The following is a 72,089-nucleotide window of genomic DNA, read 5'->3' on the forward strand; positions in this document are numbered from 1 at the left end:
ATCTGTGTTCTACTATGGTGCTTTTAGTGTCTCCGCATAGCTCAGCACGCGACATAGCTTTGCAGACGATGAGTACAACCGTTTCAGGGAGAGGAGCGGCCATTGTGACGATCTGGCTTTAAGTCGATTCGATAACAAATGACGAAAACGAACGGATTTCTCAGGTTTTTACTACATATGAACACTTTTCACATTCTCCCGTGCAACTCGGCTGCTAGTCCTCCTTTCATGCAGAATCTTAAGGTCCTAGCTCATGTCCAAGGCACCAAAGCCAGCTAAAAAGTCAATAATCGATATCTAAAACTTGATTTGTACTACTTCTTACTGGCTATTACAACAACTTAGAAGCTTCATCTGTGTCCTACTATGGTGCTTTAAGTGTCTCCGAATACCGCAGCACGCGACATAGCTTTGCAGACGATAAGTACAACCGTTTCAGAGAGAAGGGCGGAAAATGTGACGATCTGGCTATAAGTCGATTCGGTAACAAATGACGAAAACGGACAGATTTCTCAGGTTTTTACTACATATGAACACTTTTCACATTCTCCCGTGCAAGTCGGCTGCTAGTCCTCCTTTCATGCACAATCTTAAGGTCCTAGCCCATGTCCAAAGCACCTAAGCCTGCTAAAAAGTCAATAATCGATACCTAGAACTTGAATTGTACTACTTCTTACTGGCTATTACATCAACTTAGAAGCTTCATCTGTGTTCTACTATGGTGCCTTTAGTGTCTCCGCATAACGCAGCACGCGACATAGCTTTGCAGACGATAAGTACAATAGTTTTAAAGAGAACAACGGCCATTGTGACGATCTTCCTTTAAGTCGATTCGATAACAAATGACGAAAACGGACGGATTTCTCAGGTTTTTACTACATATGAACACTTTTCACATTCTCCCATGCAACTCAGCTGCTATTCCTCTTTTCATGCAGAATCTTAAGGTCCTAGCTCATGTCCAAGGCACCAAAGCCAGCTAAAAAGTCAATAATCGATACCTAAAACTTGAATTGCACTACTTCTTACTGGCTATTACATCAGCTTAGAAGCTTCATCTGTGTTCTACTATGGTGCTTTTAATGTCTCTGCATACCGCAGCACGCGACATAGCTTTGCAGACGATAAGTACAACCGTTACAGAGAGAAGAGCGGCCAATGTGACGATCTGGCTTCAAGTCGATTCGATAGCTAATGACGAAATCGAACGGATTTCTCAGGTTTTTACTACATATGAACACTTTTCACATTCTTCCGTGCAACTCGGCTGCTAGTTCTCCTTTCATGCAGAATCGTAAGGTCCTAGCTCATGTCCAAGGCACCAAAGCCAGCTAAAAAGTCAATAATCGATACCTAAAACTTGAATTGTACTACTTCTTACTGGCTATTACATCAACTTAAAAGCTTCATCTGTGTTCTACTATGGTGCTTTTAGTGTCTCCGCATACCGCAACACGCGACATATCTTTGCAGACGATAAGGACAACCGTTTCAGAGAGAATAGCGGGCAATGTGACGATCTGGCTTTGAGTCGATTTGTTAACAAATGACGAAAACGGGCGGATTTCTCAGGTTTTTACTACATATGAACACTTTTCACATTCTCCCAAGCAACTCGGCTTCTAGTCCTCCTTTCATGCAGAATCTTAAGGTCCTAGCTCATGTCCAAGGCACCAAAGCCAGCTAAAAAGTCAATAATCTATACCTAAAACTTGAATTGTACTACTTCTTACTGGCTATTACATCAACTTAGGAGTTTCATGTGTGTTCTACTATGGTGCTTTTAGTGTCTCCGCATACCGCAGCACGCGACATAGCTTTGAAGACGATAAGGACAACCGTTTCAGAGAGAAGAAAGGCCAATGTGACGATCTGGCTTCAAGTCGATTCGAGACCTAATGACGAAATCGAACGGATTTCTAAGGTTTTTACTACATATGAACACTTTTCACATTCTCCCATGCAACTCGGCTGCTAGTCCTCCTTTCATGCAGAATCTTAAGGCCCTAGCTCATGTCCAAAGCACCAAAGCCAGCTAAAAAGTCAATAATCGATACCTAAAACTTGAATTGTACTACTTCTTACTGGCTGTTACATCAACTTAGAAGCTTCATCTGTGTTCTACTATGGTGCTTTTAGTGTCTCCGCATACCGCAGCACGCGACATAGTTTTGCAGACGATAAGTACAACCGTTTCAGAGAGACGAGCGGCCAATGTGACGATCTGGCTTTAAGTCGATTCGATAACAAATGACGAAAACGGACGGATTTCTCAGGTTTTTACTACATATGAACACTTTTCACATTCTCCCGTGCAACGCGGCTGCTAGTCCTCCTTTCATGCACAATCTTAAGGTCCTAGCCCATGTCCAAAGAACCAAAGCCTGCTAAAAAGTCAATAATCGATACCTAGAACTTGAATTGTACTACTTCTTACTGGCTATTACATCAACTTAGAAGCTTCATCTGTGTTCTACTACGGTGCTTTTAGTGTCTCCGGATACCGCAACACGCGACATAGCTTAGCAGACGATAAGTACAACCGTTTCAGACAGAAGAGCGGCCAATGTGACGATCTGTCTTTAAGTCGATTCGATAACAAATGACGAAAACGGGCGGATTTCTCAGGTTTTTACTACATATGAACACTTTTCACATTCTCCCGTGCAACTCGGCTGCTATTCCTCCTTTCATGCAGAATCTTAAGGTCCTAGCTCATGTCCAAGGCACCAAAGGCAGCTAAAAAGTCAATAATCTATACCTAAAACTTGAATTGTACTACTTCTTACTGGCTATTACATCAACTTAGAAGTTTCATGTGTGTTCTACTATGGTGCTTTTAGTGTCTCCGCATACCGCAGCACGCGACATAGCTTTGCAGACGATAAGGACAACCGTTTCAGAGAGAAGAGCGGCCAATGTGACGATCTGGCTTCAAGTCGATTCGAGAGCTAATGACGAAATCGAACGGATTTCTCAGGTTTTTACTACATATGAACACTTTTCACATTCTCCCGTGCAACGCGGCTGCTAGTCCTCCTTTCATGCAGAATCTTAAGGCCCTAGCTCATGTCCAAAGCACCAAAGCCAGCTAAAAAGTCAATAATCGATACCTAAAACTGGAATTGTACTACTTCTTACTGGCTGTTACATCAACTTAGAAGCTTCATCTGTGTTCTACAATGGTGCTTTTAGTGTCTCCGCATACCGCAGCACCCGACATAGGTTTGCAGACGATAAGTACAACCGTTTCAGAGAGACGAGCGGCCAATGTGACGACCTGGCTCTAAGTCGATTCGATAACAAATGACGAAAACGGACGGATTTCTCAGGTTTTTACTACATATGAACGCTTTTCACATTCTCCCATGCAACTCGGCTGCTAGTCCTCCTTTCATGCACAATCTTAAGGTCCTAGCCCATGTCCAAAGCACCAAAGCCTGCTAAAATGTCAATAATCGATACCTAGAACTTGAATTGTACTACTTCTTACTGGCTATTACATCAACTTAGAAGCTTCATCTGCCTTCTACTACGGTGCTTTTTGTGTCTCCGCATAGCGCAGCACGCGACATAGCTTTGCAGACGATGAGTACAACCGTTTCAGGGAGAAGAGCGGCCAATGTGACGATCTGGCTTTAAGTCGATTCGATAACTAATGATGAAAACGGACGGATTTCTCAGGTTTTTACTACATATGAACACTTTTCACATTCTCCCGTGCAACTCGGCTGCTAGTCCTCCTTTCATGCAGAATCTTAAGGTCCTAGCTCATGTCCAAGGCACCAAAGCCAGATAAAAAGTCAATAATCGATACCTAAAACTTGAATTGTACTACTTCTTACTGGCTATTACATCAACTTAGAAGTTTCATCTGTGTTCTACTATGGTGCTTTTAGTGTCTCCGCATACCGCAGCACGCGACATAGCTTTGCAGACGATGAGTACAACCGTTTCAGGGAGAAGAGCGGCCAATGTGACGATCTGGCCTTAAGTCGATTCGATAACAAATGACGAAAACGGACGGATTTCTCAGGTTTTTACTACATATGAACACTTTTCACATTCTCCCATGCAACTCGGCTGCTAATCCTCCTTTCATGCAGAATCTTAAGGTCCTAGCTCATGTCCAAGGCACCAAAGCCAGCTAAAAAGTCAATAATCGATTCCTAAAACTTGAATTGTACTACTTCTTACTGGCTATTACATCAACTTAGATGTTTCATCTGTGTTCTACTATGGTGCTTTTAGTGTCTCCGCATAGCGCAGCACGCGACATAGCTTTGCAGACGATGAGTACAACCGTTTCAGGGAGAGGAGCGGCCAATGTGACGATCTGGCTTTAAGTCGATTCGATAACAAATGACGAAAACGAACGGATTTCTCAGGTTTTTACTACATATGAACACTTTTCACATTCTCCCGTGCAACTCGGCTGCTAGTCCTCCTTTCATGCAGAATCTGAAGGTCCTAGCTCATGTCCAAGGCACCAAAGCCAGCTAAAAAATCAATAATCGATACCTAAAACTTGAATTGTACTACTTCTTACTGGCTATTACATCAACTTAGAAGTTCCATATGTGTTCTACTATGGTGCTTTTAGTGTCTCCTGATACCTCAGCACGCGACATAGCTTTGCAGACATTAAGTACAACCGTTTCAGAGAGAAGAGCGGCCAATGTGACGATCTGGCTTTGAGTCGATTCGATAACAAATGACGAAAACGGACGGATTTCTTAGGTTTGTGCTACATATGAACACTTTTCACATTCTCCCAAGCAACTCGGCTTCTAGTCCTCCTTTCATGCAGAATCTTAAGGTCCTAGCTCATGTCCAAGGCACCAAAGCCAGCTAAAAAGTCAATAATCTATACCTAAAACTTGAATTGTACTACTTCTTACTGGCTATTACATCAACTTAGGAGTTTCATGTGTGTTCTACTATGGTGCTTTTAGTGTCTCCGCATACCGCAGCACGCGACATAGCTTTGAAGACGATAAGGACAACCGTTTCATAGAGAAGAAAGGCCAATGTGACGATCTGGCTTCAAGTCGATTCGAGACCTAATGACGAAATCGAACGGATTTCTAAGGTTTTTACTACATATGAACACTTTTCACATTCTCCCATGCAACTCGGCTGCTAGTCCTCCTTTCATGCAGAATCTTAAGGCCCTAGCTCATGTCCAAAGCACCAAAGCCAGCTAAAAAGTCAATAATCGATACCTAAAACTTGAATTGTACTACTTCTTACTGGCTGTTACATCAACTTAGAAGCTTCATCTGTGTTCTACTATGGTGCTTTTAGTGTCTCCGCATACCGCAGCACGCGACATAGTTTTGCAGACGATAAGTACAACCGTTTCAGAGAGACGAGCGGCCAATGTGACGACCTGGCTTTAAGTCGATTCGATAACAAATGACGAAAACGGACGGATTTCTCAGGTTTTTACTACATATGAACACTTTTCACATTCTCCCGTGCAACGCGGCTGCTAGTCCTCCTTTCATGCACAATCTTAAGGTCCTAGCCCATGTCCAAAGAACCAAAGCCTGCTAAAAAGTCAATAATCGGTACCTAGAACTTGAATTGTACTACTTCTTACTGGCTATTACATCAACTTAGAAGCTTCATCTGTGTTCTACTACGGTGCTTTTAGTGTCTCCGGATACCGCAACACGCGACATAGCTTAGCAGACGATAAGTACAACCGTTTCAGACAGAAGAGCGGCCAATGTGACGATCTGTCTTTAAGTCGATTCGATAACAAATGACGAAAACGGGCGGATTTCTCAGGTTTTTACTACATATGAACACTTTTCACATTCTCCCGTGCAACTCGGCTGCTATTCCTCCTTTCATGCAGAATCTTAAGGTCCTAGCTCCTGTCCAAGGCACCAAAGGCAGCTAAAAAGTCAATAATCTATACCTAAAACTTGAATTGTACTACTTCTTACTGGCTATTACATCAACTTAGAAGTTTCATGTGTGTTCTACTATGGTGCTTTTAGTGTCTCCGCATACCGCAGCACGCGACATAGCTTTGCAGACGATAAGGACAACCGTTTCAGAGAGAAGAGCGGCCAATGTGACGATCTGGCTTCAAGTCGATTCGAGAGCTAATGACGAAATCGAACGGATTTCTCAGGTTTTTACTACATATGAACACTTTTCACATTCTCCCGTGCAACGCGGCTGCTAGTCCTCCTTTCATGCAGAATCTTAAGGCCCTAGCTCATGTCCAAAGCACCAAAGCCAGCTAAAAAGGCAACAATCGATACCTAAAACTGGAATTGTACTACTTCTTACTGGCTGTTACATCAACTTAGAAGCTTCATCTGTGTTCTACAATGGTGCTTTTAGTGTCTCCGCATACCGCAGCACCCGACATAGGTTTGCAGACGATAAGTACAACCGTTTCAGAGAGACGAGCGGCCAATGTGACGACCTGGCTCTAAGTCGATTCGATAACAAATGAAGAAAACGGACGGATTTCTCAGGTTTTTACTACATATGAACGCTTTTCACATTCTCCCATGCAACTCGGCTGCTAGTCCTCCTTTCATGCACAATCTTAAGGTCCTAGCCCATGTCCAAAGCACCAAAGCCTGCTAAAATGTCAATAATCGATACCTAGAACTTGAATTGTACTACTTCTTACTGGCTATTACATCAACTTAGAAGCTTCATCTGCCTTCTACTACGGTGCTTTTTGTGTCTCCGCATAGCGCAGCACGCGACATAGCTTTGCAGACGATGAGTACAACCGTTTCAGGGAGAAGAGCGGCCAATGTGACGATCTGGCTTTAAGTCGATTCGATAACTAATGATGAAAACGGACGGATTTCTCAGGTTTTTACTACATATGAACACTTTTCACATTCTCCCGTGCAACTCGGCTGCTAGTCCTCCTTTCATGCAGAATCTTAAGGTCCTAGCTCATGTCCAAGGCACCAAAGCCAGATAAAAAGTCAATAATCGATACCTAAAACTTGAATTGTACTACTTCTTACTGGCTATAACATCAACTTAGAAGTTTCATCTGTGTTCTACTATGGTGCTTTTAGTGTCTCCGCATACCGCAGCACGCGACATAGCTTTGCAGACGATGAGTACAACCGTTTCAGGGAGAAGAGCGGCCAATGTGACGATCTGGCCTTAAGTCGATTCGATAACAAATGACGAAAACGGACGGATTTCTCAGGTTTTTACTACATATGAACACTTTTCACATTCTCCCATGCAACTCGGCTGCTAGTCCTCCTTTCATGCAGAATCTTAAGGTCCTAGCTCATGTCCAAGGCACCAAAGCCAGCTAAAAAGTCAATAATCGATTCCTAAAACTTGAATTGTACTACTTCTTACTGGCTATTACATCAACTTAGAAGTTTCATCTGTGTTCTACTATGGTGCTTTTAGTGTCTCCGCATAGCGCAGCACGCGACATAGCTTTGCAGACGATGAGTACAACCGTTTCAGGGAGAGGAGCGGCCAATGTGACGATCTGGCTTTAAGTCGATTCGATAACAAATGACGAAAACGAACGGATTTCTCAGGTTTTTACTACATATGAACACTTTTCACATTCTCCCGTGCAACTCGGCTGCTAGTCCTCCTTTCATGCAGAATCTGAAGGTCCTAGCTCATGTCCAAGGCACCAAAGCCAGCTAAAAAATCAATAATCGATACCTAAAACTTGAATTGTACTACTTCTTACTGGCTATTACATCAACTTAGAAGTTCCATATGTGTTCTACTATGGTGCTTTTAGTGTCTCCTGATACCTCAGCACGCGACATAGCTTTGCAGACATTAAGTACAACCGTTTCAGAGAGAAGAGCGGCCAATGTGACGATCTGGCTTTGAGTCGATTCGATAACAAATGACGAAAACGGACGGATTTCTCAGGCTTTTACTACATATGAACACTTTTCACATTCTCCCATGCAACTCGGCTGCTATTCCTCCTTTCATGCAGAATCTTAAGGTCCTAGCTCATGTCCAAGGCACCAAAGCCAGCTAAAAAGTCAATAATCGATATCTAAAACTTGATTTGTACTACTTCTTACTGGCTATTACAGCAACTTAGAAGCTTCATCTGTGTCCTACTATGCTGCTTTAAGTGTCTCCGAATACCGCAGCACGCGACATAGCTTTGCAGACGATAAGTACAACCGTTTCAGAGAGAAGAGCGGAAAATGTGACGATCTGGCTATAAGTCGATTCGGTAACAAATGACGAAAACGGACATATTTCTCAGGTTTTTACTACATATGAACACTTTTCACATTCTCCCGTGCAAGTCGGCTGCTAGTCCTCCTTTCATGCACAATCTTAAGGTCCTAGCCCATGTCCAAAGCACCAAAGCCTGCTAAAATGTCAATAATCGATACCTAGAACTTGAATTGTACTACTTCTTACTGGCTATTACATCAACTTAGAAGCTTCATCTCTGTTCTATTACGGTGCTTTTAGTGTCTCCGGATACCGCAACACACGACATAGCTTAGCAGACGATAAGTACAACCTTTTCAGACAGAAGAGCGGCCAATGCGGCGATCTGGCTTTAAGTCGATTCGATAACAAATGACGAAAACGGACGGATTTCTCAGGCTTTTACTACATATGAACACTTTTTACATTCTCCCGTGCAAGTCGGCTGCTAGTCCTCCTTTCATGCACAATCTTAAGGTCCTAGCCCATGTCCAAAGCACCTAAGCCTGCTAAAAAGTCAATAATCGATACCTAGAACTTGAATTGTACTACTTCTTACTGGCTATTACATCAACTTAGAAGTTTCATCTGTGTTCTACTATGGTGCTTTTAGTGTCTCCGCATACCGCAGCACGCCACATAGCTTTGCAGACGATGAGTACAAATGTTTCAGGGAGAAGAGCGGCCAATGTGACGACCTGGCTTTACGTCGATTCGATAACAAATGACGAAAACGGACGGATTTCTCAGCTTTTTACTACAGATGAACACTTTTCACATTCTCCCGTTCAACTCGGCTGCTAGTCCTCCTTTCATGCAGAATCTCAAGGTCCTAGCTCATGTCCAAGGCACCAAAGCCAGCTAAAAAGTCAATAATCGATACCTAAAACTTGAATTGTATTACATTTTACAGGCTATTACATCAACTTAGAAGCTTCATCTGTCTTCTACTATGGTGCTTTTAGTGTATCCGCATACCGCAGCACGCGACATAGCTTTGCAGACGATGAGTACAACCGTTTCAGGGAGAGGAGCGGCCAATGAGACGATCTGGCTTTAAGTCGATTCGATAACAAATGACGAAAACGGACGGATTTCTAAGGTTTTTACTACATATGAACACTTTTCACATTCTCCCGTGCAACTTGGCTGCTAGTCCTCCTTTCATGCAGAATCTTAAGGCCCTAGCTCATGTCCAAAGCACCAAAGCCAGCTAAAAAGTCAATAATCGATACCTAAAACTGGAATTGTACTACTTCTTACTGGCTGTTACATCAACTTAGAAGCTTCATCTGTGTTCTACTATGGTGCTTTTAGTGTCTCCGCATACCGCAGCACGCGACATAGCTTTGCAGACGATGAGTACAACCGTTTCAGGGAGAAGAGCGGCCAATGTGACGATCAAGCCTTAAGTCGATTCGATAACAAATGACGAAAACGGACGGATTTCTCAGGTTTTTACTACATATGAACACTTTTCACATTCTCCCGTGCAACTCGGCTCCTAGTCCTCCTTTCATGCAGAATCTTAAGGTCCTAGCTCATGTCCAAGTCACCAAAGCCAGCTAAAAAGTCAATAATCGATACCTAAAACTTGAATTGTATTACATTTTACAGGCTATTACATCAACTTAGATGCTTCATCTATGTTCTACTATGGTGCTTTTAGTGTATCCGCATACCGCAGCACGCGACATAGCTTTGCAGACGATAAATGAAACCATTGCAGACAGAAGTGCGGCCAATGAGACGATCTGGCTTTAAGTCGATTCGATAACAAATGACGAAAACGGACGGATTTCTCAGGTTTTATTACATATGAACACTATTCACATTCTCCCATGCAACGCGGCTGCTAGTCCTCCTTTCATGCAGAATCTTAAGGTCCTAGCTCATGTCAAAGGCACCAAAGCCAGCTAAAAAGTCAATAATCGATACCTAAAACTTGAATTGTACTACTTCTTACTGGCTATTACATCAACTTAGAAGTTTCATCTGTGTTCTACTATGGTGCTTTTAGTGTCTCCGCATACCGCAGCACGCGACATAGCTTTGCAGACGATGAGTACAACCGTTTCAGGGAGAAGAGCGGCCAATGTGACGATCTGGCCTTAAGTCGATTCGATAACAAATGACGAAAACGGACGGATTTCTCAGGTTTTTACTACATATGAACACTTTTCACATTCTCCCGTGCAACTCGGCTGCTAGTCCTCATTTCATGCAGAATCTTAAGGTCCTAGCTCATGTCCAAGGCACCAAAGCCAGCTAAAAAGTCAATAATCGATACCTAAAACTTGAATTGTACTACTTCTTACTGGCTATTACATCAACTTAGATGTTTCATCTGTGTTCTACTATGGTGCTTTTAGTGTCTCCGCATACCGCAGCACGCGACATAGCTTTGCAGACGATGAGTACAACCGTTTCAGGGAGAGGAGCGGCCAATGTGACGATCTGGCTTTAAGTCGATTCGATAACAAATGACGAAAACGAACGGATTTCTCAGGTTTTTACTACATATGAACACTTTTCACATTCTCCCGTGCAACTCGGCTGCTAGTCCTCCTTTCATGCAGAATCTTAAGGTCCTAGCTCATGTCCAAGGCACCAAAGCCAGCTAAAAAATCAATAATCGATACCGAAAACTTGAATTGTACTACTTCTTACTGGCTATTACATCAACTTAGAAGTTTCATATGTGTTCTACTATGGTGCTTTTAGTGTCTCCTGATACCTCAGCACGCGACATAGCTTTGCAGACATTAAGTACAACCGTTTCAGAGAGAAGAGCGGCCAATGTGACGATCTGGCTTTGAGTCGATTCGATAACAAATGACGAAAACGGACGGATTTCTCAGGCTTTTACTACATATGAACACTTTTCACATTCTCCCATGCAATTCGGCTGCTAGTCCTCCTTTCATGCAGAATCTTAAGGTCCTAGCTCATGTCCAAGGCACCAAAGCCAGCTAAAAAGTCAATAATCGATATCTAAAACTTGATTTGTACTACTTCTTACTGGCTATTACAACAACTTAGAAGCTTCATCTGTGTCCTACTATGGTGCTTTAAGTGTCTCCGAATACCGCAGCACGCGACATAGCTTTGCAGACGATAAGTACAACCGTTTCAGAGAGAAGAGCGGAAAATGTGACGATCTGGCTATAAGTCGATTCGGTAACAAATGACGAAAACGGACATATTTCTCAGGTTTTTACTACATATGAACACTTTTCACATTCTCCCGTGCAAGTCGGCTGCTAGTCGTCCTATCATGCACAATCTTAAGGTCCTAGCCCATGACCAAAGCACCTAAGCCTGCTAAAAAGTCAATAATCGATACCTAGAACTTGAATTGTACTACTTCTTACTGGCTATTACATCAACTTAGAAGCTTCATCTGTGTTCTACTACGGTGCTTTTAGTGTCTCCGCATACCGCAACACGCGACATAGCTTAGCAGACGATAAGTACAACCTTTTGAGACAGAAGAGCGGCCAATGCGGCGATCTGGCTTTAAGTCGATTCGATAACAAATGACGAAAACGGACGGATTTCTCAGCTTTTTACTACAGATGAACACTTTTCACATTCTCCCGTTCAACTAGGCTGCTAGTCCTCCTTTCATGCAGAATCTCAAGGTCCTAGCCCATGTCCAAGGCACCAAAGCCAGCTAAAAAGTCAATAATCGATACCTAAAACTTGAATTGTATTACATTTTACAGGCTATTACATCAACTTAGAAGCTTCATCTGTGTTCTACTATGGTGCTTTTAGTGTATCCGCATACCGCAGCACGCGACATACCTTTGCAGACGATAAATGAAACCATTGCAGACAGAAGTGCGGCCAATGAGACGATCTGGCTTTAAGTCGATTCGATAACAAATGACGAAAACGGACGGATTTCTCAGGTTTTATTACATATGAACACTATTCACATTCTCCCATGCAACTCGGCTGCTAGTCCTCCTTTCATGCAGAATCTTAAGGTCCTAGCTCATGTCAAAGGCACCAAAGCCAGCTAAAAAGTCAATAATCGATACCTAAAACTTGAATTGTACTACTTCTTACTGGCTATTACATCAACTTAGAAGTTTCATCTGTGTTCTACTATGGTGCTTTTAGTGTCTCCGCATAACGCAGCACGCGACATAGCTTTGCAGACGATGAGTACAACCGTTTCAGGGAGAAGAGCGGCCAATGTGACGATCTGGCCTTAAGTCGATTCGATAACAAATGACGTAAACGGACGGATTTCTCAGGTTTTTACTACATATGAACACTTTTCACATTCTCCCGTGCAACTCGGCTGGTAGTCCTCCTTTCATGCAGAATCTTAAGGTCCTAGCTCATGTCCAAGGCACCAAAGCCAGCTAAAAAGTCAATAATCGATACCTAAAACTTGAATTGTACTACTTCTTACTGGCTATTACATCAACTTAGAAGTTTCATATGTGTTCTACTATGGTGCTTTTAGTGTCTCCTGATACCTCAGCACGCGACATAGCTTTGCAGACATTAAGTACAACCGTTTCAGAGAGAAGAGCGGCCAATGTGACGATCTGGCTTTGAGTCGATTCGATAACAAATGACGAAAACGGACGGATTTCTTAGGCTTTTACTACATATGAACACTTTTCACATTCTCCCATGCAACTCGGCTGCTATTCCTCCTTTCATGCAGAATCTTAAGGTCCTAGCTCATGTCCAAGGCACCAAAGCCAGCTAAAAAGTCAATAATCGATATCTAAAACTTGATTTGTACTACTTCTTACTGGCTATTACAACAACATAGAAGCTTCATCTGTGTCCTACTATGGTGCTTTAAGTGTCTCCGAATACCGCAGCACGCGACATAGCTTTGCAGACGATAAGTACAACCGTTTCAGAGAGAAGAGCGGAAAATGTGACGATCTGGCTATAAGTCGATTCGGTAACAAATGACGAAAACGGACGGATTTCTCAGGTTTTTACTACATATGAACACTTTTCACATTCTCCCGTGCAACTCGGCTGCTATTCCTCCTTTCATGCTGAATCTTAAGGTCCTAGCTCATGTCCAAGGCACCAAAGCCAGCTTAAAAGTCAATAATCGATACCTAAAACTTGAATTGTACTACTTCTTACTGGCTATTACATCAACTTAGAAGTTTCATCTATGTTCTACTATGGTGCTTTTAGTGTCTCCGCATACCGCAGCACGCCACATAGCTTTGCAGACGATGAGTACAACCGTTTCAGGGAGAAGAGTGGCCAATGTGACGATCTGGCCTTAAGTCGATTCGATAACAAATGACGTAAACGGACGGATTTCTCAGGTTTTTACCACATATGAACGCTTTTCACATTCTCCCATGCAACTCGGCTGCTAGTCCTCCTTTCATGCACAATCTTAAGGTCCTAGCCCATGTCCAAAGCACCAAAGCCTGCTAAAATGTCAATAATCGATATATAGAACTTGAATTGTACTACTTCTTACTGGCTATTACATCAACCTAGAGGCTTCATCTGTCTTCTACTACGGTGCTTTTTGTGTCTCCGCATAGCGCAGCACGTGACATAGCTTTGCAGACGATGAGTACAACCGTTTCAGGGAGAAGAGCGGCCAATGTGACGATCTGGCTTTAAGTCGATTCGATAACAAATGACGAAAACGGACGGATTTCTCAGGTTTTTACTACATATGAACACTTTTCACATTCTCCCGTGCAACTCGGCTGCTAGTCCTCCTTTCATGCAGAATCTTAAGGTCCTAGCTCATGTCCAAGGCACCAAAGCCAGGTAAAAAGTCAATAATCGGTACCTAAAACTTGAATTGTACTACTTCTTACTGGCTATTACATCAACTTAAAAGTTTCATCTGTGTTCTACTATGGTGCTTTTAGTGTCTCCGCATACCGCAGCACGCGACATAGCTTTGCAGACGATGAGTACAACCGTTTCAGGGAGAAGAGCGGCCAATGTGACGATCTAGCCTTAAGTCGATTCGATAACAAATGACGAAAACGGACGGATTTCTCAGGTTTTTACTACATATGAACACTTTTCACATTCTCCCGTGCAACTCGGCTGCTAGTCCTCCTTTCATGCAGAATCTTAAGGTCCTAGCTCATGTCCAAGGCACCAAAGCCAGCTAAAAAGTCAATAATCGATACCTAAAACTTGAATTGTATTACATTTTACAGGCTATTACATCAACTTAGATGCTTCATCTATGTTCTACTATGGTGCTTTTAGTGTATCCGCATACCGCAGCACGCGACATAGCTTTGCAGACGATAAATGAAACCATTGCAGACAGAAGTGCGGCCAATGAGACGATCTGGCTTTAAGTCGATTCGATAACAAATGACGAAAACGGACGGATTTCTCAGGTTTTATTACATATGAACACTATTCACATTCTCCCATGCAACGCGGCTGCTAGTCCTCCTTTCATGCAGAATCTTAAGGTCCTAGCTCATGTCAAAGGCACCAAAGCCAGCTAAAAAGTCAATAATCGATACCTAAAACTTGAATTGTACTACTTCTTACTGGCTATTACATCAACTTAGAAGTTTCATCTGTGTTCTACTATGGTGCTTTTAGTGTCTCCGCATACCGCAGCACGCGACATAGCTTTGCAGACGATGAGTACAACCGTTTCAGGGAGAAGAGCGGCCAATGTGACGATCTGGCCTTAAGTCGATTCGATAACAAATGACGAAAACGGACGGATTTCTCAGGTTTTTACTACATATGAACACTTTTCACATTCTCCCGTGCAACTCGGCTGCTAGTCCTCATTTCATGCAGAATCTTAAGGTCCTAGCTCATGTCCAAGGCACCAAAGCCAGCTAAAAAGTCAATAATCGATACCTAAAACTTGATTTGTACTACTTCTTAGTGGCTATTACAACAACTTAGAAGCTTCATCTGTGTCCTACTATGGTGCTTTAAGTGTCTCCGAATACCGCAGCACGCGACATAGCTTTGCAGACGATAAGTACAACCGTTTCAGAGAGAAGAGCGGAAAATGTGACGATCTGGCTATAAGTCGATTCGGTAACAAATGACGAAAACGGACATATTTCTCAGGTTTTTACTACATATGAACACTTTTCACATTCTCCCGTGCAAGTCGGCAGCTAGTCGTCCTTTCATGCACAATCTTAAGGTCCTAGCCCATGACCAAAGCACCTAAGCCTGCTAAAAAGTCAATAATCGATACCTAGAACTTGAATTGTACTACTTCTTACTGGCTATTACATCAACTTAGAAGCTTCATCTGTGTTCTACTACGGTGCTTTTAGTGTCTCCGCATACCGCAACACGCGACATAGCTTAGCAGACGATAAGTACAACCTTTTGAGACAGAAGAGCGGCCAATGCGGCGATCTGGCTTTAAGTCGATTCGATAACAAATGACGAAAACGGACGGATTTCTCAGCTTTTTACTACAGATGAACACTTTTCACATTCTACCGTTCAACTAGGCTGCTAGTCCTCCTTTCATGCAGAATCTCAAGGTCCTAGCCCATGTCCAAGGCACCAAAGCCAGCTAAAAAGTCAATAATCGATACCTAAAACTTGAATTGTATTACATTTTGCAGGCTATTACATCAACTTAGAAGCTTCATCTGTGTTCTACTATGGTGCTTTTTGTGTATCCGCATACCGCAGCACGCGACGTACCTTTGCAGACGATAAATGAAACCATTGCAGACAGAAGTGCGGCCAATGAGACGATCTGGCTTTAAGTCGATTCGATAACAAATGACGAAAACGGACGGATTTCTCAGGTTTTATTACATATGAACACTATTCACATTCTCCCATGCAACTCGGCTGCTAGTCCTCCTTTCATGCAGAATCTTAAGGTCCTAGCTCATGTCAAAGGCACCAAAGCCAGCTAAAAAGTCAATAATCGATACCTAAAACTTGAATTGTACTACTTCTTACTGGCTATTACATCAACTTAGAAGTTTCATCTGTGTTCTACTATGGTGCTTTTAGTGTCTCCGCATAACGCAGCACGCGACATAGCTTTGCAGACGATGAGTACCACCGTTTCAGGGAGAAGAGCGGCCAATGTGACGATCTGGCCTTAAGTCGATTCGATAACAAATGACGTAAACGGACGGATTTCTCAGGTTTTTACTACATATGAACACTTTTCACATTCTCCCGTGCAACTCGGCTGGTAGTCCTCCTTTCATGCAGAATCTTAAGGTCCTAGCTCATGTCCAAGGCACCAAAGCCAGCTAAAAAGTCAATAATCGATACCTAAAACTTGAATTGTACTACTTCTTACTGGCTATTACATCAACTTAGAAGTTTCATATGTGTTCTACTATGGTGCTTTTAGTGTCTCCTGATACCTCAGCACGCGACATAGCTTTGCAGACATTAAGTACAACCGTTTCAGAGAGAAGAGCGGCCAATGTGACGATCTGGCTTTGAGTCGATTCGATAACAAATGACGAAAACGGACGGATTTCTCAGGCTTTTACTACATAAGAACACTTTTCACATTCTCCCATGCAACTCGGCTGCTATTCCTCCTTTCATGCAGAATCTTAAGGTCCTAGCTCATGTCCAAGGCACCAAAGCCAGCTAAAAAGTCAATAATCGATATCTAAAACTTGATTTGTACTACTTCTTACTGGCTATTACAACAACTTAGAAGCTTCATCTGTGTCCTACTATGGTGCTTTAAGTGTCTCCGAATACCGCAGCACGCGACATAGCTTTGCAGACGATAAGTACAACCGTTTCAGAGAGAAGAGCGGAAAATGTGACGATCTGGCTATAAGTCGATTCGGTAACAAATGACGAAAACGGACGGATTTCTCAGGTTTTTACTACATATGAACACTTTTCACATTCTCCCGTGCAACTCGGCTGCTATTCCTCCTTTCATGCTGAATCTTAAGGTCCTAGCTCATGTCCAAGGCACCAAAGCCAGCTTAAAAGTCAATAATCGATACCTAAAACTTGAATTGTACTACTTCTTACTGGCTATTACATCAACTTAGAAGTTTCATCTATGTTCTACTATGGTGCTTTTAGTGTCTCCGCATACCGCAGCACGCCACATAGCTTTGCAGACGATGAGTACAACCGTTTCAGGGAGAAGAGTGGCCAATGTGACGATCTGGCCTTAAGTCGATTCGATAACAAATGACGTAAACGGACGGATTTCTCAGGTTTTTACTACATATGAACGCTTTTCACATTCTCCCATGCAACTCGGCTGCTAGTCCTCCTTTCATGCACAATCTTAAGGTCCTAGCCCATGTCCAAAGCACCAAAGCCTGCTAAAATGTCAATAATCGATATATAGAACTTGAATTGTACTACTTCTTACTGGCTATTACATCAACCTAGAAGCTTCATCTGTCTTCTACTACGGTGCTTTTTGTGTCTCCGCATAGCGCAGCACGTGACATAGCTTTGCAGACGATGAGTACAACCGTTTCAGGGAGAAGAGCGGCCAATGTGACGATCTGGCTTTAAGTCGATTCGATAACAAATGATGAAAACGGACGGATTTCTCAGGTTTTTACTACATATGAACACTTTTCACATTCTCCCGTGCAACTCGGCTGCTAGTCCTCCTTTCATGCAGAATCTTAAGGTCCTAGCTCATGTCCAAGGCACCAAAGCCAGGTAAAAAGTCAATAATCGGTACCTAAAACTTGAATTGTACTACTTCTTACTGGCTATTACATCAACTTAAAAGTTTCATCTGTGTTCTACTATGGTGCTTTTAGTGTCTCCGCATACCGCAGCACGCGACATAGCTTTGCAGACGATGAGTACAACCGTTTCAGGGAGAAGAGCGGCCAATGTGACGATCTAGCCTTAAGTCGATTCGATAACAAATGACGAAAACGGACGGATTTCTCAGGTTTTTACTACATATGAACACTTTTCACATTCTCCCGTGCAACTCGGCTGCTAGTCCTCCTTTCATGCAGAATCTTAAGGTCCTAGCTCATGTCCAAGGCACCAAAGCCAGCTAAAAAGTCAATAATCGATACCTAAAACTTGAATTGTATTACATTTTACAGGCTATTACATCAACTTAGATGCTTCATCTATGTTCTACTATGGTGCTTTTAGTGTATCCGCATACCGCAGCACGCGACATAGCTTTGCAGACGATAAATGAAACCATTGCAGACAGAAGTGCGGCCAATGAGACGATCTGGCTTTAAGTCGATTCGATAACAAATGACGAAAACGGACGGATTTCTCAGGTTTTATTACATATGAACACTATTCACATTCTCCCATGCAACTCGGCTGCTAGTCCTCCTTTCATGCAGAATCTTAAGGTCCTAGCTCATGTCAAAGGCACCAAAGCCAGCTAAAAAGTCAATAATCGATACCTAAAACTTGAATTGTACTACTTCTTACTGGCTATTACATCAACTTAGAAGTTTCATCTGTGTTCTACTATGGTGCTTTTAGTGTCTCCGCATACCGCAGCACGCGACATAGCTTTGCAGACGATGAGTACAACCGTTTCAGGGAGAAGAGCGGCCAATGTGACGATCTGGCCTTAAGTCGATTCGATAACAAATGACGAAAACGGACGGATTTCTCAGGTTTTTACTACATATGAACACTTTTCACATTCTCCCGTGCAACTCGGCTGCTAGTCCTCATTTCATGCAGAATCTTAAGGTCCTAGCTCATGTCCAAGGCACCAAAGCCAGCTAAAAAGTCAATAATCGATACCTAAAACTTGAATTGTACTACTTCTTACTGGCTATTACATCAACTTAGATGTTTCATCTGTGTTCTACTATGGTGCTTTTAGTGTCTCCGCATACCGCAGCACGCGACATAGCTTTGCAGACGATGAGTACAACCGTTTCAGGGAGAGGAGCGGCCAATGTGACGATCTGGCTTTAAGTCGATTCGATAACAAATGACGAAAACGAACGGATTTCTCAGGCTTTTACTACATATGAACACTTTTCACATTCTCCCATGCAACTCGGCTGCTAGTCCTCCTTTCATGCACAATCTTAAGGTCCTAGCTCATGTCCAAGGCACCAAAGCCAGCTAAAAAGTCAATAATCGATATCTAAAACTTGATTTGTACTACTTCTTACTGGCTATTACAACAACTTAGAAGCTTCATCTGTGTCCTACTATGGTGCTTTAAGTGTCTCCGAATACCGCAGCACGCGACATAGCTTTGCAGACGATAAGTACAACCGTTTCAGAGAGAAGAGCGGAAAATGTGACGATCTGGCTATAAGTCGATTCGGTAACAAATGACGAAAACGGACATATTTCTCAGGTTTTTACTACATATGAACACTTTTCACATTCTCCCGTGCAAGTCGGCTGCTAGTCGTCCTTTCATGCACAATCTTAAGGTCCTAGCCCATGACCAAAGCACCTAAGCCTGCTAAAAAGTCAATAATCGATACCTAGAACTTGAATTGTACTACTTCTTACTGGCTATTACATCAACTTAGAAGCTTCATCTGTGTTCTACTACGGTGCTTTTAGTGTCTCCGCATACCGCAACACGCGACATAGCTTAGCAGACGATAAGTACAACCTTTACAGACAGAAGAGCGGCCAATGCGGCGATCTGGCTTTAAGTCGATTCGATAACAAATGACGAAAACGGACGGATTTCTCAGCTTTTTACTACAGATGAACACTTTTCACATTCTCCCGTTCAACTAGGCTGCTAGTCCTCCTTTCATGCAGAATCTCAAGGTCCTAGCTCATGTCCAAGGCACCAAAGCCAGCTAAAAAGTCAATAATCGATACCTAAAACTTGAATTGTATTACATTTTACAGGCTATTACATCAACTTAGAAGCTTCATCTGTGTTCTACTATGGTGCTTTTAGTGTATCCGCATACCGCAGCACGCGACATACCTTTGCAGACGATAAATGAAACCATTGCAGACAGAAGTGCGGCCAATGAGACGATCTGGCTTTAAGTCGATTCGATAACAAATGACGAAAACGGACGGATTTCTCAGGTTTTATTACATATGAACACTATTCACATTCTCCCTTTCAACTCGGCTGCTAGTCCTCCTTTCATGCAGAATCTTAAGGTCCTAGCTCATGTCAAAGGCACCAAAGCCAGCTAAAAAGTCAATAATCGATACCTAAAACTTGAATTGTACTACTTCTTACTGGCTATTACATCAACTTAGAAGTTTCATCTGTGTTCTACTATGGTGCTTTTAGTGTCTCCGCATACCGCAGCACGCGACATAGCTTTGCAGACGATGAGTACAACCGTTTCAGGGAGAAGAGCGGCCAATGTGACGATCTGGCCTTAAGTCGATTCGATAACAAATGACGTAAACAGACGGATTTCTCAGGTTTTTACTACATATGAACACTTTTCACATTCTCCCGTGCAACTCGGCTGGTAGTCCTCCTTTCATGCAGAATCTTAAGGTCCTAGCTCATGTCCAAGGCACCAAAGCCAGCTAAAAAGTCAATAATCGATACCTAAAACTTGAATTGTACTACTTCTTACTGGCTATTACATCAACTTAGAAGTTTCATATGTGTTCCACTATGGTGCTTTTAGTGTCTCCTGATACCTCAGCACGCGACATAGCTTTGCAGACATTAAGTACAACCGTTTCAGAGAGAAGAGCGGCCAATGTGACGATCTGGCTTTGAGTCGATTCGATAACAAATGACGAAAACGGACGGATTTCTCAGGCTTTTACTACATATGAACACTTTTCACATTCTCCCATGCAACTCGGCTGCTATTCCTCCTTTCATGCAGAATCTTAAGGTCCTAGCTCATGTCCAAGGCACCAAAGCCAGCTAAAAAGTCAATAATCGATATCTAAAACTTGATTTGTACTACATCTTACTGGCTATTACAACAACTTAGAAGCTTCATCTGTGTCCTACTATGGTGCTTTAAGTGTCTCCGAATACCGCAGCACGCGACATAGCTTTGCAGACGATAAGTACAACCGTTTCAGAGAGAAGAGCGGAAAATGTGACGATCTGGCTATAAGTCGATTCGGTCACAAATGACGAAAACGGACGGATTTCTCAGGTTTTTACTACATATGAACACTTTTCACATTCTCCCATGCAACTCGGCTGCTATTCCTCCTTTCATGCTGAATCTTAAGGTCCTAGCTCATGTCCAAGGCACCAAAGCCAGCTTAAAAGTCAATAATCGATACCTAAAACTTGAATTGTACTACTTCTTACTGGCTATTACATCCACTTAGAAGTTTCATCTATGTTCTACTATGGTGCTTTTAGTGTCTCCGCATACCGCAGCACGCCACATAGCTTTGCAGACGAAGAGTACAACCGTTTCAGGGAGAAGAGTGGCCAATGTGACGATCTGGCCTTAAGTCGATTCGATAACAAATGCCGTAAACGGACGGATTTCTCAGGTTTTTACTACATATGAACGCTTTTCACATTCTCCCATGCAACTCGGCTGCTAGTCCTCCTTTCATGCACAATCTTAAGGTCCTAGCCCATGTCCAAAGCACCAAAGCCTGCTAAAATGTCAATAATCGATATATAGAACTTGAATTGTACTACTTCTTACTGGCTATTACATCAACCTAGAAGCTTCATCTATCTTCTACTACGGTGCTTTTTGTGTCTCCGCATAGCGCAGCACGTGACATAGCTTTGCAGACGATGAGTACAACCGTTTCAGGGAGAAGAGCGGCCAATGTGACGATCTGGCTTTAAGTCGATTCGATAACAAATGACGAAAACGGACGGATTTCTCAGGTTTTTACTACATATGAACACTTTTCACATTCTCCCGTGCAACTCGGCTGCTAGTCCTCCTTTCATGCAGATTCTTAAGGTCCTAGCTCATGTCCAAGGCACCAAAGCCACAAAAAAAGTCAATAATCGATACCTAAAACTTGAATTGTACTACTTCTTACTGGCTATTACATCAACTTAAAAGTTTCATCTGTGTTCTACTATGGTGCTTTTAGTGTCTCCGCATACCGCAGCACGCGACATAGCTTTGCAGACGATGAGTACAACCGTTTCAGGGAGAAGAGCGGCCAATGTGACGATCTAGCCTTAAGTCGATTCGATAACAAATGACGAAAACGGACGGATTTCTCAGGTTTTTACTACATATGAACACTTTTCACATTCTCCCGTGCAACTCGGCTGCTAGTCCTCCTTTCATGCAGAATCTTAAGGTCCTACCTCATGTCCAAGGCACCAAAGCCAGCTAAAAAGTCAATAATCGATACCTAAAACTTGAATTGTATTACATTTTACAGGCTATTACATCAACTTAGATGCTTCATCTATGTTCTACTATGGTGCTCTTAGTGTATCCGCATACCGCAGCACGCGACATAGCTTTGCAGACGATAAATGAAACCATTGCAGACAGAAGTGCGGCCAATGAGACGATCTGGCTTTAAGTCGATTCGATAACAAATGACGAAAACGGACGGATTTCTCAGGTTTTATTACATATGAACACTATTCACATCCTCCCATGCAACGCGGCTGCTAGTCCTCCTTTCATGCAGAATCTTAAGGTCCTAGCTCATGTCAAAGGCACCAAAGCCAGCTAAAAAGTCAATAATCGATACCTAAAACTTGAATTGTACTACTTCTTACTGGCTATTACATCAACTTAGAAGTTTCATCTGTGTTCTACTATGGTGCTTTTAGTGTCTCCGCATGCCGCAGCACGCGACATAGCTTTGCAGACGATGAGTACAACCGTTTCAGGGAGAAGAGCGGCCAATGTGACGATCTGGCCTTAAGTCGATTCGATAACAAATGACGAAAACGGACGGATTTCTCAGGTTTTTACTACATATGAACACTTTTCACATTCTCCCGTGCAACTCGGCTGCTAGTCCTCATTTCATGCAGAATCTTAAGGTCCTAGCTCATGTCCAAGGCACCAAAGCCAGCTAAAAAGTCAATAATCGATACCTAAAACTTGAATTGTACTACTTCTTACTGGCTATTACATCAACTTAGAAGTTTCATCTGTGTTCTACTATGGTGCTTTTAGTGTCTCCGCATACCGCAGCACGCGACATAGCTTTGCAGACGATGAGTACAACCGTTTCAGGGAGAGGAGCGGCCAATGTGACTATCTGGCTTTAAGTCGATTCGATAACAAATGACGAAAACGAACGGATTTCTCAGGTTTTTACTACATATGAACACTTTTCACATTCTCCCGTGCAACTCGGCTGCTAGTCCTCCTTTAATGCAGAATCTTAAGGTCCTAGCTCATGTCCAAGGCACCAAAACCAGCTAAAAAATCAATAATCGATACCGAAAACTTGAATTGTACTACTTCGTACTGGCTATTACATCAACTTAGAAGTTTCATATGTGTTCTACTATGGTGCTTTTAGTGTCTCCTGATACCTCAGCACGCGACATAGCTTTGCAGACATTAAGTACAACCGTTTCAGAGAGAAGAGCGGCCAATGTGACGATCTGGCTTTGAGTCGATTCGATAACAAATGACGAAAACGGACGGATTTTCAGGCTTTTACTACATATGAACACTATTCACATTCTCCCATGCAACTCGGCTGCTATTCCTCCTTTCATGCAGAATCTTAAGGTCCTAGCTCATGTCCAAGGCACCAAAGCCAGCTAAAAAGTCAATAATCGATATCTAAAACTTGATTTGTACTACTTCTTACTGGCTATTACAACAACTTAGAAGCTTCATCTGTGTCCTACTATGGTGCTTTAAGTGTCTCCGAACACCGCAGCACGCGACATAGCTTTGCAGACGATAAGTACAACCGTTTCAGAGAGAAGAGCGGAAAATGTGACGATCTGGCTATAAGTCGATTCGGTAACAAATGACGAAAACGGACATATTTCTCATGTTTTTACTACATATGAACACTTTTCACATTCTCCCGTGCAAGTCGGCTGCTAGTCGTCCTTTCATGCACAATCTTAAGGTCCTAGCCCATGACCAAAGCACCTAAGCCTGCTAAAAAGTCAATAATCGATACCTAGAACTTGAATTGTACTACTTCTTACTGGCTATTACATCAACTTAGAAGCTTCATCTGTGTTCTACTACGGTGCTTTTAGTGTCTCCGCATACCGCAACACGCGACATAGCTTAGCAGACGATACGTACAACCTTTTCAGACAGAAGAGCGGCCAATGCGGCGATCTGGCTTTAAGTCGATTCGATAACAAATGACGAAAACGGACGGATTTCTCAGCTTTTTACTACAGATGAACACTTTTCACATTCTCCCGTTCAACTAGGCTGCTAGTCCTCCTTTCATGCAGAATCTCAAGGTCCTAGCTCATGTCCAAGGCACCAAAGCCAGCTAAAAAGTCAATAATCGATACCTAAAACTTGAATTGTATTACATTTTACAGGCTATTACATCAACTTAGAAGCTTCATCTGTGTTCTACTATGGTGCTTTTAGTGTATCCGCATACCGCAGCACGCGACATACCTTTGCAGACGATAAATGAAACCATTGCAGACAGAAGTGCGGCCAATGAGACGATCTGGCTTTAAGTCGATTCGATAACAAATGACGAAAACGGACGGATTTCTCAGGTTTTATTACATACGAACACTATTCACATTCTCCCATGCAACTCGGCTGCTAGTCCTCCTTTCATGCAGAATCTTAAGGTCCTAGCTCATGTCAAAGGCACCAAAGCCAGCTAAAAAGTCAATAATCGATACCTAAAACTTGAATTGTACTACTTCTTACTGGCTATTACATCAACTTAGAAGTTTCATCTGTGTTCTACTATGGTGCTTTTAGTGTCTCCGCATACCGCAGCACGCGACATAGCTTTGCAGACGATGAGTACAACCGTTTCAGGGAGAAGAGCGGCCAATGTGACGATCTGGCTATAAGTCGATTCGATAACAAATGACGTAAACGGACGGATTTCTCAGGTTTTTACTACATATGAACACTTTTCACATTCTCCCATGCAACTCGGCTGGTAGTCCTCCTTTCATGCAGAATCTTAAGGTCCTAGCTCATGTCCAAGGCACCAAAGCCAGCTAAAAAGTCAATAATCGATACCTAAAACTTGATTTGTACTACTTCTTACTGGCTATTACATCAACTTAGAAGTTTCATATGTGTTCTACTATGGTGCTTTTAGTGTCTCCTGATACCTCAGCACGCGACATAGCTTTGCAGACATTAAGTACAACCGTTTCAGAGAGAAGAGCGGCCAATGTGACGATCTGGCTTTGAGTCGATTCGATAACAAATGACGAAAACGGACGGATTTCTCAGGCTTTTACTACATATGAACACTTTTCACATTCTCCCATGCAACTCGGCTGCTATTCCTCCTTTCATGCAGAATCTTAAGGTCCTAGCTCATGTCCAAGGCACCAAAGCCAGCTAAAAAGTCAATAATCGATATCTAAAACTTGATTTGTACTACTTCTTACTGGCTATTACAACAACTTAGAAGCTTCATCTGTGTCCTACTATGGTGCTTTAAGTGTCTCCGAATACCGCAGCACGCGACATAGCTTTGCAGACGATAAGTACAACCGTTTCAGAGAGAAGAGCGGAAAATGTGACGATCTGGCTATAAGTCGATTCGGTAACAAATGACGAAAACGGACATATTTCTCAGGTTTTTACTACATATGAACACTTTTCACGTTCTCCCGTGCAACTCGGCTGCTATTCCTCCTTTCATGCTGAATCTTAAGGTCCTAGCTCATGTCCAAGGCACCAAAGCCAGCTTAAAAGTCAATAATCGATACCTAAAACTTGAATTGTACTACTTCTTACTGGCTATTACATCAACTTAGAAGTTTCATCTATGTTCTACTATGGTGCTTTTAGTGTCTCCGCATACCGCAGCACGCCACATACCTTTGCAGACGATGAGTACAACCGTTTCAGGGAGAAGAGTGGCCAATGTGACGATCTGGCCTTAAGTCGATTCGATAACAAATGACGAAAACGGACGGATTTCTCAGGTTTTTACTACATATGAACACTTTTCACATTCTCCCGTGCAACTCGGCTGCTAGTCCTCCTTTCATGCAGAATCTTAAGGTCCTAGCTCATGTCCAAGGCACCAAAGCCAGCTAAAAAGTCAATAATCGATACCTAAAACTTGAATTGTACTACTTCTTACTGGCTATTACATCAACTTAGAAGTTTCATCTGTGTTCTACTATGGTGCTTTTAGTGTCTCCGCATAGGGCAGCACGCGACATAGCTTAGCAGACGATAAGTACAAACGTTTCAGGGAGAAGAGCGGCCAATGTGACAATCTGGCTTTAAGTCGATTCGATAACAAATGACGAAAACAGACGGATTTCTCAGGTTTTCACTACATATGAACACTTTTCACATTCTCCCGTGCAACTCGGCTGCTAGTCCTCCTTTCATGCAGAATCTTAAGGTCCTAGCTCATGTCCAAGGCACCAAAGCCAGCTAAAAAGTCAATAATCGATACCTAAAACTTGAATTGTACTACTTCTTACTGGCTATTACATCAACTTAGAAGTTTCATCTGTGTTCTACTATGGTGCTTTTAGTGTCTCCGCATACCGCAGCACGCGACATAGCTTTGCAGACGATGAGTACAACCGTTTCAGGGAGAAGAGCGGCCAGTGTGACGATCTGGCCTTAAGTCGATTCTATAACAAATGACGAAAACGGGCGGATTTCTCAGGTTTTTACTACATATGAACACTTTTCACATTCTCCCGTGCAACTTGGCTGCTATTCCTCCTTTCATGCAGAATCTTAAGGTCCTAGCTCATGTCCAAGGCACCAAAGCCAGCTAAAAAGTCAATAATCTATACCTAAAACTTAAATTGTACTACTTCTTACTGGCTATTACATCAACTTAGGAGTTTCATGTGTGTTCTACTATGTTGCTTTTAGTGTCTCCGCATACAGCAGCACGCGACATAGCTTTGCAGACGATAAGGACAACCGTTTCAGAGAGAAGAGCGGCCAATGTGGCGATCTGGCTTCAAGTCGATTCGAGAGCTAATGAAGAAATCGAACGGATTTCTCAGGTTTTTACTACATATGAACACTTTTCACATTCTCCCATGCAACTCGGCTGCTAGTCCTCCTTTCATGCAGAATCTTAAGGTCCTAGCTCATGTCCAAGGCACCAAAGCCAGCTAAAAAGTCAATAATCTATACCTAAAACTTGAATTGTACTACTTCTCACTGGCTATTACATCAACTTAGAAGTTTCATATGTGTTCTACTATGGTGCTTTTAGTGTCCCCTGATACCTCAGCACGCGACATAGCTTTGCAGACATTAAGTACAACCGTTTCAGAGAGAAGAGCGGCCAATGTGACGATCTGGCTTTGAGTCGATTCGATAACAAATGACGAAAACGGACGGATTTATCATGTTTTTACTACATATGAACACTTTTCACATTCTCCCATGCAACTCGGCTGCTATTCCGCCTTTCATGCAGAATCTTAAGGTCCTAGCTCATGTCCAAGGCACCAAAGCCAGCTAAAAAGTCAATAATCTATACCTAAAACTTGAATTGTACTACTTCTTACTGGCTATTACATCAACTTAGAAGCTTCATCTGTGTTCTACTACGGTGCTATTCGTGTCTCCGGATACCGCAACACGCGACATAGATTAGCAGACGATAAGTACAACCTTTTCAGACAGAAGAGCGGCCAATGCGGCGATCTGGCTTTAAGTCGATTCGATAACAAATGACGAAAACGGACGGATTTCTCAGGTTTTTACTACATATGAACACTTCTCACATTCTCCCGTGCAACTCGGCTGCTAGTCCTCCTTTCATGCAGAATCTTAAGGTCCTAGCTCATGTCCAAGGCACCAAAGCCAGCTAAAAAGTCAATAATCGATTCCTAAAACTTGAATTGTACTACTTCTTACTGGCTATTACATCAACTTAGAAGTTTCATCTGTGTTCTACTATGGTGCTTTTGGTGTCTCCGCATACCGCAGCACGCAAAATAGCTTTGCAGACGATGAGTACAACCGTTTCAGGGAGAAGAGCGGCCAATGTGACAATCTGGCTTTAAGTCGATTCGATAACAAATGACGAAAACGGACGGATTTCTCAGGTTTTTACTACATATGAACACTTTTTACATTCTCCCGTGCAACTCGGCTGCTAGTCCTCCTTTCATGCAGAATCTTAAGGTCCTAGCTCATGTCCAAGGCACCAAAGCCAGCTAAAAAGTCAATAATCGATACCTAAAACTTAAATTGTACTACTTCTTACTGGCTATTACATCAACTTAGAAGTTTCATCTGTGTTCTACTATGGTGCTTTTAGTGTCTCCGCATACCGCAGCACGCGACATAGCTTTGCAGACGATAAGTACAACCGTTTCGGAGAGAAGAGCGGCCAATGTGACGATCTGGCTTCAAGTCGATTCGAGAGCTAATGACGAAATAGAACGGATTTCTCAGGTTTTTACTACATATGAACACTTTTCACATTCTCCCATGCAACTCGGCTGCTAGTCCTCCTTTCATGCAGAATCTTAAGGCCCTAGCTCATGTCCAAAGCACCAAAGCCAGCTAAAAAGTCAATAATCGATACCTAAAACTTGAATTGTGCTACTTCTTACTGGCTATTACATCAACTTAGAAGTTTCATCTGTGTTCTACTATGGTGCTTTTAGTGTCTCCGCATAGGGCAGCACGCGACATAGCTTAGCAGACGATAAGTACAAACGTTTCAGGGAGAAGAGCGGCCAATGTGACAATCTGGCTTTAAGTCGATTCGATAACAAATGACGAAAACAGACGGATTTCTCAGGTTTTCACTACATATGAACACTTTTCACATTCTCCCGTGCAACTCGGCTGCTATTCCTCCTTTCATGCAGAATCTTAAGGTCCTAGCTCATGTCCAAGGCACCAAAGCCAGCTAAAAAGTCAATAATCTATACCTAAAACTTAAATTGTACTACTTCTTACTGGCTATTACATCAACTTAGGAGTTTCATGTGTGTTCTACTATGTTGCTTTTAGTGTCTCCGCATACAGCAGCACGCGACATAGCTTTGCAGACGATAAGGACAACCGTTTCAGAGAGAAGAGCGGCCAATGTGGCGATCTGGCTTCAAGTCGATTCGAGAGCTAATGAAGAAATCGAACGGATTTCTCAGGTTTTTACTACATATGAACACTTTTCACATTCTCCCATGCAACTCGGCTGCTAGTCCTCCTTTCATGCAGAATCTTAAGGTCCTAGCTCATGTCCAAGGCACCAAAGCCAGCTAAAAAGTCAATAATCTATACCTAAAACTTGAATTGTACTACTTCTCACTGGCTATTACATCAACTTAGAAGTTTCATATGTGTTCTACTATGGTGCTTTTAGTGTCCCCTGATACCTCAGCACGCGACATAGCTTTGCAGACATTAAGTACAACCGTTTCAGAGAGAAGAGCGGCCAATGTGACGATCTGGCTTTGAGTCGATTCGATAACAAATGACGAAAACGGACGGATTTCTCATGTTTTTACTACATATGAACACTTTTCACATTCTCCCATGCAACTCGGCTGCTATTCCGCCTTTCATGCAGAATCTTAAGGTCCTAGCTCATGTCCAAGGCACCAAAGCCAGCTAAAAAGTCAATAATCTATACCTAAAACTTGAATTGTACTACTTCTTACTGGCTATTACATCAACTTAGAAGCTTCATCTGTGTTCTACTACGGTGCTATTCGTGTCTCCGGATACCGCAACACGCGACATAGATTAGCAGACGATAAGTACAACCTTTTCAGACAGAAGAGCGGCCAATGCGGCGATCTGGCTTTAAGTCGATTCGATAACAAATGACGAAATCGGACGGATTTCTCAGGTTTTTACTACATATGAACACTTCTCACATTCTCCCGTGCAACTCGGCTGCTAGTCCTCCTTTCATGCAGAATCTTAAGGTCCTAGCTCATGTCCAAGGCACCAAAGCCAGCTAAAAAGTCAATAATCGATTCCTAAAACTTGAATTGTACTACTTCTTACTGGCTATTACATCAACTTAGAAGTTTCATCTGTGTTCTACTATGGTGCTTTTGGTGTCTCCGCATACCGCAGCACGCAAAATAGCTTTGCAGACGATGAGTACAACCGTTTCAGGGAGAAGAGCGGCCAATGTGACAATCTGGCTTTAAGTCGATTCGATAACAAATGACGAAAACGGACGGATTTCTCAGGTTTTTACTACATATGAACACTTTTTACATTCTCCCGTGCAACTCGGCTGCTAGTCCTCCTTTCATGCAGAATCTTAAGGTCCTAGCTCATGTCCAAGGCACCAAAGCCAGCTAAAAAGTCAATAATCGATACCTAAAACTTAAATTGTACTACTTCTTACTGGCTATTACATCAACTTAGAAGTTTCATCTGTGTTCTACTATGGTGCTTTTAGTGTCTCCGCATACCGCAGCACGCGACATAGCTTTGCAGACGATAAGTACAACCGTTTCGGAGAGAAGAGCGGCCAATGTGACGATCTGGCTTCAAGTCGATTCGAGAGCTAATGACGAAATAGAACGGATTTCTCAGGTTTTTACTACATATGAACACTTTTCACATTCTCCCATGCAACTCGGCTGCTAGTCCTCCTTTCATGCAGAATCTTAAGGCCCTAGCTCATGTCCAAAGCACCAAAGCCAGCTAAAAAGTCAATAATCGATACCTAAAACTTGAATTGTGCTACTTCTTACTGGCTATTACATCAACTTAGAAGTTTCATCTGTGTTCTACTATGGTGCTTTTAGTGTCTCCGCATAGGGCAGCACGCGACATAGCTTAGCAGACGATAAGTACAAACGTTTCAGGGAGAAGAGCGGCCAATGTGACAATCTGGCTTTAAGTCGATTCGATAACAAATGACGAAAACAGACGGATTTCTCAGGTTTTCACTACATATGAACACTTTTCACATTCTCCCGTGCAACTCGGCTGCTAGTCCTCCTTTCATGCAGAATCTTAAGGTCCTAGCTCATGTCCAAGGCACCAAAGCCAGCTAAAAAGTCAATAATCGATACCTAAAACTTGAATTGTACTACTTCTTACTGGCTATTACATCAACTTAGAAGTTTCATCTGTGTTCTACTATGGTGCTTTTAGTGTCTCCGCATACCGCAGCACGCGACATAGCTTTGCAGACGATGAGTACAACCGTTTCAGGGAGAAGAGCGGCCAGTGTGACGATCTGGCCTTAAGTCGATTCTATAACAAATGACGAAAACGGGCGGATATCTCAGGTTTTTACTACATATGAACACTTTTCACATTCTCCCGTGCAACTTGGCTGCTATTCCTCCTTTCATGCAGAATCTTAAGGTCCTAGCTCATGTCCAAAGCACCAAAGCCAGCTAAAAAGTCAATAATCTATACCTAAAACTTGAATTGTACTACTTCTTACTGGCTATTACATCAACTTAGGAGTTTCATGTGTGTTCTACTATGTTGCTTTTAGTGTCTCCGCATACAGCAGCACGCGACATAGCTTTGCAGACGATAAGGACAACCGTTTCAGAGAGAAGAGCGGCCAATGTGACGATCTGGCTTCAAGTCAATTCGAGAGCTAATGAAGAAATCGAACGGATTTCTCAGGTTTTTACTACATATGAACACTTTTCACATTCTCCCATGCAACTCGGCTGCTAGTCCTCCTTTCATGCAGAATCTTAAGGTCCTAGCTCATGTCCAAGGCACCAAAGCCAGCTAAAAAGTCAATAATCTATACCTAAAACTTGAATTGTATTACTTCTTACTGGCTATTACATCAACTTAGAAGTTTCATGTGTGTTCTACTTTGGTGCTTTTAATGTCTCCGCATACCGGAGCACGCGATATAGCTTTGCAGACGATAAGGACAACCGTTTCAGGGAGAAGAGCGGCCAATGTGACGATCTGGCTTTAAGTCGATTCGATAACAAATGACGAAAACGGTCGGATTTCTCAGGTTTTTACTACATATGAACACTTTTCACATTCTCCCGTGCAACTCGGTTGCTAGTCCTCCTTTCATGCAGAATCTTAAGGTCCTAGCTCATGTCCAAGGCACCAAATTAGCTAAAAAATCAATAATCGATACCTAAATCTTGAATTGTACTACTTCTTACTGGCTATTACATCAACTTAGGAGTTTCATGTGTGTTCTACTATGTTGCTTTTAGTGTCTCCGCATACAGCAGCACGCGACATAGCTTTGCAGACGATAAGGACAACCGTTTCAGAGAGAAGAGCGGCCAATGTGACGATCTGGCTTCAAGTCGATTCGAGAGCTAATGAAGAAATCGAACGGATTTCGCAGGTTTTTACTACATATGAACACTTTTCACATTCTCCCATGCAACTCGGCTGCTAGTCCTCCTTTCATGCAGAATCTTAAGGTCCTAGCTCATGTCCAAGGCACCAAAGCCAGCTAAAAAGTCAATAATCGATTCCTAAAACTTGAATTGTACTACTTCTTACTGGCTATTACATCAACTTAGAAGTTTCATCTGTGTTCTACTATGGTGCTTTTGGTGTCTCCGTATACCGCAGCACGCAAAATAGCTTTGCAGACGATGAGTACAACCGTTTCTGGGAGAAGAGCGGCCAATGTGACAATCTGGCTTTAAGTCGATTCGATAACAAATGACGAAAACGGACGGATTTCTCAGGTTTTTACTACATATGAACACTTTTTACATTCTCCCGTGCAACTCGGCTGCTAGTCCTCCTTTCATGCAGAATCTTAAGGTCCTAGCTCATGTCCAAGGCACCAAAGCCAGCTAAAAAGTCAATAATCGATACCTAAAACTTAAATTGTACTACTTCTTACTGGCTATTACATCAACTTAGAAGTTTCATCTGCGTTCTACTATGGTGCTTTTAGTGTCTCCGCATACCGCAGCACGCGACATAGCTTTGCAGACGATAAGGACAACCGTTTCGGAGAGAAGAGCGGCCAATGTGACGATCTGGCTTCAAGTCGATTCGAGAGCTAATGACGAAATAGAACGGATTTCTCAGGTTTTTACTACATATGAACACTTTTCACATTCTCCCATGCAACTCGGCTGCTAGTCCTCCTTTCATGCAGAATCTTAAGGCCCTAGCTCATGTCCAAAGCACCAAAGCCAGCTAAAAAGTCAATAATCGATACCTAAAACTTGAATTGTACTACTTCTTACTGGCTGTTACATCAACTTAGAAGCTTCATCTGTGTTCTACTATGGTGCTTTTAGTGTCTCCGCATACCGCAGCACGCGACATAGGTTTGCAGACGATAAGTACAACCGTTTCAGGGAGAAGAGTGGCCAATGTGACGATCTGGCCTTAAGTCGATTCGATAATAAATGACGAAAACGGACGGATTTCTCAGGTTTTTACTACATATGAACACTTTTCACATTCTCCCGTGCAACTCGGCTGCTAGTCCTCCTTTCATGCAGAATCTTAAGGTCCTAGCTCATGTCCAAGGCACCAAAGCCAGCTAAAAAGTCAATAATCGATACCTAAAACTTGAATTGTACTACTTCTTACTGGCTATTACAGCAACTTAGAAGTTTCATCTGTGTTCTACTATGGTGCTTTTAGTGTCTCCGCATAGCGCAGCACGCGACATAGCTCAGCAGACGATAAGTACAAACGATTCAGGGAGAAGAGCGGCCAATGTGACGATCTGGCTTTAAGTCGATTCGATAACAAATGACGAAAACGGACGGATTTCTCAGGTTTTTACTACATATGAACACTTTTCACCTTCTCCCGTGCAACTCGGCTGCTAGTCCTCCTTTCATGCAGAATCTTAAGGTCCTAGCTCATGTCCAAGGCACCAAAGCCAGCTAAAAAGTCAATAATCGATACCTAAAACTTGAATTGTACTACTTCTTACTGGCTATTACATCAACTTAGAAGTTTCATCTGTGTTCTACTATGGTGCTTTTAGTGTCTCCGCATACCGCAGCACGCGACATAGCTTTGCAGACGATAAGTACAACCTTTTCAGAGAGAAGAGCGGCCAATATGACGATCTGGCTTTAAGTCGATTCGAAAACAAATGACGAAAACGGACGGATTTCTCAGGTTTTTACTACATATGAACACTTTTCACATTCTCCCATGCAACTCGGCTGCTAGACCTCCTTTCATGCAGAGTCTTACGGTCCTAGCTCATGTCCAAGGCACCAAAGCCAGCTAAAAAGTCAATAATCGATAACTAAAACTTGTATTGTACTACTTCTTACTGGCTATTACATCATTTTAGAAGGTTCATCTGTGTATTACTATGGTGCTTTTAGTGTCTCCGGATAACGCAACACGCGACATAGCTTAGCAGACGATAAATGAAACCATTGCAGACAGAAGTGCGGCCAATGAGACGATCTGGCTTTAAGTCGTTTCGATAACAAATGACGAAAACGGACGGATTTCTCAGGTTTTATTACATATGAACACTATTCACATTCTCCCATGCAACGCGGCTGCTAGTCCTCCTTTCATGCAGAATCTTAAGGTCCTAGCTCATGTCAAAGGCACCAAAGCCAGCTAAAAAGTCAATAATCGATACCTAAAACTTGAATTGTACTACTTCTTACTGGCTATTACATCAACTTGGAAGTTTCATCTGTGGTCTACTATGGTGCTTTTAGTGTCTCCGCATACCGCAGCACGCGACATAGCTTTGCAGACGATGAGTACAACCGTTTCAGGGAGAAGAGCGGCCAGTGTGACGATCTGGCCTTAAGTCGATTCTATAACAAATGACGAAAACGGACGGATTTCTCAGGTTTTTACTACATATGAACACTTTTCACATTCTCCCGTGCAACTCGGTTGCTAGTCCTCCTTTCATGCAGAATCTTAAGGTCCTAGCTCATGTCCAAGGCACCAAAGCCAGCTAAAAAGTCAATAATCTATACCTAAAACTTGAATTGTACTACTTCTTACTGGCTATTACATCACTTAGAAGTTTCATGTGTGTTCTACTATGGTGCTTTTAGTGTCTCCGCATACCGCAGCACGCGACATAGCTTTGCAGACGATAAGGAAAACCGTTAAAGAGAGAAGAGCGGCCAATGTGACGATCTGGCTTCAAGTCGATTCGAGAGCTAATGACGAAATCGAACGGATTTCTCAGGTTTTTACTACATATGAACACTTTTCACATTCTCCCATGCAACTCGGCTGCTAGTCCTCCTTTCATGCAGAATCTTAAGGCCCTAGCTCACGTCCAAAGCACCAAAGCCAGCTAAAAAGTCAATAATCGATACCTAAAACTTGAATTGTACTACTTCTTACTGGCTGTTACATCAACTTAGAAGCTTCATCTGTGTTCTACTATGGTGCTTTTAGTGTCTCCGCATACCGCAGCACGCGACATAGCTTTGCAGACGATAAGTACAACCGTTCCAGAGAGACGAGCGGCCAATGTGACGACCTGGCTCTAAGTCGATTCGATAACAAATGACGAAAACGGACGGATTTCTCAGGTTTGTACTACATATGAACACTTTTCACATTCTCCCGTGCAACGCGGCTGCTAGTCCTCCTTTCATGCAGAATCGTAAGGTCCTAGCTCAAGTCCAAGGCACCAAAGCCAGCTAAACAGTCAATAATCGATACCCAAAACTAGATTTGTACTACTTCTTACTGGCTATTACATCAACTTAGAAGCTTCATCTGTGTCCTACTATGGTGCTTTAAGTGTCTCCGAATACCGCAGCACGCGACATAGCTTTGCAGACGATAAGTACAACCGTTTCAGAGAGAAGAGCGGCCAATGTGACGATCTGGCTTTAAGTCGATTCGATAGCAAATGACGAAAACGGACATATTTCGCAGGTTTTTACTACATATGAACACTTTTCACATTCTCCCGTGCAAGTCGGCTGCTAGTCCTCCTTTCATGCACAATCTTAAGGTCCTAGCCCATGTCCAAAGCACCAAAGCCTGCTAAAAAGTCAATAATCGATACCTAGAACTTGAATTGTACTACTTCTTACTGGCTATTACATCAACTTAGAAGCTTCATCTGTGTTCTACTACGGTGCTATTCGTGTCTCCGGATACCACAACACGCGACATAGATTAGCAGACGATAAGTACAACCTTTTCAGACAGAAGAGCGGCCAATAGGGCGATCTGGCTTTAAGTCGATTCGATAACAAATGACGAAAACGGACGGATTTCTCAGGTTTTTACTACATATGAACACTTCTCACATTCTCCCGTGCAACTCGGCTGCTAGTCCTCCTTTCATGCAGAATCTTAAGGTCCTAGCTCATGTCCAAGGCACCAAAGCCAGCTAAAAAATCAATAATCGATACCTAAAACTTGAATTGTACTACTTCTTACTGGCTATTACATCAACATAGAAGTTTCATCTGTGTTCTACTATGGTGCTTTTAGTGTCTCCGCATACCGAAGCACGCGACATAGCTTTGCAGACGATAAGGACAACCGTTTCAGAGAGAAGAGCGGCCAATGTGACGATCTGGCTTCAAGTCGATTCGAGAGCTAATGACGAAATAGAACGGATTTCTCAGGTTTTTACTACATATGAACACTTTTCACATTCTCCCATGCAACTCGGCTGCTAGTCCTCCTTTCATGCAGAATCTTAAGGCCCTAGCTCATGTCCAAAGCACCAATGCCAGCTAAAAAGTCAATAATCGATACCTAAAACTTGAATTGTACCACATCTTACTGGCTGTTACATCAACTTAGAAGCTTCATCTGTGTTCTACTATGGTGCTTTTAGTGTCTCCGCATACCGCAGCACGCGACATAGGTTTGCAGACGATAAGTACAACCGTTTCAGAGAGACGAGCGGCCAATGTGACGACCTGGCTCTAAGTCGATTCGATAACAAATGACGAAAACAGACGGATTTCTCAGGTTTTTACTACATATGAACACTTTTCACATTCTCCCGCGCAACGCGGCTGCTAGTCCTCCTTTCATGCAGAATCGTAAGGTCCTATCTCATGTCCAAGGCACCAAAGCCAGCTAAAAAGTCAATAATCGATACCTAAAACTTGATTTGTACTACTTCTTACTGGCTATTACATCAACTTAGAAGCTTCATCTGTGTCCTACTATGGTGCTTTAAGTGTCTCCGAATACCGCAGCACGCGACATAGCTTTGCAGACGATAAGTGCAACCGTTTCAGAGAGAAGAGCGGCCAATGTGACGATCTGGCTTTAAGTCGATTCGATAACAAATGACGAAAACGGACATATTTCTCAGGTTTTTACTACATATGAACACTTTTCACATTCTCCCGTGCACGCCGGCTGCTAGTCCTCCTTTCATGCACAATCTTAAGGTCCTAGCCCATGTCCAAAGCACCAAAGCCTGCTAAAAAGTCAATAATCGATAGCTAGAACTTGAATTGTACTACTTCTTACTGGCTATTACATCAACTTAGAAGCTTCATCTGTGTTCTAATACGGTGCTTTTAGTGTCTCCGGATACCGCAACACGCGACATAGCTTAGCAGACGATAAGTACAACCTTTTCAGAGAGAAGAGCAGCCAATGTGACGATCTGGCTTCAAGTCGATTCGAGAGCTAATGACGAAATCGAACGCATTTCTGAGGTTTTTAATACATTTGAACACTTTTCACATTTTCCCATGCAACTCGGCTGCTAGTCCTCCTTTCATGCAGAATCTTAAGGCCCTAGCTCATGTCCAAAGCACCAAAGCCAGCTAAAAAGTCAATAATCGATACCTAAAACTTAAATTGTACTACTTCTTACTGGCTGTTACATAAACTTAGAAGCTTCATCTGTGTTCTACTATGGTGCTTTTAGTGTCTCCGCATACCGCAGCACGCGACATAGGTTTGCAGACAATAAGTACAACCGTTTCAGAGAGACGAGCGGCCAAGTTGACGACCTGGCTTTAAGTCGATTCGATAACAAATGACGAAAACGGACGGATTTCTCAGGTTTTTACTACATATGAACACTTTTCACATTCTCCCGTGCAACGCGGCTGCTAGTCCTCTTTTCATGATGAATCTTAAGGTCCTAGCTCATGTCCAAGGCACCAAAGCCAGTTAAAAAGTCAATAATCGATACCTAAAACTTGATTTGTACTACTTCTTGCTGGCTATTACATCAACTTAGAAGCTTCATCTGTGTCCTACTATGGTGCTTTAAGTGTCTCCGAATACCGCAGCACGCGACATAGCTTTGCAGACGATAAGTACAACCGTTTCAGAGAGAAGAGCGGCCAATGTGACGATCTGGCTTTAAGTCGATTCGATAACAAATGACGAAAACGGACATATATCTCAGGTTTTTACTACATATGAACACTTTTCACATTCTCCCGTGCAAGTCGGCTGCTAGTCCTCCTTTCATGCACAATCATAAGGTCCTAGCCCATGTCCAAAGCAAAAAAAGCCTGCTAAAAGTCAATAATCGATACCTAAAACTTGAATTGTACTACCTCTTACTGGCTATTACATCAACTTAGAATCTGTGTTCTACTATGGTGCCTTTAGTGTCTCCGCATAACGCAGCACGCGACATATCTTTGCAGACGATAAGTACAACAGTTTTAAAGAGAACAGCGGCCATTGTGACGATCTGGCTTTAAGTCGATTCGATAACAAATGACGAAAACGGACGGATTTCTCAGGTTTCTTCTACATATGAACACTTTTCACATTCTCCAATGCAACTCGGCTGCTAGTCCTCCTTTCATACAGAATCTTAAGGTCCGAGCTCATGTCCAAGGCACCAAAGCCAGCTAAAAAGGCAATAATCGATACCTAAAACTTGAACTGTACTACTTCTTACTGGCTATTACATCAACTTAGAGGCTTCATCTGTGTTATACTACGGTGCTTTTAGTGTCTCCGCATACCGCAGCAAGCGACATAGCTTTGCAGACGATAAGTACAACTGTTTCAGAGAGAAGAGCGGCCAATGTGACGATCTGGCTTTAAGTCGATTAGATAACAAATGACGAAAACGGACGGATTTCTCAGGTTTGTACTACATATGAACACTTTTCACATTCTCCCGTGCAACGCGGCTGCTAGTCCTCCTTTCATGCAGAATCGTAAGGTCCTAGCTCAAGTCCAAGGCACCAAAGCCAGCTAAAAAGTCAATAATCTATACCTAAAACTTGAATTGTACTACTTCTTACTGGCTATTACATCACTTAGAAGTTTCATGTGTGTTCTACTATGGTGCTTTTAGTGTCTCCGCATACCGCAGCACGCGACATAGCTTTGCAGACGATAAGGAAAACCGTTAAAGAGAGAAGAGCGGCCAATGTGACGATCTGGCTTCAAGTCGATTCGAGAGCTAATGACGAAATCGAACGGATTTCTCAGGTTTTTACTACATATGAACACTTTTCACATTCTCCCATGCAACTCGGCTGCTAGTCCTCCTTTCATGCAGAATCTTAAGGCCCTAGCTCACGTCCAAAGCACCAAAGCCAGCTAAAAAGTCAATAATCGATACCTAAAACTTGAATTGTACTACTTCTTACTGGCTGTTACATCAACTTAGAAGCTTCATCTGTGTTCTACTATGGTGCTTTTAGTGTCTCCGCATACCGCAGCACGCGACATAGCTTTGCAGACGATAAGTACAACCGTTCCAGAGAGACGAGCGGCCAATGTGACGACCTGGCTCTAAGTCGATTCGATAACAAATGACGAAAACGGACGGATTTCTCAGGTTTGTACTACATATGAACACTTTTCACATTCTCCCGTGCAACGCGGCTGCTAGTCCTCCTTTCATGCAGAATCGTAAGGTCCTAGCTCAAGTCCAAGGCACCAAAGCCAGCTAAACAGTCAATAATCGATACCCAAAACTAGATTTGTACTACTTCTTACTGGCTATTACATCAACTTAGAAGCTTCATCTGTGTCCTACTATGGTGCTTTAAGTGTCTCCGAATACCGCAGCACGCGACATAGCTTTGCAGACGATAAGTACAACCGTTTCAGAGAGAAGAGCGGCCAATGTGACGATCTGGCTTTAAGTCGATTCGATAGCAAATGACGAAAACGGACATATTTCGCAGGTTTTTACTACATATGAACACTTTTCACATTCTCCCGTGCAAGTCGGCTGCTAGTCCTCCTTTCATGCACAATCTTAAGGTCCTAGCCCATGTCCAAAGCACCAAAGCCTGCTAAAAAGTCAATAATCGATACCTAGAACTTGAATTGTACTACTTCTTACTGGCTATTACATCAACTTAGAAGCTTCATCTGTGTTCTACTACGGTGCTATTCGTGTCTCCGGATACCACAACACGCGACATAGATTAGCAGACGATAAGTACAACCTTTTCAGACAGAAGAGCGGCCAATAGGGCGATCTGGCTTTAAGTCGATTCGATAACAAATGACGAAAACGGACGGATTTCTCAGGTTTTTACTACATATGAACACTTCTCACATTCTCCCGTGCAACTCGGCTGCTAGTCCTCCTTTCATGCAGAATCTTAAGGTCCTAGCTCATGTCCAAGGCACCAAAGCCAGCTAAAAAATCAATAATCGATACCTAAAACTTGAATTGTACTACTTCTTACTGGCTATTACATCAACATAGAAGTTTCATCTGTGTTCTACTATGGTGCTTTTAGTGTCTCCGCATACCGAAGCACGCGACATAGCTTTGCAGACGATAAGGACAACCGTTTCAGAGAGAAGAGCGGCCAATGTGACGATCTGGCTTCAAGTCGATTCGAGAGCTAATGACGAAATAGAACGGATTTCTCAGGTTTTTACTACATATGAACACTTTTCACATTCTCCCATGCAACTCGGCTGCTAGTCCTCCTTTCATGCAGAATCTTAAGGCCCTAGCTCATGTCCAAAGCACCAATGCCAGCTAAAAAGTCAATAATCGATACCTAAAACTTGAATTGTACCACATCTTACTGGCTGTTACATCAACTTAGAAGCTTCATCTGTGTTCTACTATGGTGCTTTTAGTGTCTCCGCATACCGCAGCACGCGACATAGGTTTGCAGACGATAAGTACAACCGTTTCAGAGAGACGAGCGGCCAATGTGACGACCTGGCTCTAAGTCGATTCGATAACAAATGACGAAAACAGACGGATTTCTCAGGTTTTTACTACATATGAACACTTTTCACATTCTCCCGCGCAACGCGGCTGCTAGTCCTCCTTTCATGCAGAATCGTAAGGTCCTATCTCATGTCCAAGGCACCAAAGCCAGCTAAAAAGTCAATAATCGATACCTAAAACTTGATTTGTACTACTTCTTACTGGCTATTACATCAACTTAGAAGCTTCATCTGTGTCCTACTATGGTGCTTTAAGTGTCTCCGAATACCGCAGCACGCGACATAGCTTTGCAGACGATAAGTGCAACCGTTTCAGAGAGAAGAGCGGCCAATGTGACGATCTGGCTTTAAGTCGATTCGATAACAAATGACGAAAACGGACATATTTCTCAGGTTTTTACTACATATGAACACTTTTCACATTCTCCCGTGCACGCCGGCTGCTAGTCCTCCTTTCATGCACAATCTTAAGGTCCTAGCCCATGTCCAAAGCACCAAAGCCTGCTAAAAAGTCAATAATCGATAGCTAGAACTTGAATTGTACTACTTCTTACTGGCTATTACATCAACTTAGAAGCTTCATCTGTGTTCTAATACGGTGCTTTTAGTGTCTCCGGATACCGCAACACGCGACATAGCTTAGCAGACGATAAGTACAACCTTTTCAGAGAGAAGAGCAGCCAATGTGACGATCTGGCTTCAAGTCGATTCGAGAGCTAATGACGAAATCGAACGCATTTCTGAGGTTTTTAATACATTTGAACACTTTTCACATTTTCCCATGCAACTCGGCTGCTAGTCCTCCTTTCATGCAGAATCTTAAGGCCCTAGCTCATGTCCAAAGCACCAAAGCCAGCTAAAAAGTCAATAATCGATACCTAAAACTTAAATTGTACTACTTCTTACTGGCTGTTACATAAACTTAGAAGCTTCATCTGTGTTCTACTATGGTGCTTTTAGTGTCTCCGCATACCGCAGCACGCGACATAGGTTTGCAGACAATAAGTACAACCGTTTCAGAGAGACGAGCGGCCAAGTTGACGACCTGGCTTTAAGTCGATTCGATAACAAATGACGAAAACGGACGGATTTCTCAGGTTTTTACTACATATGAACACTTTTCACATTCTCCCGTGCAACGCGGCTGCTAGTCCTCTTTTCATGATGAATCTTAAGGTCCTAGCTCATGTCCAAGGCACCAAAGCCAGTTAAAAAGTCAATAATCGATACCTAAAACTTGATTTGTACTACTTCTTGCTGGCTATTACATCAACTTAGAAGCTTCATCTGTGTCCTACTATGGTGCTTTAAGTGTCTCCGAATACCGCAGCACGCGACATAGCTTTGCAGACGATAAGTACAACCGTTTCAGAGAGAAGAGCGGCCAATGTGACGATCTGGCTTTAAGTCGATTCGATAACAAATGACGAAAACGGACATATATCTCAGGTTTTTACTACATATGAACACTTTTCACATTCTCCCGTGCAAGTCGGCTGCTAGTCCTCCTTTCATGCACAATCATAAGGTCCTAGCCCATGTCCAAAGCAAAAAAAGCCTGCTAAAAGTCAATAATCGATACCTAAAACTTGAATTGTACTACCTCTTACTGGCTATTACATCAACTTAGAATCTGTGTTCTACTATGGTGCCTTTAGTGTCTCCGCATAACGCAGCACGCGACATATCTTTGCAGACGATAAGTACAACAGTTTTAAAGAGAACAGCGGCCATTGTGACGATCTGGCTTTAAGTCGATTCGATAACAAATGACGAAAACGGACGGATTTCTCAGGTTTCTTCTACATATGAACACTTTTCACATTCTCCAATGCAACTCGGCTGCTAGTCCTCCTTTCATACAGAATCTTAAGGTCCGAGCTCATGTCCAAGGCACCAAAGCCAGCTAAAAAGGCAATAATCGATACCTAAAACTTGAACTGTACTACTTCTTACTGGCTATTACATCAACTTAGAGGCTTCATCTGTGTTATACTACGGTGCTTTTAGTGTCTCCGCATACCGCAGCAAGCGACATAGCTTTGCAGACGATAAGTACAACTGTTTCAGAGAGAAGAGCGGCCAATGTGACGATCTGGCTTTAAGTCGATTAGATAACAAATGACGAAAACGGACTGATTTCTCAGGTTTTTACTACATATGAACACTTTTCACATTCTCCCGTGCAACTCGGCTGCTAGTCCTCCTTTCATGCAGAATCACAAAGTCCTAGCTCATGTCCAAGGCACCAAAGCCAGCTAAAAAGTCAATAATCGATACCTAAAACTCGAATTGTACTACATCTTACTGGGTATTACATCAACTTAGAAGCTTCATCTGTGTTCTACTATGGTGCTTTTAATGTCTCTGCATACCGCAGCACGCAACATAGCTTTGCAGACGATAAGTACAACTGTTACAGAGAGAAGAGCGGCTAATGTGACGATCTGGCTTCAAGTCGATTCGATTGCTAATGACGAAATCGAACGGATTTCTCAGGTTTTTACTACATATGAACACTTTTCACATTCTCCCATGCAACTCTGCTGCTAGTAGTCCTTTCATGCAGAATCTTAAGGCCCTAGCTCATGTACAAAACACCAAAGCCAGCTAAAAAGTCAATAATCGATACCTAAAACTTGAATTGTACTGCTTCTTACTGGCTATTGCATCAACTTAGAAGCTTCATCTGTGTCCTACTATGGTGCTTTATGTGTCTCCGAATACCGCAGCACGCGACATAGCTTTGCAGACGATAAGTACAACCGTTTCAGAGAGAAGAGCGGCCAATATGACGATCTGGCTTTAAGTCGATTCGATAAAAAATGACGAAAACGGGCGGATTTCTCAGGTTTTTACTACATATGAACACTTTTCAAATTCTCCCGTGCAACGCGGCTGCTACTCCTCCTTTCATGCACTATCTTAAGGTCCTAGCCCATGTCCAAAGCACCAAAGCCTGCTAAAAAAATGATCGATACTTAAAACTTGAATTGTGCTACTTCTTACTGGCTATTACATCAAATTAGAAGCTTCATCTGTGTTCTAATATGGTGCTTTTAGTGTCTCCGGATACCGCAACACGCGACATAGCTTAGCAGACAATAAATACAACCGTTTCAGACAGAAGAGCGGCCAATGCGGCGATCTGGCTGTAAGTCGATTCGATAACAAATGACGAAAACGGACGGATATCTCAGGTTTTTACTACATATGAACACTTTTCACATTCTCCCATGCAACTCGGCTACTAGTCCTCCTTTCATGCAGAATCTTAAGGTCCTAGCTCATGTCCAAGGCAAGAAAGCCAGCTAAAAAGTCAATAATCGATACCAAAAACTTGAATTGTACTACTTCTTACTGGCTATTACATCAACTTAGATGTTTCATCTGTGTTCTACTATGGTGCTTTTAGTGTCTCAGAATACCGCAGCACGCGACATAGCTTTGCAGACGATAAGTACAACCGTTTCAGAGAGAAGAGCGGCCAATGTGACGATCTGGCTTTAAGTCGATTCGATAAAAAATGACGAAAACGGGCGGATTTCTCAGGTTTTTACTACATATGATTACTTTTCACATTCTCCCATGCAACTCGGCTACTAGTCCTCCTTTCATGCAGAATCTTAAGGTCCTAGCTCATGTCCAAGGCACCAAAGCCAGCTAAAAAGTCAATAATCGATACCTAAAACTTGAATTGTACTACTTCTTACTGGCTATTACATCTACTTAGAAGTTTCATCTGTGTTCTACTATGGTGCTTTTAGTGTCTCCGAATACCGCAGCACGCGACATAGCTTTGCAGACGATAAGTACAACCGTTTCAGGGAGAAGAGCGGCCAATGTGACGATCTGGCTTTAAGTCGATTCGACAACAAATGATGAAAACGGACGGATTTCTCAGGTTTTTACTACATATGAACAGTTTTCACATTCTCCCGTCCAACTAGGCTGCTAGTCCTCCTTTCATGCAGAATCTTAAGGTCCTAGCTCAGGTCCAAGGCACCAAAGCCAGCTAAAAAATAAATAATCGATCTAAAACGTGAATTGTACTACTTCTTACTTGCTATTACATCAACTTAGAAGCTTCATCTGTGTCCTACTATCGTGCTTTTAGTGTCTCCGAATACCGCAGCACGCGACATAGCTTTGCAGACGATAAGTACAACCGTTTTAGAGAGAAGAGCGGGAAATGTAACGATCTCGCTTTAAGTCGATTCGATAACAAAAATACGAAAACTTACGGATTTCTCAGGATTTTACTACATATGAACACTTTTCACATTCTCCCGTGCAACTCAGCCGCTAGTCCTCCTTTCATGCAGAATCTTAAGGTCCTAGCTCATGTCCAAGGCACCAAAGCCAGCTAAAAAGTCAATAATCGATACCTAAAACTTGAATTGTACTACTTCTTACTGGCTATTACATCAACTTAAAAGCTTCATCTGTGTTCTACTATGGTGCTTTTAGTGTCTCCGCATACCGCAACACGAGACATAGCTTTGCAGACGATAAGTACAACCGTTTCAGAGAGGAGAGCGGCCAATGTGACGATCTGGCTTTGAGTCGATTCGATAACAAATGAAGAAAACGGACGGATTTCTTAGGTTTTTACTACATATGAACACTTTTCACATTCTCCCGTGCAACTCGGCTGCTAGTCCTCCTTTCATGCAGAATCTTAAGGTCCTAGCTCATGTCCAAGGCACCAAAGCCAGCTAAAAAATCAATAATTGATACCTAAAACTCGAATTGTACTACATCTTACTGGGTATTACATCAACTTAGAAGCTTCATCTGTGTTCTAATATGGTGCTTTTAATGTCTCTGCATACCGCAGCACGCAACATAGCTTTGCAGACGATAAGTACAACTGTTACAGAGAGAAGAGCGGCCAATGTGACGATCTGGCTTCAAGTCGATTCGATGGCTAATGACGAAATCGAACGGATTTTTCTAGTTTTTACTACATATGAACACTTTTCACATTCTCCCATGAAACTCGGCTGCTAGTCCTCCTTTAATGCAGAATCTTAAGGTCCTAGCTCATGTCCAAGGCACCAAAGCCAGCTAAAAAGGCAATAATCGATACCTAAAACTTGAACTGTACTACTTCTTACTGGCTGTTACATCAACTTAGAAGCTTCATCTGTGTTCTACTATGGTGCTTTTAGTGTCTCCGCATACCGCAGCACGCGACATAGGTTTGCAGACGATAAGTACAACCGTTTCAGAGAGAAGAGCGGCCAATGTGACGATCTGGCTTTAAGTCGATTCGATAACAAATGACGAAAACGGACATATTTCTCAGGTTTTTACTACATATGAACACTTTTCACATTCTCCCGTGCACGTCGGCTGCTAGTCCTCCTTTAATGCACTATCTTAAGGTCCTAGCCCATGTCCAAAGCACCAAAGCCTGCTAAAAAGTCAATAATCGATACCTAGAACTTGAATTGTACTACTTCTTACTGGCTATTACATCAACTTAGAAGCTTCATCTGTGTTCTAATACAGTGCTTTTAGTGTCTCCGGATACCGCAATACGCGACATAGCTTAGCAGACGATAAGTACAACCTTTTCAGACAGAAGAGCGGCCAATGCGGCGATCTGGCTTTAAGTCGATTCAATAACAAATGACGAAAACGGACGGGTTTCTCAGGTTTTTACTACATATGAACACTTTTCACATTCTCCCATGCAACTCGGCTGCTAGTCCTCCTTTCATGCAGAATCTTAAGGTCCTAGCTCATGTCCAAAGCACCAAAGCCAGCTAAAAAGTCAATAATCGATACCTAAAACTTAAATGGTACTACTTCTTACTGGCTCTTACATCAACTTAGAAGCTTCATCTGTGTTCTACTATGGTGCTTTTAGTGTCTCCGCATACCGCAGCATGCAACATAGCTTTGCAGACGATAAGGACAACCGTTTCAGAGAGAAGAGCGGCCAATGTGACGATCTGGCTTCAAGTCGATTCGAGAGCTAATGACGAAATCGAACGTATTTCTCAGGTTTTTACTACATTTGAACACTTTTCACATTCTCCCATGCAACTTGGCTGCTAGTCCTCCTTACATGCAGAATCTTAAGGCCCTAGCTCATGTCCAAAGCACCAAAGCCAGCTAAAAAGTCAATAATCGATACCTAAAACTTAAATTGTACTACTTCTTACTGGCTGTTACATAAACTTAGAAGCTTCATCTGTGTTCTACTATGGTGCTTTTAGTGTCTCCGCATACCGCAGCACGCGACATAGGTTTGCAGACAATAAGTACAACCGTTTCAGAGAGACGAGCGGCCAAGTTGACGACCTGGCTTTAAGTCGATTCGATAACAAATGACGAAAACGGACGGATTTCTCAGGTTTTTACTACATATGAACACTTTTCACATTCTCCCGTGCAACGCGGCTGCTAGTCCTCTTTTCATGCTGAATCTTAAGGTCCTAGCTCATGTCCAAGGCACCAAAGCCAGTTAAAAAGTCAATAATCGATACCTAAAACTTGATTTGTACTACTTCTTACTGGCTATTACATCAACTTAGAAGCTTCATCTGTGTCCTACTATGGTGCTTTAAGTGTCTCCGAATACCGCAGCACGCGACATAGCTTTGCAGACGATAAGTACAACCGTTTCACAGAGAAGAGCTGTCAATGTGACGATCTGGCTTTAAGTCGATTCGATAACAAATGACGAAAACGGACATATATCTCAGGTTTTTACTACATATGAACACTTTTCACATTCTCTCGTGCAAGTCGGCTGCTAGTCCACCTTTCATGCACAATCTTAAGGTCCTAGCCCTTGTCCAAAGCAAAAAAAGCCTGCTAAAAAGTCAATAATCGATACCTAAAACTTGAATTGTACTACCTCTTACTGGCTATTACATCAACTTAGAAGCCTCATCTGTGTTCTACTATTGTGCCTTTAGTGTCTCCGCATAACGCAGCACGTGACATAGCTTTGCAGACGATAACTACAACAGTTTTAAAGAGAACAGCGGCCATTGTGACAATCTGGCTTTAAGTCGATTCCATAACAAATGACGAAAACGGACGGATTTCACAGGTTTTTTCTACATATGAACACTTTTCACATTCTCCAATGCAACTCGGCTGCTAGTCCTCCTTTCATGCAGAATCTTAAGGTCCTAGCTCATGTCCAAGGCACCAAAGCCAGCTAAAAAGGCAATAATCGATACCTAAAACTTGAACTGTACTACTTCTTACTGGCTATTACATCAACTTAGAAGCTTCATCTGTGTTATACTACGGTGCTTTTAGTGTCTCCGCATACCGCAGCACGCGACATAGCTTTGCAGACGATAAGTACCACCGTTTCAGAGAGAAGAGCGGCCAATGTGACGATCTGGCTTTAAGTCGATTAGATAACAAATGACGAAAACGGACTGATTTCTCAGGTTTTTACTACATATGAACACTTTTCACATTCTCCCGTGCAACTCGGCTGCTAGTCCTCCTTTCATGCAGAATCACAAAGTCCTAGCTCATGTCCAAGGCACCAAAGCCAGCTAAAAAGGCAATAATCGATACATAAAACTTGATTTGTACTACTTCGTACTGGCTATTACTTCAACTTAGAAGCTTCATCTGTGTTATTCTACGGTGCTTTTAGTGTCTCCGCATACCGCAGCACGCGACATAGCTTTTCAGACGATAAGTACCACCGTTTCAGAGAGAAGAGCGGCCAATGTAACGATCTGGCTTCAAGTCGATTCGATGGCTAATGACGAAATCGAACGGATTTCTCAGGTTTTTACTACATATGAACACTTTTCACATTCTCCCATGAAACTCGGCTGCTACTCCTCCTTTAGTGCAGAATCTTAAGGTCCTAGCTCATGTCCAAGGCACCAAAGCCAGCTAAAAAGGCAATAATCGATACCTAAAACTTGAACTGTACTACTTCTTACTGGCTATTACATCAACTTAGAAGCTTTATCTGTGTTCTACTACGGTGCTTTTAATGTCTCTGCATACCGCAGCACGCGACATAGCTTTGCAGACGATAAGTACAACCGTTACAGAGAGAGGAGCGGCCAATGTGACGATCTGGCTTCAAGCCGATTCGATAGCTAATGACGAAATCGAACGGATTTCTCAGGTTTTTACTACATATTAACACTTTTCACATTCTCCCGTGAAACTCGGCTGCTAGTCCTCCTTTCATGCAGAACCTTACGGTCCTAGTTCATGTCCAAGGCACCAAAGCCAGATAAAAAGTCAATAATCGATAAATAAAACTTGTATTGTACTACTTCTTACTGGCTATTACATCAACTTAGAAGCTTCATCTATGTCCTACTATGGTGCTTTATGTGTCTCCGAATACCGCAGCACGCGACATAGCTTTGCAGACGATAAGTACAACCCTTTCAGAGAGAAGAGTGGCCAATGTGACGACCTGGCTTTAAGTCGATTCGATAACAAATGACGGAAACGGACGAATTTCTCAGGTTTTTACTACATATGAACACTTTTCACATTCTCCCGTGCAACGCGGCTGCTAGTCCTCCTTTCATGCAGAATCTTAAGGCCCTAGCTCATGTCCAAGGCACCAAAGCCAGCTAAAAAATCAATAATCGATACCTAAAACTTGAATTTTACTACTTCTTACTGGCTATTACATCAACTTAGAAGTTTCATCTGTGTTCTACTATGGTGCTTTTAGTGTCTCCGCATACCGCAGCACGCGACATAGCTTTGCAGACGATAAGGACAACCGTTTCAGAGAGAAGAGCGGCCAATGTGACGATCTGGCTTCAAGTCGATTCGAGAGCTAATGACGAAATAGAACGGATTTTTCAGGTTTTTACTACATATGAACACTTTTCACATTCTCCCATGCAACTCGGCTGCTAGTACTCCTTTCAAGCAGAATCTTAAGGTCCTAGCTCATGTCCAAGGCACCAAAGCCAGCTAAAAAGTCAATAATCGATACCTAAAACTTGAATTGTACTACTTCTTACTGGCTATTACATTAACTTAAAAGCTTCATCTGTGTTCTACTATGGTGCTTTTAGTGTCTCTGCATACCGCAACACGAGACATAGCTTTGCAGGCGATAAGTACAACCGTTTCAGAGAGAAGAGCGGCCAATGTGACGATCTGGCTTTAAGTCGATTCGGTAACAAATGACGGAAACGGACGGTTTTCTCAGGTTTTTACTACATATGAACACTTTTCACATTCTCCCGTGAAACTCGGCTGCTAGTCCTCCTTTCATGCAGAATCTTAAGGTCCTAGCTCATGTCCAACGCACCAAAGCCAGCTAAAAAGTCAATAATCGATACCTAAAACTTGAATTGTACTACTTCTTACTGGCTATTACATCAACTTAAAAGCTTCATCTGTGTTCTACTATGGTGCTTTTAGTGTCTCCGCATACCGCAACACGCTACATATCTTTGCAGACGATAAGGACAAACGTTTCAGAGAGATGAGCGGCCAATGTGACGATCTGGCTTTGAGTCGATTCGTTAACAAATGACGAAAACGGACGGATTTCTAAGGTTTTTACTACATATGAACACTTTTCACATTCTTCCATGCAACTCGTCTGTTAGTCCTCCTTTCATGCAGAATCTTAAGGTCCTAGCTCATGTCCAAGGCACCAAAACTAGCTAAAAAGTCAATAATCGATACCTAAAACTTGAATTGTACTACTTCATAATGGCTATTACATCAACTTAGAAGGTTCATCTGTGTTCTAGTATGGTGCTTTTAGTGTCCCCTGATACCGTAGCACGCGACATAGCTTTGCAGACATTAAGTAAAACCGTTTCATAGAGAATTGCGGCCAATGTGACGATCAGGCTTTAAGTCGATTCGAGAACAAAAGACGAAAACGGACGGATTTCTCAGGTTTTTACTACATATGAACACTTTTCACATTCTCACATGCAACTCGGCTGCTAGACCTCCTTTCATACAGAATCTTACGGTCCTAGCTCATGTCCAAGGCACCAAAGCCAGCTAAAAAGGCAATAATCGATACCTAAAACTTTAACTGTACTACTTCTTACTGGCTATTACATCAAGTTAGAAGCTACACCTGTGTTCTACTATGGTGCTTTTAGTGTCTCCGCATACCGCAAGACGCGACATAGCTTTGCAGACGATAAGTACAACCAGATCAGAGAGAAGAGCGGCCAATGTGACGATTTGGCCCTAAGTCGATTCGATAACAAATAATGAAAACTAACGGACTTCTCAGGTTTTTACTACATATGAACACTTTACACATTCTCCTGTGCAACTCGACTGCTAGTCTTCCTTTCATGCAGAATCTAAAGGTAATAGCTCATGTCCAAGGCACCAAAGCCAGCTAAAAAGTCAATAATCGATACCTAAAACTTGAACTGTACTACTTCTTACTGGCTATTACATCAACTTAGAAGCTACATCTGTGTTCTACTATGGTGCTTTTAGTGTCTCCGCATTCCACAGCACGTGACATAGCTTTGCAGACGATAAGTGCAACCGTTTCAGAGAGAAGAGCGGCCAATGTGACGATCAGGCTTCAAGTCGATTCGATAGCAAATGACGAAAACGAACGGGTTTCTCAGGTTTTTACTACATATGAACACTTTTCACATTCTCCCGTGCAACGCGGCTTTTAGTCCTCCTTTCATGCAGAATCTTATAGTCCTAGCTAATGTCCAAGGCACCAAAGCCAGCTAAAAAATCAGTAATCGATACCTAAAACTTGAATTGTATTACTCCTTACTGGCAATTACATCAACTTAGAAGCTTCATCAGTGTTCTACTATGGTGCTTTTAGTGTCTCCACATACCGCAACAGGCGTCATAGCTTTGCAGACGATAAGTACAACACTTTCAGAGAGAAGAGCGGCCAATGTGACGATCTGGCTTTAAGTCGATTCGGTAACAAATGACGGAAACGGACGGTTTTCTCAGGTTTTTACTACATATGAACACTTTTCACATTCTCCCGTGAAACTCGGCTGCTAGTCCTCCTTTCATGCAGAATCTTAAGGTCCTAGCTCATGTCCAACGCACCAAAGCCAGCTAAAAAGTCAAAAATCGATACCTAAAACTTGAATTGTACTACTTCTTACTGGCTATTACATCAACTTAAAAGCTTCATCTGTGTTCTACTATGGTGCTTTTAGTGTCTCCGCATACCGCAACACGCTACATATCTTTGCAGACGATAAGGACAAACGTTTCAGAGAGAAGAGCGGCCAATGTGACGATCTGGCTTTGAGTCGATTCGTTAACAAATGACGAAAACGGACGGATTTCTAAGGTTTTTACTACATATGAACACTTTTCACATTCTTCCATGCAACTCGTCTGTTAGTCCTCCTTTCATGCAGAATCTTAAGGTCCTAGCTCATGTCCAAGGCACCAAAACTAGCTAAAAAGTCAATAATCGATACCTAAAACTTGAATTGTACTACTTCTTAATGGCTATTACCTCAACTTAGAAGGTTCATCTGTGTTCTAGTATGGTGCTTTTAGTGTCCCCTGATACCGTAGCACGCGACATAGCTTTGCAGACATTAAGTACAACCGTTTCATAGAGAAGAGCGGCCAATGTGACGATCAGGCTTTAAGTCGATTCGAGAACAAAAGACGAAAACGGACGGATTTCTCAGGTTTTTACTACATATGAACACTTTTCACATTCTCACATGCAACTCGGCTGCTAGACCTCCTTTCATACAGAATCTTACGTTCCTAGCTCATGTCCAAGGCACCAAAGCCAGCTAAAAAGGCAATAATCGATACCTAAAACTTTAACTGTACTACTTCTTACTGGCTATTACATCAAGTTAGAAGCTACACCTGTGTTCTACTATGGTGCTTTTAGTGTGTCCGCATACCGCAACACGCGACATAGCTTTGCAGACGATAAGTACAACCATTTCAGAGAGAAGAGCGGCCAATGTGACGATTTGGCCCTAAGTCGATTCGATAACAAATAATGAAAACTAACGGACTTCTCAGGTTTTTACTACATATGAACACTTTACACATTCTCCTGTGCAACTCGGCTGCTAGTCTTCCTTTCATGCAGAATCTAAAGGTAATAGCTCATGTCCAAGGCACCAAAGCCAGCTAAAAAGTAAATAATCGATACCTAAAACTTGAACTGTACTACTTCTTACTGGCTATTACATCAACTTAGAAGCTACATCTGTGTTCTACTATGGTGCTTTTAGTGTCTCCGCATTCCACAGCACGTGACATAGCTTTGCACACGATAAGTGCAACCGTTTCAGAGAGAAGAGCGGCCAATGTGACGATCAGGCTTCAAGTCGATTCGATAGCAAATGACGAAAACGAACGGGTTTCTCAGGTTTTTACTACATATGAACACTTTTCACATTCTCCCGTGCAACGCGGCTTTTAGTCCTCCTTTCATGCAGAATCTTATAGTCCTAGCTAATGTCCAAGGCACCAAAGCCAGCTAAAAAGTCAATAATCGATACCTAAAACTTGAATTGTACTACTTCTTACTGGCTATTACATCAACTTAGAAGCTTCATCTGTGTTCTTCTATGGTGACTTTAGTGTCTCCGCATAACTCAGCACGCGACATAGCTTTGCAGACGATAAGTACAACCGTTACAGAGAGAAGAGCGGCCAATGTGACGATCTGGCTTCAAGTCGATTCGATAACAAATGACGAAAACGGACGGATTTCTCAGGTTTTTACTACATATGAACACTTTTCACATTCTCCAATGCAACGCGGCTGCTAGTCCTCCTTTCATGCAGAATCGTAAGGTCCTAGCTCATGTCCAAGGCACCAAAGCCAGCTAAAAAGTCAATTATCAATACCTAAAACTTGATTTGTACTACTTCTTACTGGCTATTACATCAACTTAGAAGCTTCATCTGTGTTCTACTACGGTGCTTTTTGTGTCTCCGAATACCGCAGCACGCGGCATAGCTTTGCAGACGATAAGTACAAGCGTTTCAGAGAGAAGAGCGGCCAATGTGACGATCTGGCTTTAAGTCGATTCGATACCAAATGACGAAAACGGACGGATTTCTGAGGTTTTTACTACATATGAACACTTTTCACATACTCCCTTGCAACGCGGCTGCTAGTCCTCTTTTCATGCAGAATCTTAAAGTCCTAGCTAATGTCCAAGGCACCAAAGCCAGCTAAAAAGTAAATAATCGATACCTAAAACTTGAATTGTATTACTTCTTACTGGCAATTACATCAACTTAGAAGCTTCATGTGTGTTCTACTATGGTGCTTTGAGTGTCTCTGCATACCGCAGCACCCGACATAGCTTTGCAGACGATAAGTACAACCGTTTCAGAGAGAAGAGCGGCCAATGTGACGACCTGGCTTTAAGTCGATTCGATATGAAATGACGAAAATGGACGGAATTCTCAGGATTTTACTACATATGAACACTTTTCACATTCTCCCGTGCAATGCGGCTGCTAGTCCTCCTTTCATGCAGAATCTTAAGGTCCTAGGTCATGTCCAAGGCACCAAAGCCAGCTAAAAAGTCAATAATCGATACATAGAACTTGAATTCTACTACTTCTTACTGGCTATTACATCAACTTAGAAGCTTCATCTGTGTTCTATTATGGTACATTTATTGTCTCCGAATACCGCAGCACGCGACATAGCTTTGCAGACGATAAGTACAACCGTTTCAGAGAGAAGAGCAACCAATGTGACGATCTGGCTTTAAGTCGATTCGATAAGAAATGACGAAAACGGACGGTTTTCTCAGGTTTTTACTACATATGAAAACTTTTCACATTCTCCAATGCAACGCGGCTGCAAGTCCTCCTTTCATGCAGAATCTTAAGGTCCTTGCTCTTGTCCAAGGCACCAAAGCAGCTAAAAAGTCAATAATCGATACCTAAAACTTGAACTGTACTACTTCTTACAGGCTATTACATCAACTTAGAAGCTTCATCTGTGTTCTACTATGGTGCTTTTAGTGTCTCAGCCTACCGCAGCATGCGACATAGCTTTTCACACGATAAGTACAACCATTTCAGAGAGAAGAGCGGAAAATGTGACGATCTGGCTTTAAGTCGATTCGATAACAAATGACGAAAACGGACGAAATTCTAAGGTTTTTACTACATATGAAAACTTTTCACATTCTCCCGTGTACGCGGCAACTAGTGCTCCTTTCATGCAGAATCTTAAAGCCCTAGCTAATGTCCAAGGCACCAAAGCCAGCTACAAAGTCAATAATCGATACCTAAAACTTGAATTGTATTACATCTTACTGGCAATTACATCTACTTAGAAGCTTCATCTGTGTTCTACTATGGTGCTTTTACTGTCTCCGCATACCGCAGCACGCGTCATAGCTTTGCAGACGATAAGTGCAACCGTTCAGAGAGAAGAGCGGCCAATGTGACGATATGGTTTTAAGTCGATTCGATACCAAATGACGAAAACTGACGGATTTCTCAGGTTTTTACTACATATGAACACTTTTCACATACTCCCTTGCAACGCGGCTGCTAGTACCCCTTTCATGCAGAATCTTAAGGTCCTAGCTCATGTCCAAGGCACCAAAGCCAGCTAAAAAGTCAATAATCGATACCTAATACTTAAATTATACTACTTCTTACTGGCTATTACATCAACTTAGAAGCTTCATCTGTGTTATACTATGGTGCTTTTAGTGTCTCCACATACCGCAGCACGCGTCATAGCTTTGCAGACGACAAGTGCAACCGTTCAGACAGAAGGGCGGCCAATGTGACGATCTGGCTTTAAGCCGATTCGATAACAAATGATGAAAACGAACGGATTTCTCTGGTTTTTACTACATATGAACACTTTTCACATTCTCCCATGCAACGCGGCTGCTAGTCCGCCTGTCATGCAGAATCGTGAGGTCCTAGCTCATGTCCAAGGCACCAAAGCCAGCTAAAAAGTCAATAATCGATACCTGAACCTTGAATTGTACTACTTCTTACTGGCTATTACTTCAACTTAGAAGCTTCATCTCTGTTCTACTATGGTGCTTTTAGTGTCTCCGCATAACGCAGCACGCTACATAGCTTTGCAGACGATAAGTACAACCGTTTCAGAGAGAAGAGCGGCCAATGTGTCGATCTGGCTTTAAGTCGATTCGATAACAAATGATGAAAACGAACGGATTTCTCAGGTTTTTACTACATATGAACACTTTTCACATTCTCCCATGCAACGCGGCTGCTAATCCTCCTTTCATGCACAATCTTTAAGTCCTAGCTAATGTCCAAGGCACCAAAGCCAGCTAAAAAGTCAATAATCGATACCTAAAACTTAAATTGTACTACTTCTTACTGGCTATTACATCAACTTAGAAGCTTCATCTGTGTTCTACTATGGTGCTTTTAGTGTCTCCGGATACCGCAGCACACGACACAGCTTTGCAGACGATAAGTACAAACTTTTCTGAGAGAAGAGCGGCCAACGTGACGATCTGTCTTTTAGTCGATTCGATAACAAATGACGAAAACGGACGGATTTCTCTGGTTTTTACTACATATGAACACATTTCACATTCTTCCATGCAACGCGGCTGCTAGTCCTCCTGTCATGCAGAATCTTAAGGTCTTAGCTCACGTTCAAGGCACCAAAGCCAGCTAAAAAGTCAATAATCGATACCTTAAACTTGTATTGTACTACTTCTTACTGGCTATTACATCAACTTAGAAGCTTCATATGTGTTCTACTATGGTGCTTTTAGTGTCTCCGCAGACCGCAGCACACGACATAGCTTTGCAGACGATAAGTGCAACCGTTTCAGAGAGAAGAGCGGGTAATGTGACGATCTGGCTTGATGTCGTTTAGATAACAAATGACGAAAACGGACGGATTTCTCAGGTTTTTACTACATATGAACACTTTTCACGTTATCCCATGCAACGCGGCTACTAGTCCTCATTTCATGCAGAATCTTAAAGTCCTAGCTAATGTCCAAGGCACCAAAGCCAGCTAAAAGGTCAATAATCGATACCTAATACTTAAATTATACTACTTCTTACTGGCTATTACATCAACTTAGAAGCTTCATCTGTGTTATACTATGGTGCTTTTAGTGTCTCCACATACCGCAGCACGCGTCATAGCTTTGCAGACGACAAGTGCAACCGTTCAGACAGAAGGGCGGCCAATGTGACGATCTGGCTTTAAGCCGATTCGATAACAAATGACGAAAACGGACGGATTTCTCAGGTTTTTACTACATATGAACACTTTTCACATTCTCCCATGCAACTCGGCTGCTAGTCCGCCTGTCATGCAGAATCTTGAGGTCCTAGCTCATGTCCAAATCACCAAAGCCAGCTAAAATGTCAATAATCGATACCTAAAACTTGAACTGTACTACTTCTTACTGGCTATTACATCAACTTAGAAGCTTCATCTGTGTTCTACTATATTGCTTTTAGTGTCCCCGCCTACCGCAGCACGCGACATAGCTTTGCACACGATAAGTACAACCATTTCAGAGAGAAGAGCGGCCAATGTGACGATCAGGCTTTAAGTCGATTCGATAACAAATGATGAAAACGAACGGATTTCTCAGGTTTTTACTACATATGAACACTTTTCACATTCTCCCATGCAACTCGGCTGCTAGTCCTCCTTTCATGCAGAATCTTAAGGTCCTAGCTCATGTCCAAGGCACCAAAGCCAGCTATAAAGTCAATAATCGATACCTAAAACTTGAATTGTACTACTTCTTACTGGCTATTACATCAACTTAGAAGCTTCATCTGTGTTCTACTATGGTGCTTTTAGTGTCTCCGCATACCGCAGCACGCGACATAGGTTTGCACACGATAAGTACATCCGTTTCAGAGAGAAGAGCGGCCAATGTGACGATCTGGCTTTAAGTCGATTCGATAACAAATGACGAAAACGGACGAAATTCTCAGGTTTTTACTACATATGAACACTTTTCACATTCTCCCATGCAACGCGGCAACTAGTGCTCCTTTCATGCAGAATCTTAAAGTCCTAGCTAATGTCCAAGGCACCAAAGCCAGCTAAAAAGTCAATAATCGATACCTAAAACTTGAATTGTATTACTTCTTACTGGCAATTACATCTACTTAGAAGCTTCATCTGTGTTCTACTATGGTGCTTTTAGTGTCTTCACATACCGCAGCACGCGTCATAGCTTTGCAGACGATAAGTGCAACCGTTCAGAGAGAAGAGCGGCCAATGTGACGATATGGTTTTAAGTCGATTCGATAACAAATGACGAAAACGGACGGAATTCTCAGATTTTTACTACATATGAACACTTTTCACATTCTCCCCTGCTACACGGCTGCTAGTCCTCCTTTCATGCACAATCTTAAGGTCCTAGCTCAAGTCCAAGGCACCAAAGCCAGCTAAAAAGTCAATAATCGATTCGTAAAACTTGAACTGTACTACTTCTTACTGGCTATTACATCAACTTAGAAGCTTCATCTTTCTACTATGGTGCTTTTAGTGTCTCCGCCTACCGCAGCATGCGACTAGCTTTGCAGTACAACCGTTTCAGAGAGAAGTTCGGCGAATGTGACGACCTGGCTTTAAGTCGATTCGATAACAAATGACGAAAACGGACGGATTTCTCAGGTTTTTACTACATATGAACACTTTTCACGTTCTCCCATGCAACGCGGCTACTAGTCCTCATATCATGCAGAATCTTAAAGTCCTAGCTAATGTCCAAGGCACCAAAGCCAGCTAAAAAGTCAATAATCGATACCTAATACTTAAATTATACTACTTCTTACTGGCTATTACATCAACTTAGAAGCTTCATCTGTGTTATACTATGGTGCTTTTAGTGTCTCCACATACCGCAGCACGCGTCATAGCTTTGCAGACGACAAGTGCAACCGTTCAGACAGAAGGGCGGCCAATGTGACGATCTGGCTTTAAGCCGATTCGATAACAAATGACGAAAACGGACGGATTTCTCAGGTTTTTACTACATATGAACACTTTTCACATTCTCCCATGCAACTCGGCTGCTAGTCCGCCTGTCATGTAGAATCTTGAGGTCCTAGCTCATGTCCAAGGCACCAAAGCCAGCTAAAAAGTCAATAATCGATACCTAAAACTTGAATTGTACTACTTCTTACTGGCTATTACTTCAACTTAGAAGCTTCATCTCTGTTCTACTATGGTGCTTTTAGTGTCTCCGCATAACGCAGCACGCTACATAGCTTTGCAGACGATAAGTACAACCGTTTCAGAGAGAAGAGCGGCCAATGTGTCGATCTGGCTTTAAGTCGATTCGATAACAAATGATGAAAACGAACGGATTTCTCAGGTTTTTACTACATATGAACACTTTTCACATTCTCCCATTCAACGCGGCTGCTAATCCTCCTTTCATGCACAATCTTTAAGTCCTAGCTAATGTCCAAGGCACAAAAGCCAGCTAAAAACTCAATAATCGATACCTAAAACTTAAATTGTACTACTTCTTACTGGCTATTACATCAACTTAGAAGCTTCATCTGTGTTCTACTATGGTGCTTTTAGTGTCTCCGGATACCGCAGCACACGACACAGCTTTGCAGACGATAAGTACAAACTTTTCTGAGAGAAGAGCGGCCAATGTGACGATCTGTCTTTTAGTCGATTCGATAACAAATGACGAAAACGGACGGATTTCTCAGGTTTTTACTACATATGAACACTTTTCACATTCTTCCGTGCAACGCGGCTGCTAGTCCTCCTGTCATGCAGAATCTTAAGGTCTTAGCTCACGTTCAAGGCACCAAAGCCAGCTAAAAAGTCAATAATCGATACCTTAAACTTGTATTGTACTACTTCTTACTGGCTATTACATCAACTTAGAAGCTTCATATGTGTTCTACTATGGTGCTTTTAGTGTCTCCGCAGACCGCAGCACACGACATAGCTTTGCAGACGATAAGTGCAACCGTTTCAGAGAGAAGAGCGGGTAATGTGACGATCTGGCTTGATGTCGTTTAGATAACAAATGACGAAAACGGACGGATTTCTCAGGTTTTTACTACATATGAACACTTTTCACGTTATCCCATGCAACGCGGCTACTAGTCCTCATTTCATGCAGAATCTTAAAGTCCTAGCTAATGTCCAAGGCACCAAAGCCAGCTAAAAGGTCAATAATCGATACCTAATACTTAAATTATACTACTTCTTACTGGCTATTACATCAACTTAGAAGCTTCATCTGTGTTATACTATGGTGCTTTTAGTGTCTCCACATACCGCAGCACGCGTCATAGCTTTGCAGACGACAAGTGCAACCGTTCAGACAGAAGGGCGGCCAATGTGACGATCTGGCTTTAAGCCGATTCGATAACAAATGACGAAAACGGACGGATTTCTCAGGTTTTTACTACATATGAACACTTTTCACATTCTCCCATGCAACTCGGCTGCTAGTCCGCCTGTCATGCAGAATCTTGAGGTCCTAGCTCATGTCCAAATCACCAAAGCCAGCTAAAATGTCAATAATCGATACCTAAAACTTGAACTGTACTACTTCTTACTGGCTATTACATCAACTTAGAAGCTTCATCTGTGTTCTACTATATTGCTTTTAGTGTCCCCGCCTACCGCAGCACGCGACATAGCTTTGCACACGATAAGTACAACCATTTCAGAGAGAAGAGCGGCCAATGTGACGATCAGGCTTTAAGTCGATTCGATAACAAATGATGAAAACGAACGGATTTCTCAGGTTTTTACTACATATGAACACTTTTCACATTCTCCCATGCAACTCGGCTGCTAGTCCTCCTTTCATGCAGAATCTTAAGGTCCTAGCTCATGTCCAAGGCACCAAAGCCAGCTATAAAGTCAATAATCGATACCTAAAACTTGAATTGTACTACTTCTTACTGGCTATTACATCAACTTAGAAGCTTCATCTGTGTTCTACTATGGTGCTTTTAGTGTCTCCGCATACCGCAGCACGCGACATAGGTTTGCACACGATAAGTACATCCGTTTCAGAGAGAAGAGCGGCCAATGTGACGATCTGGCTTTAAGTCGATTCGATAACAAATGACGAAAACGGACGAAATTCTCAGGTTTTTACTACATATGAACACTTTTCACATTCTCCCATGCAACGCGGCAACTAGTGCTCCTTTCATGCAGAATCTTAAAGTCCTAGCTAATGTCCAAGGCACCAAAGCCAGCTAAAAAGTCAATAATCGATACCTAAAACTTGAATTGTATTACTTCTTACTGGCAATTACATCTACTTAGAAGCTTCATCTGTGTTCTACTATGGTGCTTTTAGTGTCTTCACATACCGCAGCACGCGTCATAGCTTTGCAGACGATAAGTGCAACCGTTCAGAGAGAAGAGCGGCCAATGTGACGATATGGTTTTAAGTCGATTCGATAACAAATGACGAAAACGGACGGAATTCTCAGATTTTTACTACATATGAACACTTTTCACATTCTCCCCTGCTACACGGCTGCTAGTCCTCCTTTCATGCACAATCTTAAGGTCCTAGCTCAAGTCCAAGGCACCAAAGCCAGCTAAAAAGTCAATAATCGATTCGTAAAACTTGAACTGTACTACTTCTTACTGGCTATTACATCAACTTAGAAGCTTCATCTTTCTACTATGGTGCTTTTAGTGTCTCCGCCTACCGCAGCATGCGACTAGCTTTGCAGTACAACCGTTTCAGAGAGAAGTTCGGCGAATGTGACGACCTGGCTTTAAGTCGATTCGATAACAAATGACGAAAACGGACGGATTTCTCAGGTTTTTACTACATATGAACACTTTTCACGTTCTCCCATGCAACGCGGCTACTAGTCCTCATATCATGCAGAATCTTAAAGTCCTAGCTAATGTCCAAGGCACCAAAGCCAGCTAAAAAGTCAATAATCGATACCTAATACTTAAATTATACTACTTCTTACTGGCTATTACATCAACTTAGAAGCTTCATCTGTGTTATACTATGGTGCTTTTAGTGTCTCCACATACCGCAGCACGCGTCATAGCTTTGCAGACGACAAGTGCAACCGTTCAGACAGAAGGGCGGCCAATGTGACGATCTGGCTTTAAGCCGATTCGATAACAAATGACGAAAACGGACGGATTTCTCAGGTTTTTACTACATATGAACACTTTTCACATTCTCCCATGCAACTCGGCTGCTAGTCCGCCTGTCATGTAGAATCTTGAGGTCCTAGCTCATGTCCAAGGCACCAAAGCCAGCTAAAAAGTCAATAATCGATACCTAAAACTTGAATTGTACTACTTCTTACTGGCTATTACTTCAACTTAGAAGCTTCATCTCTGTTCTACTATGGTGCTTTTAGTGTCTCCGCATAACGCAGCACGCTACATAGCTTTGCAGACGATAAGTACAACCGTTTCAGAGAGAAGAGCGGCCAATGTGTCGATCTGGCTTTAAGTCGATTCGATAACAAATGATGAAAACGAACGGATTTCTCAGGTTTTTACTACATATGAACACTTTTCACATTCTCCCATTCAACGCGGCTGCTAATCCTCCTTTCATGCACAATCTTTAAGTCCTAGCTAATGTCCAAGGCACAAAAGCCAGCTAAAAACTCAATAATCGATACCTAAAACTTAAATTGTACTACTTCTTACTGGCTATTACATCAACTTAGAAGCTTCATCTGTGTTCTACTATGGTGCTTTTAGTGTCTCCGGATACCGCAGCACACGACACAGCTTTGCAGACGATAAGTACAAACTTTTCTGAGAGAAGAGCGGCCAATGTGACGATCTGTCTTTTAGTCGATTCGATAACAAATGACGAAAACGGACGGATTTCTCAGGTTTTTACTACATATGAACACTTTTCACATTCTTCCGTGCAACGCGGCTGCTAGTCCTCCTGTCATGCAGAATCTTAAGGTCTTAGCTCACGTTCAAGGCACCAAAGCCAGCTAAAAAGTCAATAATCGATACCTTAAACTTGTATTGTACTACTTCTTACTGGCTATTACATCAACTTAGAAGCTTCATATGTGTTCTACTATGGTGCTTTTAGTGTCTCCGCAGACCGCAGCACACGACATAGCTTTGCAGACGATAAGTGCAACCGTTTCAGAGAGAAGAGCGGGTAATGTGACGATCTGGCTTTATGTCGATTAGATAACAAATGACGAAAACCGACGGATTTCTCAGGTTTTTACTACATATGAACACTTTTCACATTGTCCCGTGCAACTCGGTTGCTAGTCCTCCTTTCATGCAGATTCTGAAGGTCCTAGCTCATGTCCAAGGCACCAAAGCCAGCTAAAAAGTCAATAATCGATACCTAATACTTAAATTGTACTACTTCTTACTGGCTATTACATCAACTTAGAAGCTTCATCTGTGTTCTACTATGGTGCTTTTAGTGTCTCCGCATACTGCAGCACGCAACAAAGCTATGCAGACGATAAGTACAACCGTTTAAGAGGAAAGAGCGGCCAATTTGACGATCTCGCTTTAAGTCGATTCGATAACAAATGACGAAAAGGGACGGATTTCTCAGGTTTTTACTACATATGAACACTTTTCACATTCTCCCGTGCAACACGGCTGCTAGTCCTCCTTTCATGCAGAATCTTGAAGTCCTAGCTCATGTCCAAATCACCAAAGCCAGCTAAAATGTCAATAATCGATACCTAAAACTTGAACTGTACTACTTCTTACTGGCAATTACATCAACTTAGAAGCTTCATCTCTGTTCTACTATATTGCTATTAGTGTCTCCGCCTACCGCAGCACGCGACATAGCTTTGCACACGATAAGTACAACCATTTCAGAGAGAAGAGCGGCCAATGTGACGATCAGGCTTTAAGTCGATTCGATAACAAATGATGAAAACGAACGGATTTCTCAGGTTTTACTACATATGAACACTTTTCACATTCTCCCATGCAACTCGGCTGCTAGTCCTCCTTTCATGCAGAATCTAAAGGTCATTGCTCATGTCCAAGGCACCAAAGCCAGCTAAAAAGTCAATAATCGATACCTAAAACTTGAATTGTACTACTTCTTACTGGCTATTACATCAACTTAGAAGCTTCATCTGTGTTCTACTATGGTGCTTTTAGTGTCTCCGCATACCGCAGCACGCGACATAGCTTTGCACACGATAAGTACAACCGTTTCAGAGAGAAGAGCGGCCAATGTGACAATCTGGCTTTAAGTCGATTCGATAACAAATGACGAAAACGGACGGATTTCTCAGGTTTATACTACATATGAACACTTTTCACATTCTCCCGTGCAACTCGGCTGCTAGTCCTCCTTTCATGCAGAATCTTAAGGTCCTAGCTCATGTCCAAGGCACCAAAGCCAGCTAAAAAATCAATAATTGATACCTAAAACTTGAATTGTACTACTTCTTACTGGCTATTACATCAACTTAGAAGTGTCATCTGTGTTCTACTATGGTGCTTTTAGTGTCTCCGCATACCGCAGCACGCGACATAGCTTTGCAGACGATAAGGACAACCGTTTCAGAGAGAAGAGCGGCCAATGTGACGATCTGGCTTCAAGTCGATTCGAGAGCTAATGACGAAATAGAACGGATTTTTCAGGTTTTTACTACATATGAACACTTTTCACATTCTCCCATGCAACTCGGCTGCTAGTCCTCCTTTCATGCAGAATCTTAAGGCCCTAGCTCATGTCCAAAGCACCAAAGCCAGCTAAAAAGTCAATAATCGATACCTAAAACTTGAATTGTACTACTTCTTACTGGCTGTTACATCAACTTAGAAGCTTCATCTGTGTTCTACTATGGTGCTTTTAGTGCCTCCGCATACCGCAGCACGCGACATAGGTTTGCAGACGATAAGTACAACCGTGTCAGAGAGACGAGCGGCCAATGTGACGACCAGGCTCTAAGTCGATTCGATAACAAATGACGAAAACGGACGGATTTCTCAGGTTTTTACTACATATGAACACTTTTCACATTCTCCCGTGCAACGCGGCTGCTAGTCCCCTTTCCATGCAGAATCTTAAGGTCCTAGCTCATGTCCAAGGCACCAAAGCCAGCTAAAAAGTCAATAATCGATACCTAAAACTTGATTTGTACTACTTCTTACTGGCTATTACATCAACTTAGAAGCTTCATCTGTGTCCTACTATGGTGCTTTAAGTGACTCCGAATACCGCAGCACGCGACATAGGTTTGCAGACGATAAGTACAACCGTTTCAGAGAGAAGAGCGGCCAATGTGACGATCTGGCTTTAAGTCGATTCGATAACAAATGACGAAAACGGACATATTTCTCAGGTTTTTACTACATATGAACACTTTTCCCATTCTCCCGTGCACGTCGGCTGCTAGTCCTCCTTTAATGCACTATCTTAAGGTAGTAGCCCATGTCCAAAGCACCAAAGCCTGCTAAAAAGTCAATAATCGATACCTAGAACTTGAATTGTACTACTTCTTACTGGCTATTACATCAACTTAGAAGCTTCATCTGTGTTCTAATACGGTGCTTTTAGTGTCTCCGGATACCGCAATACGCGACATAGCTTAGCAGACGAAAAGTACAACCTTTTCAGACAGAAGAGCGGCCAATGCGGCGATCTGGCTTTAAGTCGATTCAATAACAAATGACGAAAACGGACGGGTTTCTCAGGTTTTTACTACATATGAACACTTTTCACATTCTCCCATGCAACTCGGCTGCTAGTCCTCCTTTCATGCAGAATCTTAAGGTCCTAGCTCATGTCCAAAGCACCAAAGCCAGCTAAAAAGTCAATAATCGATACCTAAAACTTAAATTGTACTACTTCTTACTGGCTCTTACATCAACTTAGAAGCTTCATCTGTGTTCTACTATGGTGCTTTTAGTGTCTCCGCATACCGCAGCATGCAACATAGCTTTGCAGACGATAAGGACAACCGTTTCAGATAGAAGAGCGGCCAATGTGACGATCTGGCTTCAAGTCGATTCGAGAGCTAATGACGAAATCGAACGTATTTCTCAGGTTTTTACTACATTTGAACACTTTTCACATTCTCCCATGCAACTTGGCTGCTAGTCCTCCTTACATGCAGAATCTTAAGGCCCTAGCTCATGTCCAAAGCACCAAAGACAGCTAAAAAGTCAATAATCGATACCTAAAACTTAAATTGTACTACTTCTTACTGGCTGTTACATAAACTTAGAAGCTTCATCTGTGTTCTAATATGGTGCTTTTAGTGTCTCCGCATACCGCAGCACGCGACATAGGTTTGCAGACAATAAGTACAACCGTTTCAGAGAGACGAGCGGCCAAGTTGACGACCTGGCTTTAAGTCGATTCGATAACAAATGACGAAAACGGACGGATTTCTCAGGTTTTTACTACATATGAACACTTTTCACATTCTCCCGTGCAACGCGGCTGCTAGTCCTCTTTTCATGCTGAATCTTAAGGTCCTAGCTCATGTCCGAGGCACCAAAGCCAGTTAAAAAGTCAATAATCGATACCTAAAACTTGATTTGTACTACTTCTTACTGGCTATTACATCAACTTAGAAGCTTCATCTGTGTCCTACTATGGTGCTTTAAGTGTCTCCGAATACCGCAGCACGCGACATAGCTTTGCAGACGATAAGTACAACCGTTTCACAGAGAAGAGCTGTCAATGTGACGATCTGGCTTTAAGTCGATTCGATAACAAATGACGAAAACGGACATATATCTCAGGTTTTTACTACATATGAACACTTTTCACATTCTCTCGTGCAAGTCGGCTGCTAGTCCACCTTTCATGCACAATCTTAAGGTCCTAGCCCTTGTCCAAAGCAAAAAAAGCCTGCTAAAAAGTCAATAATCGATACCTAAAACTTGAATTGTACTACCTCTTACTGGCTATTACATTAACTTAGAAGCCTCATCTGTGTTCTACTATGGTGCCTTTAGTGTCTCCGCATAACGCAGCACGTGACATAGCTTTGCAGACGATAACTACAACACTTTTAAAGAGAACAGCGGCCATTGTGACGATCTGGCTTTAAGTCGATTCCATAACAAATGACGAAAACGGACGGGTTTCACAGGTTTTTTCTACATATGAACACTTTTCACATTCTCCAATGCAACTCGGCTGCTAGTCCTCCTTTCATGCAGAATCTAAAGGTCCTAGCTCATGTCCAAGGCACCAAAGCCAGCTAAAAAGGCAATAATGGATACCTAAAACTTGAACTGTACTACTTCTTACTGGCTATTACATCAACTTAGAAGCTTCATCTGTGTTATACTACGGTGCTTTTAGTGTCTCCGCATACCGCAGCACGCGACATAGCTTTGTAGACGATAAGTACCACCGTTTCAGAGAGAAGAGCGGCCAATGTGACGATCTGGCTTTAAGTCGATTAGATAACAAATGACGAAAACGGACTGATTTCTCAGGTTTTTACTACATATGAACACTTTTCACATTCTCCGTGCAACTCGGCTGCTAGTCCTCCTTTCATGCAGAATCACAAAGTCCTAGCTCATGTCCAAGGCACCAAAGCCAGCTAAAAAGGCAATAATCGATACCTAAAACTTGATTTGTACAACTTCGTACTGGCTATTACATCAACTTAGAAGCTTCATCTGTGTTATTCTACGGTGCTTTTAGTGTCTCCGCATACCGCAGCACGCGACATAGCTTTGCAGACGATAAGTACCACCGTTTCAGAGAGAAGAGCGGCCAATGTGACGATCTGGCTTCAAGTCGATTCGATGGCTAATGACGAAATCGAACGGATTTCTCAGGTTTTTACTACATATTAACACTTTTCACATTCTCCCATGCAACTCGGCTGCTAGTCCTCCTTTCATGCAGAACCTTACGGTCCTAGTTCATGTCCAAGGCACCAAAGCCAGATAAAAAGTCAATAATCGATAAATAAAACTTGTATTGTACTACTTCTTACTGGCTATTACATCAACTTAGAAGCTTCATCTGTGTCCTACTATGGTGCTTTATGTGTCTCCGAATACCGCAGCACGCGACATAGCTTTGCAGACGATAAGTACAACCCTTTCAGAGAGAAGAGTGGCCAATGTGACGACCTGGCTTTAAGTCGATTCGATAACAAATGACGGAAACGGACGAATTTCTCAGGTTTTGACTACATATGAACACTTTTCACATTCTCCCGTGCAACGCGGCTGCTAATCCTCCTTTCATGCAGAATCTTAAGGTCCTAGCTCATGTCCAAGGCACCAAAGCCAGCTAAAAAATCAATAATTGATACCTAAAACTTGAATTGTACTACTTCTTACTGGCTATTACATCAACTTAGAAGTTTCATCTGTGTTCTACTATGGTGCTTTTAGTGTCTCCGCATACCGCAGCACGCGATATAGCTTTGCAGACGATAAGGACAACCGTTTCAGAGAGAAGAGCGGCCAATGTGACGATCTGGCTTCAAGTCGATTCGATAGCTAATGACGAAATAGAACGGATTTTTCAGGTTTTTACTACATATGAACACTTTTCACATTCTCCCATGCAACTCGGCTGCTAGTACTCCTTTCAAGCAGAATCTTAAGGTCCTAGCTCATGTCCAAGGCACCAAAGCCAGCTAAAAAGTCAATAATCGATACCTAAAACTTGAATTGTACTACTTCTTACTGGCTATTACATCAACTTAGAAGCTTCATCTGTGTTCTACTATGGTGCCTTTAGTGTCTCCGCATAACGCAGCACGCGACATAGCTTTGCAGACGATAAGTACAACCGTTCCTGAGAGAAGAGCGGCCAATGTGACGATATGGTTTTAAGTCGATTCGATACCAAATGACGAAAAGTGACGGATTTCTCAGGTTTTTACTACATATGAACACTTTTCACATACTCCCTTGCAACGCGGCTGCTAGTCCCCCTCTCATGCAGAATCTTAAGGTCCTAGCTCATGTCCAAGGCACCAAAGCCAGCTAAAAAGTCAATAATCGATACCTAAAACTTGAATTGTACTACTTCTTACTGGCTATTACATCAATTTAGAAGCTTCATCTGTGTTCTACTATGGTTCTTTTAGTGTCTCCACATACCGCAGCACGCGACATAGCTTTGCAGACGATAAGTACAACCGTTCCTGAGAGAAGAGCGGCCAATGTGACGACCTGGCTTTAAGTCGATTCGATAAGAAATGACGAAAACGGACGGATTTCTCAGGTTTTTACTACATATGAACACTTTTCACATTCTCCCATGCAACGCGGCTGCTAGTCCCCCTTTCATGTAGAATCTTAAGGGCCTAGCTCTTGTCCAAGGCACCAAAGCAGCTAAAAAGTCAATAATCGATACCGAAAACTTGATTTGTACTACTTCTTACTGGCTATTACATTAACTTAAAAGCTTCATCTGTGTTCTACTATGGTGCTTTTAGTGTCTCTGCATACCGCAACACGAGACATAGCTTTGCAGGCGATAAAAACAACCGTTTCAGAGAGAAGAGCGGCCAATGTGACGATCTGGCTTTAAGTCGATTCGGTAACAAATGACGGAAACGGACGGTTTTCTCAGGTTTTTACTACATATGAACACTTTTCACATTCTCCCGTGAAACTCGGCTGCTAGTCCTCCTTTCATGCAGAATCTTAAGGTCCTTGCTCTTGTCCAAGGCACCAAAGCAGCTAAAAAGTCAATAATCGATACCTAAAACTTGAACTGTACTACTTCTTACAGGCTATTACATCAACTTAGAAGCTTCATCTGTGTTCTACTATGGTGCTTTTAGTGTCTCAGCCTACCGCAGCATGCGACATAGCTTTGCTCACGATAAGTACAACCATTTCAGAGAGAAGAGCGGAAAATGTGACGATCTGGCTTTAAGTCGATTCGATAACAAATGACGAAAACGGACGAAATTCTAAGGTTTTTACTACATATGAACACTTTTCACATTCTCCCGTGTACGCGGCAACTAGTGCTCCTTTCATGCAGAATCTTAAAGCCCTAGCTAATGTCCAAGGCACCAAAGTTAGCTACAAAGTCAATAATCGGTACCTAAAACTTGAATTGTATTACTTCTTACTGGCAATTACATCTACTTAGAAGCTTCATCTGTGTTCTACTATGGTGCTTTTACTGTCTCCGCATACCGCAGCACGCGTCATAGCTTTGCAGACGATAAGTGCAACCGTTCAGAGAGAAGAGCGGCCAATGTGACGATATGGTTTTAAGTCGATTCGATACCAAATGACGAAAACTGACGGATTTCTCAGGTTTTTACTACATATGAACACTTTTCACATACTCCCTTGCAACGCGGCTGCTAGTCCCCCTTTCATGCAGAATCTTAAGGTCCTAGCTCATGTCCAAGGCACCAAAGCCAGCTAAAAAGTCAATAATCGATACCTAAAACTTGAATTGTACTACTTCTTACTGGCTATTACATCAATTTAGAAGCTTCATCTGTGTTCTACTATGGTTCTTTTAGTGTCTCCACATACCGCAGCACGCGACATAGCTTTGCAGACGATAAGTACAACCGTTCCTGAGAGAAGAGCGGCCAATGTGACGACCTGGCTTTAAGACGATTCGATAAGAAATGACGAAAACGGACGGATTTCTCAGGTTTTTACAACATATGAACACTTTTCACATTCTCCCATGCAACGCGGCTGCTAGTCCCCCTTTCATGTAGAATCTTAAGGGCCTAGCTCTTGTCCAAGGCACCAAAGCAGCTAAAAAGTCAATAATCGATACCTGAAACTTGATTTGTACTACTTCTTACTGGCTATTACATCAACTTAGAAGCATCATCTGTGTTCTACTATGGTACATTTATTGTCTCCGAATAGCGCAGCACGAGACATACCTTTGCAGACGATAAGTACAACCGTTTCAGAGAGAAGAGCGGCCAATGTGAAGATCTGGCTTTGAGTTGATTCGATAACAAATGACGAAAACGGACGGATTTCTCAGGTTTTTACTACATATGAACACTTTTCACATACTCCCTTGCAACGCGGCTGCTAGTCCTTCTTTCATGCACAATCTTAACGTCCTAGCTCATGTCCAAGGCACCAAAGCCAGCTAAAAAGTCAATAATCGATACCTAAACCTTGAACTGTACTACTTCTTACTGGCTATTACATCAACTTAGAAGCTTCATCTGTGTTCTTCTATGGTGCTTTTAGTGTCTCCGCCTACCGCAGCACGCGACATAGCTTTGCACACGATAAGTACAACCATTTCAGAGAGAAGAGCGGAAAATGTGACTATCTGGCTTTAAGTCGATTCGATAACAAATGATGAAAACGAACGGATTTCTCTGGTTTTTACTACATATGAACACTTTTCACATTCTCCCATGCAACTCGGCTGCTAGTCCTCCTTTCATGCAGAATCTTAAGGTCCTAGCTCATGTCCAAGGCACCAAAGCCAGCTAAAAAGTCAATAATCGATACCTAAAACTTGAATTGTACTACTTCTTACTGGCTATTACATCAACTTAGAAGCTTCATCTGTGTTCTACTATGGTGCTTTTAGTGTCTCCGCATACCGCAGCACGCGACATAGCTTTGCACACGATAAGTACATCCGCTTCAGAGAGAAGAGCGGCCAATGTGACGATATGGTTTTAAGTCGATTCGATAACAAATGACGAAAACGGATGAATTCTCAGATTTTTACTACATATGAACACTTTTCACATTCTCCCGTGCAACACGGCTGCTAGTCCTCCTTTCATGCAGAATCTTGAAGTCCTAGCTCATGTCCAAGGCACCAAAGCCAGCTAAAATGTCAATAATCGATACCTAAAACTTGAAATGTACTACTTCTTACTGGCTATTACATCAACTTAGAAGCT

Source organism: Schistocerca gregaria, unplaced genomic scaffold (genome assembly GCF_023897955.1).
Source record: "Schistocerca gregaria isolate iqSchGreg1 unplaced genomic scaffold, iqSchGreg1.2 ptg000317l, whole genome shotgun sequence".
NCBI classification, from domain to species: domain Eukaryota; kingdom Metazoa; phylum Arthropoda; class Insecta; order Orthoptera; family Acrididae; genus Schistocerca; species Schistocerca gregaria.